Here is a 72089-nt window from a genome sequence, read left to right as displayed (position 1 = left end):
AATGGGCGTGCACTGGCCTCCAGTGAGTTCCCCAATGAGGAACCCTGGGAATCTAAGGCTCAAAATGAGACCATAGAGATTCCATTGGACTTGTAGAGAATGTGTTGGTTAAGGTTGAGGACCATTACATCCCTACTGATTTCATGGTCCTAGAGACTGGGAAGTGCATGGATGAATCCATCATCCTTGGCAGACCCTTCCTAGCCACAGCAAAGGCTGTGATTGATGTTGATAGAGGAGAGTTGATCATTCAAATGAATGAAAAATCCTTGGTGTTTAAGGCTCAAGGATATCCCTCTGTCACCATGGAGAAGAAGCATGAAGAGCTTCTCTCAAATCAGAGACAAACAGAGCCCCCACAGTCAAACTCTAAGTTTGGTGTTGGGAGGCCACAACCAAACTCTAAGTTTGGTGTTGAACCCCCACATTCAAACTCTAAGTTTGGTGTTGGGAGGTTTCAACATTGCTCTGAGTATCTATGAGGCTCCATGAGAGCCATCTGTCAAGCTAATGACATTAAAGAAGCGCTTGTTGGGAGGCAACCCAATGTTATATTTTGACTATTTTCTTTTGTTATTTTATGTTTTTTGTAGGTTGATGATCATAAGAAGTCACAAAATCCATTGAAAAAGCAAAAACAGAATGAAAAACAGGAAGAAAAACAGCACACCCTGGAGGAAGAACCTGCTGGCGTTTAAACGCCAGCCAGGCTAGCAGATGGGCGTTTAACGCCCAGTCTGGTGCCATTCTGGGCGTTTAACGCCAGAAAGGGGCACCAGACTGGCGTTAAACGCCAGTAAAGGGCACCAACCTGGCGTTAAACGCCAGGAATGGGCACCAGCCCGGCGTTTAACGCCAGAAATGGCTCAAAACGTGGATTTTGATGCCATTTGGTGCAGGGATGACTTTTCCTTGACACCTAAGGATCTGTGGACCCCACAGGATCCCCATAAACCCCACCACTCTTTCTCTTCTTCTTCACCCATTCACCAATCACCTCAACATCTCTTTCTCTTCACCACTCACATCCATCCTTCATAAACCACTACTTCTCCCCATACATGGCCGAACACAAAGCCATCTCCCTCTCCTCCATTTCTTCTTCTTCTACTCTCTTCCCTCTTTTTTTTTTTTTTTTTTTGCTCGAGGACGAGCAAACCTTTTAAGTTTGGTGTGGTAAAAGCATTGCTTTTTGCTTTTCCATAACCATTTATGGCATCCAAAGCCGGTTCAACTGAGAAGGCATGACCTCAAGCCCATCACTAAGAAGAAGATGGAGCAAACAAGAGACCCCTCTCATCAAGAAATCCCTGAGATACCTCAAGGGATGCACTTTCCTCCACAAGACTATTGGGAGCAACTGAACACCTCCCTAGGAGAATTAAGTTCCAACATAGGACAACTAAGGGTGAAGCACATGCCATCCTCCTCTCTTTCCTTAAGAGAAGATCAAAGAATCATGAGAGAGGAGCAACAAAGGCAAGGAAAAGACATTGAGGAGCTCAAGCACTCCATAGGATCTTCAAGAAGAAGAAAGAGCCGTCATTACTAAGGTGGACCCGTTCTTTAATCTCCTTGTTCTTTGCTTTTCTGTTTTTCGAAAATTATGCTTTATGTTTATCTATGTTTGTGTCTTATGATCATTAGTGTCTTAGTGTCTATGCCTTAAAGCTATCAATATGAATCCATCACCTTTCTTAAATGAAAACTGTTTTTATCACAAAAGAACAAGAAGTACAGGATTTCAAATTCATCTTTAAAACTAGCTTAATTAGTTTGATGTGGTGACAATACTTGTTGTTTTCCGAATGTATGCTTAAACAGTGCATATGTCTTTTGAATTTGTGGTTCATGAATGTTAAAATTGTTGGCTCTTGAAAGAATGATGAAAAAGGAGACATGTTACTGAGGATCTGAAAAATCATAAAAATGATTCTTGAAGCAAGAAAAAGCAGTGAATACAAAAAAAAAAAAAAAAAAGAGAAGCAGAAAAACGAAAAAAAAAAAAAAAAAGAAGAAAAAAAAAGAAATAAAGTTGTGATCCAAGGCAATAAGAGTGTGCTTAAGAACCTTGGACACCTCTAATTGGGGACTTTAGCAAAGCTGAGTCACAATCTGAAAAGGTTCACCCAATTATGTGTCTGTGGCATGTATGTATCCGGTGGTAATACTGGAAGACAGAGTGCTTTGGGCCACAGCCAAGACTCAATAAGTAGCTGTGTTCAAGAATCATCATACTTAACTAGGAGAATCAATAACACTATCTGGATTCTAAGTTCCTAAAGAAGCCAATCATTCTGAACCTCAAAGGATAAAGTGAGATGCCAAAACTATTCGGAGGCAAAAAGCTACTAGTCCCGCTCATCTAATTTGGAGCTTAGTTTCATTGATAATTTGGAGTTTATAGTATATTCTCTTCTTTTTATCTTATTTGATTTTCAGTTGCTTGGGGACAAGCAACAATTTAAGTTTGGTGTTGTGATGAGCGGATAATTTGTATGCTTTTTGGCATTGTTTTTAGTATGTTTTTGGTAGTTTTAGTTTAGTTTTTATTATATTTTTATTAGTTTTTAATTAAAATTCACTTTTCTGGACTTTACTATGAGTTTGTGTGTTTTTCTGTGATTTCAGGTATTTTCTGGCTGAAATTGAGGGACCTGAGCAAAAATCTGATTCAGAGACTCAAAAGGACTGCAGATGCTGTTGGATTCTGACCTCCCTGCACTCGAAGTGGATTTTCTGGAGCTACAGAAGCCCAATTGGCGCGCTCTCAACGGCGTTGGAAAGTAGACATCCAGGGCTTTCCAGCAATATATAATAGTCCATACTTTGTCCAAGATTTGATGGCCCAAACCCGCGAAGCAATCCGGCCTCAGGAATTCCAGCGTTAAACGCCGGAACAGGAATAAAAGTTGGAGTTAAACGCCCAAACTGGCATAAAAGCTGGAGTTAAACGCCAGGAAGAGTCTCTACACGAAAATTACTTCATTGCTCAGCCCAAGCACACACCAAGTGGGCCCAGAAGTGGATTTTTATGTCATTTACTCATCTTTGTACACCCTAGGCTACTAGTTTTCTATAAGTAGGACCTTTTACTATTGTATTTTCATCTTGGTATCCATCTTTTGATCTTTGGAACCTTTTTCTTTAGATCTTTTGATCACTTTGGGAGGCTGGCCATTCGGCCATGCCTAGACCTTGTTCTTATGTATTTTCAACGGTGGAGTTTCTACACACCATAGATTAAGGTGTGGAGCTCTGCTGTACCTCGAGTATTAATGCAATTACTATTGTTCTTCTATTCAATTCCGCTTGTTCTTTTACCAAGATATCACTTGTTCTTCAACATGATGAAGGTGATGATTGACGCCCATCACCATTCTCACTCATGAACAAGGTGACTGACAACCATTCTTGTTCTACAAGCATCTGAGGCTTAGTGAATATCTCTTGGATTCTTAGGAATCTTTGTGGTATAGGCAGGACCTGATGGCGGCATTCAAGAGAATCCGGAAGGTCTAAACCTTGTCTGTGGTATTCTGAGTAGGATTTAATGATTGAATGACTGTGACGTGCTTCAAACCTGTAATCTACTGGGCGTTAGTGACAGACGCAAAAGAGTGATTCTATTCCGGTAGAGGAGGGAACCAAACCGGTGATTGGCGGCACTGTGACAGAGTGCTCTGCATTAGCTTTCACTGCGCGGATGGGAGGTAGCTGCTGACAACAGTGAGACCCTACACGAGCTTGCCATGGAAAGGAGTAAGAAGGATTGGATGAGGACTGTAGGAAAGCAGAGAGACGGAAGGGAAGGCATCTTCATACGCTTGTCTGAAGCTCTTACACCAATGATATACATAAGTATCTCTATCTTTATCTTTATGTTATTTTCGTTCATCACCATTATGCATTTGAGTCTGCCTGACTAAGATTTACAAGATGACCATAGCTTGCTTCATACCACCAATCTCCGTGGGATCGACCCTTACTCGCGTAAGGTATTACTTGGACGACCCAGTGCACTTGCTGGTTAGTTGTGCGAAGTTGTAGTGATCACAATTTCGTGCACCAGTACACAAACAAGCTAATTATGAAGTGAAAAACTATCTACAATGGTAACTCAAATCACTTATTAAACCAAATTAAAAGAGTGTGGAAAGAGTTTACCATGGTGGGGTGTCTCCCACCTAGCACTTTTTGTTAAAGTCCTTAAGTTGGACATTTTGATGGAGTCCTTGCTATGGTGGCTTATGCTTGAACTCTTCTTCGAATCCCCACCAATGTTTGCTCTTCCAATAGCCTCCGGGATCCCAATTTAAACGTACAAGGCCTTCAAGGGGGCCTAAGCAAGTAACGAGGCCCTTAAGTTGATAGTGATCTATGTATGTTCCGGGGTCCCATACTTTGTTTGTCAACTCCTTTTCTTCTTGATCTTCATGCTTCCAATAGGGTGGCAAATTTATTGAATTCTCTTTGTAACTCGTACTCATCATCTTAAACCCATTGAATTTGGCTTCACTCAACCTTTGAAACTCAAAGTTTGATCTCCTATCCTTTATGCACCTTGATTCACATTGTCCACCAACATCTAATCCGTTCTTACTCTCTAGCCCACAAAGAGCTCTAAGTTGACCGTCCGTTTCTAACAACGCATATTGATATGGGCCAAGAAAATTAAAGGATGAGATGATTACCCACTCAATTTGTGATTGGGACGGCGACTTAGCAAGGAAGATATTCAATGATCTTGACATTGTGGATTCCACTTCCTTTGGCTCCTCCACGATGATTTCCATCTTTTGATAACTCTTTTTAAATTCTTCTTGTTTGCTAACTTCCTTCAAACCTTTATTATTGATCAAGTCATGTGTTGGAGGTTGCGCACCCTCCTCAACATTGGTTTCACATTCGAAGGGGGAAGCTTCAACAAGATCAGCATTGTCACTTGATGTAGAGTTATTTTCGTTGATGGAACTTCCTTCTTGTTTAACCTCCTCTAGGTCTTCTTCCACTTCTTTATTTTCAACAATCTTCACTTCCTCCGCTTGTTGCAACATACATTCCATTTCCTTGTGCCCAACTTGAGACTCTAAAGTCTCCCTCATGCCTCCTTCTTTGGTTGCTTTCTCACAATCATCCGTGAACTCATTTGGCTTGTGATATGAATCCCAAGAATCTATCTTTTGACGGATGGTTGCTTGAAGTTGATCCATTTCTTCCTTGAAATGATCCCTTAGTTCTTGTTCCGCTTTACTAACATAAGTAGGATCATATTGCTCTTGGATTAATGGACATTGATATGCTTCCATGGAGGTTTGTGGCGGAGAGGAGAAGTCATAATATGGTTGGAAAGAAGATTCATCGAAGCTTTGAGGTGGGAAATTATTTTGGTTATTGGTAGAAGGTGAAACTATACGGGACGTAAATTCTTGGAGGGTAGAGGTGAAACTAGTGAAGGCGGTTTGGAGCTCTTCTTGCTCTTGAAGAATGATGCCAAGTGTATCATCCATGGGGACTTGGGTTGGAGGATAAAAATGTTGGAGTGGTGGTGATTCAAGGGTTGCTTGTTCATAATCGTCACAAGGGTATGCATAGGGGGAATATAGATTTGGATCATATATGGGCAATTGGTGGAAATAAGATGTGGGTTGAGAGTATGGTGCATAGAATGGTGGTGGTTGAGAGGTATAACCATGATAAGAATCATCATATCCGTAGGAATGATATGCATTATAGGGAGGATTACCATCATAGTAGCTTGAAGGGAAAGGTTGCCATGATGATTGCTCATATGGATATGGCTCCCCTCCTAAGAATTCATCTCTCCCATAGTGTGAGCCATCATTCAAGTTTTCATTGCCTACAAAATAGTCATAGTCATATCCAAAACCACAAGGACGAGAATTCATAGTGGCAAATAAGAACAAAACTAATAGGGATCTAAAGCTAACAAAAACTAACAAACAAACAAAAGACAAACATATTCACAATATTCACATATTTACATTAACCAAAAACATGGCACTCATGCGCATTCCCCGGCAACGGCGCCATTTTGACAAATGGATTTTTGCCGGTATAGAAATTATCAAGTAATCAGTCGTAGTATAGTCTAAACCGACGCAAAATCCATCATCAAACAAATCTACAATCTATAATCGAGAGTATTAGTCCCGAGTCGTTCTTCCCTAGGAATGCTACAAGGATGCATGTATTGGTTAAGTGGTCTTTTTGTGGCTTGAAGAGTGTGGCATAAAAGTGTGAATAAAAGAAAACAACAATCAATCAATATTAAAAGCCTTGGCCAAGGTTGAACATTGGAAGTCCCATCACTATAACTTCCTTCAATTGTGATAACAAAGGGGTTTTGCTTTACTTAGTTAACCCCTAATTAGAGAGGAAAGTCAAGTGAAAGTAATTAACTCAAGTCACAAGTCCTAGTCTTACCCTAGGGAAGTCTAGCTTTAGTGCACTCTAAGTCAATTAGCAATCCTCAATTCTTAATCAACAATTGACATCCATTATTCAAGTGTCTCCAATGACTCAACCACTAGGCCAAGTGAGGGAATGCTACTCCATATCTAAAGTTGGCATTTTCTCAAACATTTGGAGGGCAAGAATGAAAGACATAGTAAAATTGAGAAGAGACTTAGAATCAAAGCAATTCAACACAAGAGAAAACAACAATCAACAATGAACAACAATGAAAATGAGATCTTTATTGAATCAATAGAATCCAAAACAACAAAGCTAATTCTAAGATTTACAAGAATTGAACAATTACAACACTAATTGAGATTAGAGAAGATGATCTACAATATGAACAAAGTAAATTGAAAGTGGCAATAGATCTCACCAAGGAATGGTTGAGAATTGAGAAACATGAAGATGAATCTTAGAGAGAAGTTGGAGTTTCTCTCTCTACAAATATAACTAACTAAAAATATCTACCTAATGATCTAGAATTAGTCTATGGCTATGAATGGGTTGAATGTGTATGAATGTGTGTATGTTATGTCAATCCCCTTCAATCCTTGGCTCTTATATGCATTTTGGCGCCAAAGTTGGTTGCTGAAACCTCTCAAAATCGCCAGGCACGTGTTGTAATAAAAGAATCACGTGCGGGCTACGACGCGCGCGCGCACGGTACGCGTGCGCGTCCCTGGCTAATTCTGCGATGTGCGCGCGAGCGCCTTGTGCGCGTACGCGTGCTTGGCCGAAATCAATTCTTTGGCTTTTTGTGCTTCTCTCCACTTGCATGCTTCCTTCCTTGCCTTCTTTGATCCATGCCTAGCCTATTTCAATCCTGGAATTACTAGCAAACACATCAAGGCATCTTATGGAATCAAAGAGGAAATAGAATTCATCAAAATAAGGCTTAAAAAGCATGTTTTTACACTTAGGCACAAATACGGGAGAGATAACAAAACCATGCTAATTTATAGGCTAAATGTGACAAAAGGTTATCAAAATACTCTAAATTCAATACAAGACAAACCCTCAAATTGGGGTTTGTCAAGCATCAATCTCCTTCATGTTTTATAGATTGTAATTTTCTTTTTAATGTTTATCTTTCTGTAATTTCTTGAGTTAAAAGGCTAAATGAGAGAGTCATTGAAAGAGCCTAAGAGTGGAAAGAGGCAGAGAGATACACTTTAGTGAAAAGCCTTTAGTGATTTCAGATTTCTTTAGGTTGATTCTGTGTCTTGTATCTTGTACCAGTGAGGTATCTCTTTCTTAGTTGGGTTAGCACTAAGAGTGAAGAGTTAGGTATTAGCATAACCAAGTCAAGTTATGTTAGACTTAAGAATGAAAGGATTGTGTCAATCCTGTGGAATTGATGTATGTAATACTTCAACTATAGTGGAAATTCTACCACTGTTGTGGTGGAGACTGGATGTAGGTTGCATTGCACAAGGCAACTGAACCAAGATACATGATGGTGTCAGCTTCTCTCATCCCTACTCTGTTCTGTTTTCTGTTATTTATGAGACAAAAATAAATTGTCTAATAAATTTTCCGCTGCTGAGTTTAAACAGATTCAAATTAAAAGTTTGTTTTAAAAGGGTTATTTCATTAAAGTAAAAGAAGGTCATAGATTCAACCCCCTTTCTCTAATCCTTCTACAACCTTCAATTGGTATCTAGAACCAAGGTCTCAAGAATCAAACTTCATTGCTTGGAGCAAAGGTCCAATGACAAACAACTTGGGCATAACCACAGTTGCCTATACTCTAACTGAAGGCCAGTCAAACAATAAGCCTCCCTTCTTCAACAGGAAGAACTATGCATACTGGAAAGAAAGAATGAGGATCTTCGTTCAATCTATTGATTACAACATCTAGAAGTTTGTTGTGAGCAGCCCCAAGATTCAAACAAAAATAAGTGCTGATGGAGTGGTGACTCCAAAAGAAGAAGCTGAATGGAATGATGATGACAAGAAGAAAATGGAGCTGAATGCTAAAGCCATCAATCTTCTTCACTGTGCTATCAGCTTTGAAGAGTACCGAAAGGTGTCTAGATGCAAGACAGCCAAAGAAATCTGGGAGAAACTCCAATTTACACACGAAGGCACTAAACAAGTCAAAGAAACGAGGATTAATATGCTGCGAAAAGAGTACGATATGTTTAATATGAAGGATGGAGAAAGCATTTATGAAGTATTTAAGAGATTCTCAATCATAATTAACAACCTTGATGCTATGGGAACAACCTACTCAGAACAAACCCTATTGAAAAAACTCCTTAGAAGCCTCACAAAGGAATGGAAAACTACTGCCACTGTTCTAACCGAGAGCAATAACCTAAGCCCTATATGATGAGCTGAGAGGAAAACTCCTTGCCTATGAAGCCACACACAAAAATCTGGACCCAAAGAAAAATGGAATAGCCCTCAAGTCAAAAATAGAATCAAAAGAGAGTGAGTCTAGTGATGATATTTCAGATGATGAACTTATGTTTTTTGTTAGGAGACTTAGAAGGATAATGAAGAACAAAGGCAAACACAAGGGTTCAAGCTCAAAGGATTACAAGAAGGACTTGAGCAAGATTACTTGTCATCATTGCAAGGAGGTTGGACATTTTAAGTTCAACTGTCTAAAACTCAAGAAGGAGGACAAAGGGAAGAAAGAAAAGAAGAGAGTGCTCATGGCATCTTGGATGATCTTGAGAATAACTTGAATGAGGAAGAATATTTTGAAGGTGAAGATAAAATCTGCTTCATGGCTGGTAATGATCATTTTGATGAGGTAAATTACTATGACTTGTCCATAGATGATTTACATGCTATAATAGATGATCTTACACTAAATTCCTCAAAACTGTTGAAAAAATACACTAAATGCAAATCTGAAAAAGAAATGTTGAAAGCTAAAAATGATTTTTTGAGAGAAAAGGTGAAGGAAACTGAATGTGCTTTGAAAATTATTGAAGAAAACATATTTCTAAAATCTGAACTTGAAAAAATAAAAGGAAAGCACATTGTGGATCCTTCTCAAGAGCTTATTGCTGCAAATGAAATATTAAATGAAATGGTTAAAAGGCTGAATGGTGATTTAGCAAAATTTACTCAAAGTTCTAGTAACTTGGACAAATTACTTGCAAGTCAAAGACCATTGTTTAAAAAATCTGATTTAGGTTATGTAACCAAAGAGAGTGCAGTTTTTAATGATTTTTCCATGAAATTTGTGGCTTTTTCATAAAAAACTAAATCCACTCCTAACAAATTGGGTCTTGGATATGTTCCAACACATGAGGAGAAATTTGATGAAGTTTACACAAGTGAAACTGAGCCACCATCAAGAACTGGACCTACATCAAATAGGTCAGGTCTGGGATATATTTCGAATAAGGAGGTTGCTTTCAAAAATTCACCATTTTACAACAAAATCTTATATTCAAAAAGTCCAAATGTTTTTAAAAATTCTGGTTGGAACACTTTTGCAAAGAGGAACAATTACAATAAAAATCAGTTTGTCAAAAGAAATGCACTTCTTCCCAAAAACCAGAAAATTTTAGTTCTTTAATCATTTTCAGCACAATAACTCACCTTAGTTTTAGCGATATGCATCAGAAAATCATTGTTTTAACTGCAAGAAATTTGGTCACTCATATTCACAATGTTTCATTGAAAAAAGAATTGTAGGAAACCAAATTTATAATGTTGTTTGTGATTTCAATGCACTTGGGCAACCAAGATGGATTAACTTCAAAGGATACAAATTAATTTGGATACTTAAGGTTACTTGAAGTTTTTAATGCAAATTTGGCTAGCATCCAAGAACAAAAGGGATATGTGGTACTTGGATAGTAGATGCTCAAGGCAAGTGACTGGAAGGTCAACTTTCTTCATCAAACTAAACAAGTATGATGGAGGTTTTGTGACCTTTGGAGATGATAAAAAAGATAAAATAGTTACTGTTGAAAAAGTAGGTAATAATCACTCTACTTTCATTGATGATGCCTTTTTGGTAAATGGCTTGAGACACAATCTTTTGAGTATAAGTCAATTGTGTGATTTGGGTTATTTGGTGGCTTTCAAAAGACTTGAATGCTGTGTTGTAAATGAAAAGACCAATGAAGTATTTTTTATTGCTAAGCGTTGTAATAATGTGTATGGGCTTACCCTTGATGAACTAAAGGATCAAAATGTAGCTTGTTTTCATTCTAAAGAACCTGAAAAGTGGCTATGGCACAAGAGATTGGATCATGCAAGTATGTTTCAAATAAACAAATTTGTCAATAAAGGATTAGTAATAGGTCTTTTTTTGATAAGGTTTGACAAAGACATCACTTGTGATGCTTGCCAAATGGGAAAACAAACAAAGAGTTTATTTAAATCAAAGGAAGATATCTCTACTAAAAGAACACTTGAATTGCTACACATTGATTTATTTGGTCCAACAAGAACTCAAAGCTTAGGTGGTAAACACTATGGTTTAGTAATTGTGGTTGACTACTCTAGGTTTGGTTGGGTTTTATTTCTTGCACACAAAAATGAAGTCTTTTCGGCATTTGAAGTTTTTAGTAAGAAAATTGAAAATGAAAAGGATTTAAAGATCTCTTCTATAAGAAGTGATCATGAAACTGAATTTGAAAACTAATTATTTGAATTTTTTTTGTGAGAAATTTGGAATATCTCACAACTTCTCTTGTCCAAGGACACCACAATAAAATGGTGTTGTGGAAAGAAGAAATAGAAGCATTCAAGAAATGACAAGAGCTATGCTTTGTGAGAGCAATGTTCAAAAATTCCTTTGGGCTTAAGCGATTAATACAACTTGCCACATTTTGAATAGAACCATCATAAGGAAATTTTTGAAGAAAACTCCTTATGAACTTTGGAAAGGTCATCCTCCAAACTTCAACTACTTGCATATTTTTGGATGTAAATGTTTTGTTCTAAATAACAAAGACAATTTGGAAAAATTTGATCCAAAGGCATATGAGTGTTTATTTGTAGGATATTCCACAACTAGTAAAGCATATAGAGTTTATCATCAAGATATTAAAATAATTGAGGAGTCCATACATGTTACATTTTGTGATACTAACTTGGTTCAAAGTATTTTGGAAGAATGTGATGCAGGAAATCACGTTCAAAAGGAAGATGAAACAGCACAAAATCATGAAAATGAAAATTTTGGATAAACTGAACTAGAAACTGCAGCTGCTAAAAATCTAACAAGAGACAATTCCATTTTGTCTCATGAATTTGAAGGAAATCCTGGAACCAACAGTTCTCTGAATTCCTTGGTGACTGAATTTGCCTCCAAGTCCACCAAATCTTGTGAATGGAGATTCTTGAAGAATTATCCTGAGGAATTAGTCATTGGGGACGTCTCTCATGGTGTTAAAACTTGGTCTTCAACTAGAAAGACAAGTGAAGAATCAAACATTGCTCTTCTCTCTCAAATGGAGCCTCAGAACGTCAAGGAAGCCCTTGATGACCCTTCTTGGGTAAAGGCAATAGAGGATGAGCTTCATGAGTTTGAGAAAAACCAAGTTTGAACATTGATTCCATGGCCGAATGAAAAGAAATTGACCGGCACCAAGTGGATATTTTGGAACAAGCTAGGAGAGGATGGTAGCATTGCAAGAAACAAAGCAAGGCTAGTGGCACAAGGATATGACCAAGAAGAAGGAATAGATTTTGATGAATCCTTTGCCCATGTTGCCCGAATGGAAGCCATAAGACTTCTTCTAGCTTATGCTGCCTTTTATGGTTTTAAATTATATCAAATGGATGTGAAATGTGCATTCTTAAATGGTGTGATAGATAAAGAAGTGTATGTGGAACAGCCACCTGGTTTTGAAAATAAAGAATTTTCTAACCATGTTTTCAAATTATCAAAAGCTCTCTATGGTTTAAGACAAGCTCCTAAAGCTTGGTATGAGAGACTTAACTCTTTTCTTTTAAAAAATGATTTTCAAATAGGCACCACAGACACTACTCTATTTATCAAAAATTCTAATAATTATTTCATTCTAGTCCAAATATATGTCGATGACATTATTTTTAGATCATCCAATGAATCCCTTTGTTCTAAATTCGAAAAACTCACGACAAATGAATTTGACATGAGCTTGATGGTGAACTTAATTTTTTCCTTGGGCTTCAAATTAAGCAATCTAAAAATGGTATTTTTTATTCATCAAGAGAAGTATGCCAAGGAACTAGTTAAGAAATTTGGTATGAAAAATGCCAAACACATGGAAACTCTCATGCACCTTAATTCAAAATTAGAAAAGGGAGAAACTGATAAAGATGTAGATGAGACTAGGTATAGAGGAATGATTGGCTCTCTTATGTACTTAATTTTCTCTAGACCTGATATTGTACAAAGTGTTGGAATGTGTTCAATATTCCAATCTAAACCAAAAGAGTCTCATATCTCTACAATTAAGAGGATCATTAGATATGTTTGTGGCACATCCAATTTCGGTCTATAGTATCCTAAGATTGATGATTTTTTTGCAGTTGGTTATAGTGATGCAGATTTTGCCGGTGATAAAGTTGATAGAAGGAACACATTAGGCTTATGTTGTTTTCTTGGAAAGTCCTTGAATGTTTGGTCAAGTAAGAAGCAGCCAACAGTGGCTTTATCCACTACAGAGGCTGAGTATATAGCTGCTTTTTCTTGTTGTTCTCAGCTTATGTGGTTAAAAACACAGCTTGCTGGCTATAAATTAAATGCTGAAAATATTATCTTATTGTGTGATAATATGAGTGCCATTAATATTTCAAAGAATCCAGTTTTGCACTTGGTGCACGAAATTGTGATCGTTACTTTTCACAAATCCAATAATCCCTAGTAATGGCTCCAAAGACTTGGTGCTCAATACCATGGCATAAACACAACTTCGCACAACTAACCAGCAAGTGCACTGGGTCATCCAAGTAATAAACCTTACGCGAGTAAGGGTCGATCCCACGGAGATTGTTGCTATGAAGCAAGCTATGGTCACCTTGTAAATCTCAGTCAGGCAGACTCAAATGGGTATAGTGATAAACGAATAAAGCATAAAGATAAAGATAGAGATACTTATGTATATCATTGGTGAGAGCTTCAGATAAGCATATGAAGATGCCTTCCCTTCCGTCTCTCTGCTTTCCTACTGTCTTCATCCAATCCTTCTTACTCCTTTCCATGGCAAGCTTATGCAAGGGTTTCACCGTTGTCAGTGGCTACCTCCCATCCTCTCAGTGAAAATGTTTCTATGCTCTGTCATAGCATATGGCTAATCAGCTGTCGGTTCTCGGTCAGGCCGGAATAGAATCCAGTGATTCTTTTGCGTCTGTCACTAACGTCCCGCCTGCTAGGAGTTTGAAGCACGTCACAGTCTTTCAATCATTGAATCCTACTCAGAATACCACAGACAAGGTTAGACCTTCCGGATTCTCTTGAATGCCGCCATCAGTTCTCGCCTATACCACGAAGACTCTGATCTCACGGAATGGCTGGCTCGTTTGTCAGGCGAGCACTCGGTTGTCGGGCGATCAACCATGCATCGTGTATCAGGAATCCAAGAGATAAACACTAGAGCCTTGATTGCTTGTAGAACAAAAGTGGTTGTCAGTCACTTTGTTCATAAGTGAGAATGATGATGAGTGTCACGGATCATCACATTCATCAAGTTGAAGAACAAGTGATATCTTGGACAAAGAACAAGCGGAATTGAATAGAAGAACAATAGTAATTGCATTAATACTCGAGGTACAGCAGAGCTCCACACCTTAATCTATGGTGTGTAGAAACTCCACCGTTGAAAATACATAAGAACAAGGTCTAGGCATGGCCGTGAGGCCAGCCTCCCAATGATCAAAAGATTCAAAGATATCAAGATATCAAATACAATAGTAAAAGGTCCTACTTATAGAGAACTAGTAGCCTAAGGTGTACAAAGATGAGTAAATGACATAAAAATCCACTTCCGGGCCCACTTGGTGTGTGCTTGGGCTGAGCAATGAAGCATTTTTCGTGTAGAGACTCTTCTTGGAGTTAAACGCCAGCTTTGGTGCCAGTTTGGGCGTTTAACTCCCATTCTTGTGCCAGTTCCGGCGTTTAACGCTGGAATTTCTGTAGGTGACTTTGAACGCCGGTTTGGGCCATCAAATCTTGGGCAAAGTATGGACTATCATATATTGCTGGAAATCCCAGGATGTGTACTTTCCAACGCCGTTGAGAGCGCGCCAATTGGGCTTCTGTAGCTCCAGAAAATCCACTTTGAGTGCAGGGAGGTCAGAATCCAACAGCATCTGCAGTCCTTTTCAGTCTCTGAATCAGATTTTTGCTCAGATCCCTCAATTTCAGCCAGAAAATACCTGAAATCACAGAAAAATACACAAACTCATAGTAAAGTCCAGAAAAGTGAATTTTAGCTAAAAACTAATAAAAATATACTAAGAACTCAACTAAAACTACTAAAAACATACTAAAAACAATGCCAAAAAGGGTACAAATTATCCGCTCATCACAACACCAAACTTAAATTGTTGCTTGTCCCCAAGCAACTGAAGATCAAATAAGATAAAAAAGAAGAGAATATGCAATGAACTCCAAAAACATCTATGAAGATCAGTATTAATTAGATGAGCGGGGCTTTTAGCTTTTTGCCTCTGAACAGTTTTGGCATCTCACTTTATCCTTTGGAACTCAGAATGATTGGCTTCTTTAGGAACTCAGAATCCAGATAGTGTTATTGATTCTCTTAGTTAAGTATGATGATTCTTGAACACAGCTACTTATTGAGTCTTGGCTGTGGCCCAAAGCACTCTGTCTTCCAGTATTACCACCGGATACATACATGCCACAGACACATAATTGGGTGAACCTTTTCAGATTGTGACTCAGCTTTGCTAAAGTCCCCAATTAGAGGTGTCCAGGGTTCTTAAGCACACTCTTATTGCCTTGGATCACACTTTATTTCTTTCTTTTTCTTTCTTTTTCGTTTTTTTTTTCGCTTGCTTCTCTTTTTTTTTTTTGTATTCACTACTTTTTCTTGCTTCAAGAATCATTTTTATGATTTTTCAGATCCTCAGTAACATGTCTCCTTTTTCATCATTCTTTCAAGAGCCAACATTCATGAACCACAAATTCAAAAGACATATGCACTGTTCAAGCATACATTCAGAGAACAAAAGTATTGCCACCACATCAATATAATTAAACTGTTATAAAATTCAAAATTCATGCAATTCTTTTCTTTTTCAATTAAGAACATTGTTTATTCAAGAAAGGTGATGGATTCATAGGACATTCATAACTTTAAGGCATAGACACTAAGACACTAATGATCATAAGACACAAACATAGATAAACATAAGCACTAAAATTCGAAAAACAGAAAATTAAAGAACAAGGAGATTAAAGAACGGGTCCACCTTAGTGATGGCGGCTTGTTCTTCCTTTTGAAGGTTTTATGGAGTGCTTGAGCTCCTCAATGTCTCTTCCTTGTCTTTGTTGCTCCTCTCTCATGATTCTTTGATCTTCTCTAATTTCATGGAGGGGGATGGAATGCTCTTGGTGCTCTACCCTTAGTTGTCCCATGTTGGAACTCAATTCTCCTAGGGAGGTGTTTAGTTGCTCCCAATAGTCTTGTGGAGGAAAGTGCATCCCTTGAGGTATCTCAGGGATCTCATGATGAGAGGGGTCTCTTGTTTGCTCCATCCTTTTCTTAGTGATGGGCTTGTCCTCATCAATGGGGATGTCTCCCTCTATGTCAACTCCAACTGAATAACAGAGGTGACAAATGAGGTGAGGAAAGGCTAACCTTGCTAAGGTAGAGGACTTGTCCGCCACCTTATAGAGTTCTTGGGCTATAACCTCATGAACTTCCACTTCTTCTCCAATCATGATGCTATGAATCATGATGGCCCGGTCTAGAGTAACTTCGGACCGGTTGCTGGTGGGAATGATTGAGCGTTGGATAAACTCCAACCATCCTCTAGCCACGGGCTTGAGGTCATGCCTTCTTAATTGAACCGGCTTCCCTCTTGAATCTCTCTTCCATTGTGCGCCCTCTTCACATATGACTGTGAGGACTTGGTCCAACCTTTGATCAAAGTTGACCCTTCTAGTGTAAGGATGTTCATCTCCTTGCATCATAGGCAAGTTGAATGCCACCCTTACATTTTCCAGACTAAAATCCAAGTATTTCCCCCGAACCATAGTAAGATAATTCTTTGGATCCGGGTTCACACTTTGATCATGGTTCTTGGTGATCCATGCATTGGCATAGAACTCTTGAACCATCAAGATTCCGACTTGTTGAATGGGGTTGGTAAGCACTTCCCAACCTCTTCTTCGGATCTCATGGCGGATCTCCGGATATTCACCCTTTTTGAGTGAAAAGGGGACCTCGGGGATCACCTTCTTCAAGGCCACAACTTCATAGAAGTGGTCTTGATGCACCCTTGAGATGAATCTATCCATCTCCCATGACTCGGAGGTGGAAGCTTTTGCCTTCCCTTTCCTCTTTCTAGAGGTTTCTCCGGCCTTGGATGCCATAAATGGTTATGGAAAAACGAAAAAGCAATGCTTTTACCACACCAAACTTAAAAGGTTTGCTCGTCCTCGAGCAAAAGAAGAAATAAGAGAGTAGAAGAAGAAGAAATGAGGGAGAAGGGAATGGCTTTTGTGTTCGGCCAAAGAGGGGGAGAAGTGGTGTTTAGGTAGTGTAAAGATGAAGGGGTGAAGAAGGGTATTTATAGGAGAGAGGGGGGGATAGGGTTCGGCCATTATGGGTGGGTTTGGGAGGGAAAGTGGTTTGAATTTGAAGGGTGAGGTAGGTGGGGTTTTATGAAGGATGGATGTGAGTGGTGAAGAGAAAGATGGAAGTTGATAGGTGAAGGGTTTTTGGGGAAGAGGAGTTGAGGTGATTGGTGAATGGGTGAAGAAGAGAGAGAGAGTGGTGGGGTTGGTGGGGATCCTGTGGGGTCCACAGATCCTGTGGTGTCAAGAAAAAGTCATCCCTGCACCAAATGGCATTCAAAATCACATTTTGAGCCATTTCTGGCGTTAAACGCCGGGCTGGTGCCCATTTCTGGCATTTAACGCCAGGTTCTTGCCCTTTTCTGGCGTTTAACGCCAGTCTGGTGCCCCTTTCTGGCGTTAAACGCCCAGAATGGTGCCAGACTGGACGTTAAACGCCCATCTGCTAGCCTTACTGGCGTTTAAACGCCAGTAGGTTCTTCCTCCAGGGTGTGCTGTTTTTCTTCCTGTTTTTCATTCTGTTTTTGCTTTTTCAATTGATTTTGTGACTTCTCATGATCATCAACCTACAAAATAAAATAAAATGACAAAGAGAAATAGATAAAATATAACATTGGGTTGCCTCCCAACAAGTGCTTCTTTAATGTCAGTAGCTTGACAGAGGGCTCTCATGGAGCCTCAAAGATACTCAGAGCAATGTTGGGACCTCCCAACACCAAACTTAGAGTTTGAATGTGGGGGTTCAACACCAAACTTAGAGTTTGGATGTGGCCTCCCAACACCAAACTTAGAGTTTGACTGTGGGGGCTCTGTTTGTCTCTGATTTGAGAGAAGCTCTTCATGCTTCCTCTCCATGATGACAGAGGGATATCCTTGAGCCTTAAACACATAGGATTTTTCATTTACTTGAATGATCAGTTCACCTCCATCAACATCAATCATAGCCTTTGCTGTGGCTAGGAAGGGTCTGCCAAGGATGATAGATTCATCCATGCACTTCCCAGTCTCTAGGACTATGAAATCAGCAGGGATGTAATGGTCTTCAATCTTCACCAGAACATCCTCTACAAGTCCATGAGCTTGTTTTTTTGAATTGTCTGCCATCTCTAGTGAGATTCTTGCAGCTTGTACCTCAAAGATCCCTAGCTTCTCCATTACAGAGAGAGGCATGAGGTTTACACTTGACCCTAAGTCACACAGAGCCTTCTTGAAGGTCATGGTGCCTATGGTACAAGGTATTGAAAACTTCCCAGGATCTTGTCTCTTTTGAGGTAATTTCTGCCTAGACAAGTCATCCAGTTCTTTGGTGAGCAGAGGAGGTTCATTCTCCCAAGTCTCATTTCCAAATAACTTGTCATTTAGCTTCATGATTGCTCCAAGATATTTAGCAACTTGCTCTTCAGTGACATACTCATCCTCTTCAGAGGAAGAATACTCATCAGAGCTCATGAAAGGCAGAAGTAGGTCCAATGGAATCTCTATGGTCTCATTTTGAGCCTCAGATTCCCATGGTTCCTCATTGGGGAACTCATTGGAGGCCAGTGCACGCCCATTGAGGTCTTCCTCAGTGGCGTTCACTGCCTCTCCTTCCTCTCCAAATTCGGCCATGTTGATGACCTTGCACTCTCCTTTTGGATTTTCTTCTGTATTACTTGGAAGAGTACTTGGAGGGAGTTCAGTAATTTTCTTACTCAGCTGCCCCACTTGTGCCTCCAAATTCCTAATGGAGGACCTTGTTTCAGTCATGAAACTTTGAGTGGTTTTGATTAGATCAGAGACCATGGTTGCTAAGTCAGAGGGGTTCTGCTTAGAATTCTCTGTCTGTTGCTGAGAAGATGATGGAAAAGGCTTGCCATTGCTAAACCTATTTCTTCCACCATTATTGTTGTTGAAACCTTGTTGAGGTCTCTCTTGATTCTTCCATGAAAAATTTGGGTGATTTCTCCATGAAGAATTATAGGTGTTTCCATAGGGTTCTCCTAGGTAATTCACCTCTTCCATTGAAGGGTTCTCAGGATCATAAGCTTCTTCTTCAGATGAAGCATCCTTAGTACTGCTTGGTGCATTTTGCATTCCAGACAGACTTTGAGAAATCAAATTGACTTGTTGAGTCAATATCTTATTCTGAGCCAATATGGCATTCAGAGTATCAATCTCAAGAACTCCTTTCTTCTAACTAGTCCCATTGTTCACAGGATTCCTTTCAGAAGTGTACATGAATTGGTTATTTGCAACCATTTCAATTAGCTCTTGAGCTTCTGTAGGCGTCTTCTTCAGATGAAGAGATCCTCCAGCAGAGCTATCCAAAGACATCTTGGATAGTTCAGAGAGACCATCATAGAAAATACCTATGATGCTCCATTCAGAAAGCATGTCAGAAGGACATTTTCTGATTAATTGTTTGTATCTTTCCCAAGCTTCATAGAGGAATTCTCCATCCTTCTGTTTGAAGGTTTGGACTTCCACTCTAAGCTTACTCAATTTTTGAGGTGGAAAGAACTTTGCCAAGAAGGCATTGACTAGCTTTTCCCAAGAGTCCAGGTTTTCTTTAGGTTGAGAGTCCAACCATGTTCTGGCTCTGTCTCTTACAGCAAAAGGGAACAGCATCAGTCTGTAGACCTCAGGGTCAACCCCATTAGTCTTGACTGTGTCACAGATTTGCAAGAATTCAGCTAAAAACTGATGAGGATCTTCCAATGGAAGTCCATGGAACTTGCAATTCTGTTGCATTAGAGAAACTAATTGAGGCTTAAGCTCCAAGTTGTTTGCTCCAATGGCAGGGATAGAGATGCTTCTCCCATAGAAATCGGGAGTAGGTGCAGTAAAGTCACCCAGCACCTTCCTTGCATTGTTGGCATTGTTGTTGTTTTCGGCTGCCATGTTTTCTTCTTCTTTGAAGAATTCGGTTAGGTCCTCTACAGAGAGTTGTGCCTTAGCTTCTCTTAGCTTTCACTTCAAGGTCCTTTCAGGTTCAGGGTCAGCTTCAACAAGAATGCCTTTGTCTTTGTTCCTGCTCATATGAAAGAGAAGAGAACAAGAAAATGTGGAATCCTCTATGTCACAGTATAGAGATTCCTTGGGGTGTCAGAGGAAAAGAAAATAGAAGAAAGAAGAAGGAGAAGAATTCGAACTTTAATTAGATGGAGTTCGAATTGTGCATTAAGAAGGAGTGATACTCCATAAATAGAAGGATGTGAGAAGAAGGGAAGAGAATTTTCGAAAATTAATTAAAAAAAAGATGTCAAAAACAATTTGAAAAATTGATTGATAATTTTCGAAAACTCAAAGTAGAAAAGAAATCAATTGAATTTTGAAAAAGATTTTGCAATTAGAAATTAAAAAGATATGATTGAAAACTATTTTAAAAAAAGATGTGATTAAAAAAATATGATTGAGAAGATATGATTTGAAAACAATTTTAAAAGATATGATTTTAAAAATTAATGACTTGCCTAACAAGAAAAGATATGATTCAAACATTAAACCTTTCTCAACAGAAAAGGCAATAAAATTGAAATGTTCAATCAAATCATTACTTGTTAGTAAGTATCTTTGAAAAAGGAAAGAAATTGATTTTGAAAACATTTGATTGAAAAGATATGATTTGAAAAAGATTTGATTTTGAAAACTTGAAAAAAAATTGATTTGAAAACAAAATCCTCCCCCTTGTGCCATCCTGGCGTTAAACGCCCAGAATGGTATCCATTCTGGCGTTTAACGCCCAAAATGGTACCTCTTTGGGCGTTAAACGCCCAACCAGGTACCCTGGCTGGCGTTTAAACGCCAGTCTGTCCTTCTTCACTGGGCGTTTTGAACGCCCAGCTTTTTCTGTGTAATTCCTCTGCTGCATGTTCTGAATCTTCAGTCCCCTGTACTATTGACTTGAAAATAGAACCAAGATCAAATAAACAAGGCATGCAAGACACCAAACTTAAGATTAGACACTAGACTCAAACAAGAACATAAAATATTTTTGGTTTTTATGATTTTGAAAATTTTTTTGTGCTTTTTCGAAAATTATATGAAAATAGAAAATAAAGGTTTCAGAATTCTCAATTTGAATTTCCAGGAATCATTGCAATGCTAGTCTAAGACTCCGGTCCAGGAATTAGACATGGCTTCACAGCCAGCCAAGCTTTCAAAGAAAGCTTCGGTCCAAAACACTAGACATGGCCAATGGCTAGCCAAGCCTTAGCAGATCATTGCTCCAATAGCAAGATTGATAGAGATCAACAAGCTATTGTGATGATCAGTTGAAACCTCGGTCCAATAAGATTAGACATGGCTTCTCAGCCAGCCAGATTTCAACAGATCATCATGAAACTCTAGAATTCATTTTTAAGAACTCTAAAAAAAAATACCTAATCTAAGCAACAAGATGAACCGTCAGTTGTCCATACACAAACAATCCCCGGCAACGGCGCCAAAAACTTGGTGCACGAAATTGTGATCGTTACTTTTCACAAATCCAATAATCCCTAGTAATGGCTCCAAAGACTTGGTGCTCAATACCATGGCATAAACACAACTTCGCACAACTAACCAGCAAGTGCACTGGGTCGTCCAAGTAATAAACCTTACGCGAGTAAGGGTCGATCCCACGGAGATTGTTGCTATGAAGCAAGCTATGGTCACCTTGTAAATCTCAGTCAGGCAGACTCAAATGGGTATAGTGATAAACGAATAAAGCATAAAGATAAAGATAGAGATACTTATGTATATCATTGGTGAGAGCTTCAGATAAGCGTATGAAGATGCCTTCCCTTCCGTCTCTCTGCTTTCCTACTGTCTTCATCCAATCCTTCTTACTCCTTTCCATGGCAAGCTTATGCAAGGGTTTCACCGTTGTCAGTGGCTACCTCCCATCCTCTCAGTGAAAATGTTCCTATGCTCTGTCACAGCATATGGCTAATTAGCTGTCGGTTCTCGGTCAGGCCGGAATAGAATCCAGTGATTCTTTTGCGTCTGTCACTAACGCCCCGCCTGCTAGGAGTTTGAAGCACGTCACAGTCGTTCAATCATTGAATCCTACTTAGAATACCACAGACAAGGTTAGACCTTCCGGATTCTCTTGAATGCCGCCATCAGTTCTCGCCTATACCACGAAGACTCTGATCTCACGGAATGGCTGGCTCGTTTGTCAGGCGAGCACTCGGTTGTCGGGCGATCAACCATGCATCGTGTATCAGGAATCCAAGAGATAAACACTAGAGCCTTGATTGCTTGTAGAACAAAAGTGGTTGTCAGTCACTTTGTTCATAAGTGAGAATGATGATGAGTGTCACGGATCATCACATTCATCAAGTTGAAGAACAAGTGATATCTTGGACAAAGAACAAGCGGAATTGAATAGAAGAACAATAGTAATTGCATTAATACTCGAGGTACAGCAGAGCTCCACACCTTAATCTATGGTGTGTAGAAACTCCACCGTTGAAAATACATAAGAACAAGGTCTAGGCATGGCCGTGAGGCCAGCCTCCCAATGATCAAAAGATTCAAAGATCTCAAGATATCAAATACAATAGTAAAAGGTCCTACTTATAGAGAACTAGTAGCCTAAGGTGTACAAAGATGAGTAAATGACATAAAAATCCACTTCCGGGCCACTTGGTGTGCTTGGGCTGAGCAATGAAGCATTTTTCGTGTAGAGACTCTTCTTGGAGTTAAACGCCAGCTTTGGTGCCAGTTTGGGCGTTTAACTCCCATTCTTGTGCCAGTTCCGGCGTTTAACGCTGGAATTTCTGTAGGTGACTTTGAACGCCGGTTTGGGCCATCAAATCTTGGGTAAAGTATGGACTATCATATATTGCTGGAAATCCCAGGATGTGTACTTTCCAACGCCGTTGAGAGCGCGCCAATTGGGCTTCTGTAGCTCCAGAAAATCCACTTCGAGTGCAGGGAGGTCAGAATCCAACAGCATCTGCAGTCCTTTTCAGTCTCTGAATCAGATTTTTGCTCAGATCCCTCAATTTCAGCCAGAAAATACCTGAAATCACAGAAAAACACACAAACTCATAGTAAAATCCAGAAAAGTGAATTTTAGCTAAAAACTAATAAAAATATACTAAGAACTCAACTAAAACTACTAAAAACATACTAAAAACAATGCCAAAAAGGGTACAAATTATCCGCTCATCAGCACTCTAGAACAAAACATATTGAAGTGAGGTTTTACTCAATAAGAGAACATGTTCAAAAAGGGGATATTAGCATTCAATTTGTTAAATCAGAGGAGCAATTAGCTAATATTTTTACTAAGCCACTCGCTGAAGACAAATTCTGTATGCTTAGGACTAGTTTGGGGATTTTAAGTTATGATTCATTATTTGAAAATTGCTGATGAGTTTGTTGGAGTTTTTGTCTCATAAACAGGTATGAGACAATTCTGGGCATATGAAGAACCTTCTATGATCAGTGTTCTCTGGGCTTTGTTGCACGTGCTGAATTATCTGGGCCAGCCTTATAATTCAGAATCTGGGTGGTCCAATATGTTTCCTTAAACCAAACCACCTCTGGGCCCAATATGAGTGTTACATGATCTATTTATTTATTGTATCTTGGTTTACTTTATTTATTTTATTTTATTCATTTTGTCTTTCAGTTAAAAGCTTTCAAAATTTAAAATTACTTTTCATTTTATTTTTAATAAAATCAAATCTTTCTTTTGGTGATGTCAAGTCCTTTCAAAGTCAAATCAGAGGTGATGCAATTGCATGTTTTAAGAAAAAAAATTTTTGGTGCGGTTACTAACACTTCTTCTTCTTCCTTCATAACTCCTCCTCTAACCCTTCAGTTTCCCCCACTACCTTTGTTGCCTCTTTTTGTTCAAAATAAAAAACCAACTAAATGAGGAAGAAAACTGTTTCACAAAAGCCTCTTCGTGAAAAGATCTTCAAGCTTCCTACAAACCAAAAACCTTTCATTCGCTCTCAAGACAGGACCTTCACTCCCTCTCCTTCTCCTCCTACCTCACCTCCTCGCTCTGATCCCATGGCTCGCACTAAGAACCTCTCAAGGTTTCCACCCTCAGCCAAGTAGATGCCACCACCAAAGGAACCTTCTTCTAAACCTGGTTCTTCGAAGCCAAGCTCTTCGAAAGGAAAACACCTAGCTGCTGCAGAACCTACCTCTGAGCCCACTCAACCTAAGATAAGGTCTATTTCCATTCGTTCTCAGAGAGGTAAACCTCGAATCCCTCTTAAATCTATTAGAGAACTAGACATTGATCCATTTGTACACAAATCTCACTTCATGACCTCTCACTCCAACTATAACCCTTACAGATTTAAATCTTCCATGAATAATGATTTTTATTAAGGAATTATTAAGTATCGTACCCTGTGTCCCTCTTTTCTTGCTAATTTACCAAATCTGAAAAAAAGGCTTTTCTTTTGTTGAAAATTTAGAATTTCTAGATTGGAATCACCTTTTTAACATAAAAAATTAGTGTACCCAATTTTGGTCAAAGAGTTTTATGCTAACATGACATATCATGAGGGTAGTGTTCATTCTTATGTCAAGGGCCGAGACATTGTGCTAAACAATGAAACAATCAGTGATTTATTGAAATACACTGATGTTGGGGCTTGTGCATATACTTCTGTTAAGTGGGATGAAGGAGTTGGTATCTCTTTCAATGATACTCTGGCTCATATTTGTGAACATGTTTCTCTGATTGATGGCATCACCCCTACTCATAAAGCCCTGGGTTATGAACGTGCTCAATTGCACCGTATTTTAAATTACATCATACTTCCTCAGAGTGGTTCATATCAAAGGGTATCTTACACTGACACTCTTGTTTTGTATGCCCTGCTCACTAAAACAGAAATTTCTTTTGCTTATTTGATGGTAAGATACATGTTTGACTCTGTTTGAAGTGAGAAAGACAAAGCCCTTCCTTATAGCATGTTTCTAACTTGTATTTTTGAGCATTTTGGTGTTGACTTGTCCAATGAGTATTATGAAAATAGACATTCATATCTAAAGGGAGGTGGCTTAGTGAAACAGCATAAAGGACATACTCGCTCTAAAAGGGTGGTTCTAGATGATGAAAATGATGAGATCATTCCTGAGCATTCTCCTCCTCCTTCCACCGAGGGCACTTCCATCTCCATTGGACAAAAATCTGCTTTGTTTAATGTTGTTAGAGATGTGGTCCAAGAATTTGTCTCCCAATCCAATCATATGATTGCCATGAGTAAGGAACAAGAGAATCTAGCAAGCAAGCATGAGAATTTCCTCCGAAAATCAAGAGATAGAGTGGCTGTCTTCATGAAGTTCATTGATAATCTTCAACAAGATGAAGATCATGCCACTGATGCTGAAGAGGAAGCTAATTCTGAGAAAAATGGTTCAGATGCCTAGATTTGTCTCATGAAGCTCCTGTTGTCTGCTCACTTTTGTCTCATGAACCTGTTTTTCTTGTTAATTTTGAACTACTTTCTGTTTATTTTGGATGACTGTAATATTTTAACTACTGTTGCATTTACTTTCAATCAATTTGGTGTTTAGACTTTTCATTAACTCTTTCTTGCAGGTTTTAAGGCGCGGTTTTTGTTTGATCTTGACTTTTTTCCACTCTTGATGACAAAAGGGAGAGTAGTAGCATGAATAGCATGAATATTGTGAATTTTTTGCTATGATTTTTTATTACTGCTGCTATAATTTTTTGCATGAGAATTTGATTTGCAAATTTTGCTACTGCTGTGATTTTTTGGCATGAGATTTGCAATTTGCTTTTTATGATATGTTGTTGTTTTGTCCTTGTTAGTCTTAATGCTCTGTCTTGGTTAAAGCATGATCAGTTTTTGAAATGGATATTTGATTAAAAGGTGCTGACATGATATGTTCAGTCTTTAGCTTAATATTGGTTATAATTGCTAATATGTTTTGACTCAGTTTTGGGCTAAACAAATCCACTTAGTCATGTGTCATGAGATGTTACAAATGTTTGAAACTGTCACTGTTTACTGCATCCTTGGCTAGTATATAGCATTTTTTTGGATTCCAAATAAGTATATGCAAACAGAAAATAAAAGAAAATTATAAATCAAGGGGGGACTACTCTTGAAAAGGAAAGGAGAGCAACACAAAAGCAAGTGACATCATTCAAAGAGAAGTTCCTTATCTTTACTCAAAATCAATTCCTTTTGATTAATGTTTTAATTATGTTTGTCATCAATGGGGAGATTGTTGAGTTAAGAAATTAACTAAATTAATTTGATGATGACAAACATTATTTTATTGGGCTAATTAACCAATTAGTTTTTAATTGTGCTTGATAAATTGTTGCAGGCCAAAGAAAGAATATTGCAGCAGCCCAATAGGAAGAAAATCAAACCAGAAATAAAGTGGGCTACAAAGCACTAAAAATCCAAAGTTGTTAAGCAATAGAATCAGTTGGGCTAAATAGAAACATATCTAACCCAAGTCCAAGTTGACTCCATCAAGCTTCTCATCCAAGATTGAAGACTTTCCTCTCTCTACTTACTTCGGTCAGCATCAGAACAAAAGAGAGAGAGCTTTGTTCCTTACTCATTTCATTAAATAAGAAAGAAAGAGAAAGCTTAATCAAAGAAAGCAAAGGTCTAATAACCCAAATCAAACCCATCAAGTTGAATCAAAAGTTAAAGGTGATTTATTTCCATTTGCATGCATGTTAATTTCTTCACTCCTTCTCCAAATTTCTGTGATACCATTTTTGGTTAAATGAAGAAAGAAGTCTTTGATCTTTGTTGCTGTAAATTAATGGTTCACAAAGTTTCTTGGAGGCAAAGCACATTATTAATGGTTCGGATTTGGGTTTACCACTAAACAACTTTCTCTTTGCTACTCAAATGTCTTCGGTCAAGCAAAAAGAAGACAGCTTGAAAATCCCTAATTTGGGGGTTAATTGAAGAAAGTGAAAGGCTAAGATGGGAGCACACAACTCGAAGAGTTGACTTGTTAGAAAGCAACTCAGCAACATGCAAGGAGATACAAAAAGAAAAATTTTGTTTCTGTTGAAGCAATGAGAGATAACCAGTGTTTTGAGGTTAATGTTCTGAGAAGAGTTCTCTGAAGAAGTTCATCAACTTGGACAGTGCTTCCTTGTCAAAGGGGCATTCTGTCAAAATGAAGAACTAAATCAGAGGCAAGCAAATCTGGTTCATCACATAGCAAAGAGGCTGTTGAAGCATCAATCTCCTTCATGTTTTACAGATTGTAATTTTCTTTTCAATGTTTATTTTTCTGTAATTTCTTGAGGTAAAAGGCTGAATGAGAGAGTCATTGAAAAAGCCTAAGAGTGGAAAGAGGCAGAGAGATACACTTTAGTAAAAAGTCTAGAGTGATTTCAGATTTTTTTAGGTTGATTCTGTGTCTTGTATCTTGTACCAGTGATGTATCCCTTTCTTAGTTGGGTTAGCACTAAGAGTGAAGAGTTAAGTATTAGCATAACCAAGTCAAGTTAGATTAGAACTTGAGAGTGAAATGATTGTGTCAATCCTGTGGAATTGGTGTATGTAATACTTCAACTATAGTGGAAATTCCACCACTATTGTGATGGAGACTGGATTTAGGTTGCATTGCACAAGACAACTGAATTAGGATACATGATGGTGTCAGCTTCTCTCTTCCCTGCTCTGTTCTGTTTTCTGATATTCATGAGCTAAAAATAAATTGTCTCATAAATTTTCCGCTGCTGAATTTAAACGGATTCAGATTGAAAGTTTGTTTTAAAAAGATTATTTCATTAAAATAAAAGAAAGCCACAAACTCAACTCTAAGCCTTTTACAACCTTCAAGAACCAAAGGAGTTAGCGTTTCACATAGTCGCCAAGCATGATACCAAAAGAATTGAGACATCTTGCCTGTACACCAATCAATAAGTTATATTACTTCCACAAATTAAAAGAAATGTCCTAATGCAGTGAACTATGACACAGTTTAAATAAACCAATTTTACATTATTAGTTTTCAGTAATATAATGGAGGGAAACTAAATTTATAAAATAAATGGTATTAAATATATAAAGAATTTATTAATTGATAATTATTATGAAAGGTTACTAGTGGCAGATCAAGAAGAATGAATGATCTTTTTCAGCACAAGGTCTCTAGCTCTATTAATGGTCATGAAACATAAATACAAATGCTCCTCCAATTCATCCAATTGATCACTAAAATTACATTGGTTCTGCTTTAGCAGGCGTACCACTTCTCCATCAGCTTGAATTTTATCCTTTTTCCTCTCGAGCCAAAACTTCACTGTTGTCCTCATGTACTCCAGCTCATCATTGAGCCGAGCCACAAGCCGACCCGTGGTCTCCAAGTCCTTGTTCACAATGTAAGTTCCTTTTGCGGCTGCATCGAGTTGAGCCATGACCTTCTTCAGCTTGCTTTCTGAAGCCACTTTTACCAAGTCCATTGTTCCTATCAAACTAGGTGTAGCCACAAGCAAAACAAGTCCATGAGTAATAACAATCACCATGAGTGAAGCCGTTATAGCCACCAGAAGACAAGCAGAGCCGCCTTTTAGCCTAGCCATCATTTGCAGATTGACTCTCACTTTGTCACGGCTCGACTCAAGCCGTTTTGACAATTCGGAGCATTGGCATTGGGCCGCTCGAACCAAACATGAAGATGGGCTTGATTGGGCAAACGGGTTTAGTGAGTTGGAGAATTCTGTTAATTGAGCCATTATTAATGATAAAGTAGTTGTATTATGATCTTGATTATTCGCAACACATTGAAGAATGGTCTTAAGTGATTGATACTTAACCCGCACACGATCAATGTCTTTCAATAAATGGCTGCAAAGTAGAGAGGCGTTGGAAGTATGGGCAAAGTAGTCCGACAAAAAAGCATGGATAGTGGGCCTATTTTGGACTTTGTTTAAGGCCCATGTAACAGTGGGCTGATCAGGATCCAAGAGGTGCTCGGCAAATAGACGGTAAGAGGGGAGACGGGCCGAAGTTGAAGAGGAGTTTTGGGCTTTGGGATATGCAAGGACACGTGTCCAAAATTCTATGTATGATTCCGTACGGAATGCATTAGCATATTCCTCACGCACATCCACAGAAGCTTCATCATTTGGAAAACTTGACTTACACACTGCTACAATCCATTGCCACTAACATATTTAGAATTTGAATACAGAATTATTTGGGTGCATGTTAAAGCAAAATTCTTTAGAACAATGATGTGCTTTAAACACTTGATATAAAATAAGACCAAGGAGAATAAAATGGTATAGAAAAGGATCAGAATTCAGAAATAGTTGTGGTTCATTCCTACTTGTAAATATTAGGCTAATTTTTTTAGTAATAAAAAAAATGATGTATAATCCAGTATCATAATTAATTGATATATTTTTTTATATAAATTTTATTTATTTATTTAAAAATAAATAAATAAGATTCTCATATTTTTCAAAATTAAAGATCAAAATTTCATAGTATACAAATTAAAAGGTTCAATTTATAATGAAATAAAATTTTGCTTGATGTAAAGTAAATTGAAGGGTCTGATTTGCATGTTTTCAAATATTTTCAATGTTAAAGCACAAATCTAACCCTTAAATTTATATATTTAAAAATTTTAAAATAAAAAAATCAAATCTTCTAACTCTCAAATTTGTAAATTAAAAGAAAAAAAATAACTGATATCCAAACAAAAAAACCACCAAATATCCACATTATTAGAAGATATCAGCTGCATTTTAACACACAAAAAATAAAAAGCGTAAATATTATAGTCTTTAATTTCATATGCTTTATCAATTTTTAGGTCACTATATTAAAATTAAGCAGTCCCAAGTTAACTTGCAAGCTAGTTTGAAGAAATTCAAGTTATCATCTAGTATTTATAAAAATGACGTTCTATTAATATATACTGATGAAACAATATACAAGTCTACGAAAAAAGGAGAAACAATGAATAACAAACTGGAATAAGGTATGGAAGCTAGGATGGGAGAACATGATGATTACCAGAACATGAAAACAATTTTTTGATCCGTCGAATCAATTTATTCTTCATTCCTTAGTTGTTGCTAAATAGGTTTTGAAACTTCGAACCCTTGGAAATGCAATTAGATTGCTATGTTAGTGAAGGAAGATTTGATACTGAATTCTTGATATATTATACATATGCAAATGAATTCAAGGATAGTTGTTTTTTATGTGGTGGGAAATTTTAGATGTTGAATTGGTCTTGCTTGCAAGAAAGAACTTTTGCAATGAATTAACATCTTGTAGTGTAAGTGAAGGTGGTAGGGTGTTGATTTGGAAGGAAGTTGTAGAATTATCTTCAAACTAAAGAATAAAGTGATGTGCCTAAAATCAGAATCTAAATGGATAGGTGAAATTGATCTGACGTACAACGCATATCATCATCAATCCAATTCCCTTTGAGTTCTTCTAAGATTTCACGATTTCACAATTTTTTATGTGCTATTAGCAAGATATAATTATCTGTCAAAGCTGTTAATAATATTAGAGACAAATTAAGATAAAATAGATGTAATTGTACATTCTGAAGCACCACTAAACCTTGGATGCATGCATGCAAGGGCAGGGAACCTATTGACATTGGTCAATTTGGATAAATGTTATAAAACTTTATATTGCACTAGTTTGTCCCGCAAGTATATGCAGTTGCTGCTATTTCTCCATTACAAAACTTAAACCCAAAACTTGATGACTTGGTTATCACTAGTTGACAATGGATGCAATTATAGGGTTGTTTATGGAATCACCGTCCAATCTGTGAACAAGGGAGCTCCAAAGGTCCCCAAATTAGCAGGCTAATACAAAAATGAAGCCTGACAACCAAGCATGAAGTAACATGTGTTGAAATTAAGATTGGTTGTCTACTTGTCTCAGTTTGGATCTAATAGGGATTTAGATATCTCATTTAAGAATAATAAGGACCTAGTTGTCCCAACAAACATTGAATCGGACAAAGGGTAATATATCACATTTTGAATGGTTCAGCAACACGTAGAATAGTGTCTCGTTAATAAAACTTGATAGAAGAACATGATTCTTTGGCGGAAATTATAATTAGATTTTTTTTTAATTGTGAGAAACAAGTGATCCTTTCATGAAATGGACAGAAATCATAGTAGAAAATTTTTTTTGGACATTATATTATATATGTATATGTTGAGTTTGCAAAACCAATAATTGATTAAAAGTGATGAAGAAACATTATTATCTAATTATCAATTATTGCTTGTGTAATATATTAGGTTTAGTGTGTAGAAAAATAAATTAAACAACTTGGCCCAAAAAAATAAATCATCAGACCCACACTAACACAAACCGTGGTCCACTACAAGCAAACCAAATATTTGATAGGCCTCTAAACAAAATAAGAGAAAAGAAATAAAAAATGGCCCAAACTCTTTCTAGCCCTATTCGGTCACCAACACCCATATTTTAAGAAATTTTAATTTTCATGTCCAAAAAAAAAAAAGAAATTTTAATTTTAAATTCAATTTATTTTAATCTCACTTAACTTCTACCGAAAGTTAAAACTCTTCTCTCTCTCTTCTCTCTCTTTTGATCACATCACTCAACGAAGAAGAAAGAAGAAAATGGAAATTGCAGAAGCTAGAGTATGAAAAAAGGTAGAAAAAAGTGTTTCCAAATCTAAGCAAAGAAGAAGGGCTACAACCAATAAGCTACTCTCTCTTGATCTGAGAATCTCAAAAGGGTTCTTTCTCCTTTTATGCTTCAGCAAGGTACCGTAAAGAAATCTACCAAGCCTCAAACTCAAATCAAACTACCAAGGAGATAGTGGAGTGAAATATGGTCAAAAGTTCATCAATGCTCAGAAACAAAATTTGGGGCCGAAATCAAGATTAACGGACGAGATCAATGGAGCTTAAAAAAAAGTATGAGAGAGAAGGTAAGTTGCATGTCTCAAATTCAGACTTCTCTCTCTCACCTTTGACCAAGTCGCTTCAAGTTCTGAAGTTTGGAGAAGAAGACAGCATTGGATTGAACTTAATTAAACCTTTGAAACTTCACTCTTCTATGATAAGGGTGAACGGCCAAGGGTTGAAGAAAAGAGAGAAAAACAGAACACTGAGTTCAGTTTTCATAGTTACCTAAATTGTTATGAGTTCTTTTCCTTCATGGTTTATATGTTTGTTGAGTTAAGAAATTAACTAAATTAATTAGTGATGACAAACATTATTTTTGGGCAAAATAAATAATTAGTACTGATTAATTTTAATTGCATATTACTAATTATTTATAAAATGTTGCAGGCCAAAATTTGAATTATAGCCCAAATGGAATGGAAAATAAAACAAGGCTGATGGGCTGGTTAAACAAACAAAGCCCAAAAGAAACAAAGCCAAAATCAAATGGGTTGCTTAATGGATGTTTGATCCAAGCCTGAGTTGATTTCAATTCCCTCCAACTTGATCTCACATCACAAACAACGTTCACCTCTGTGTGTGGGTCAGAAACTCAGAAAAGTAAGAAAGAGAGAAAGAGCTTCTTCCCTAAGCAAATCACCGAAGAAGCAAGAAAGAGAAAGATTATGCTTGAAAGGCAGATGTCAAATCAGTGAGATCAACACCAAATCAAGCTTAAGAAAAGATTAAAGGTAAACTATTTCCTTTTGCATGCATTAGATCTTCTTCTCTTCTTTCCAACTCTCTGAAAGTCTGAAAATGGCATACAAGGAAAAGTTGCTCTCTGCCCTAATTTGCTGTGTATCTACGGTCACAAGTGATTCTTGGGGACCAAGTAGCTTCTCAATGGTTTAGATTCGGTTGACCATTGGAAGACTTTTGTGGTTGCTGTATTATGACTTTCGGTCAAGATAGAGAAGTCAAAAGCAAAGTTTCCACTCTGATGCTTAATGAGAAAAAGTGAACGGCTGGGTTGGTGAAGCTCAGTGCTCAAGAAGTTGACCTAGGGTGAGCTACCAAGGAACATGCAAAGAGATAAAAAGAAGCTTTCTGCTCATTTAGAACCAAGGAGAGAAAATCAGAGTTTGAAAGTTGTATTCTGTAAAGAAGTTCCTCTACTTGGATAATACTTTCTTTCAAAGAAGCATTCGGCCAATACTGAAAAACTGTATATGAGGTTTGCAAATCTGGTTTTGCACATAGCAAAGAGGCTGTTGATGAAGTCAATCTCCTTCATGTTTTACAGATTGTGATATACTTTTCTATATTTATCTTTCTGTAATTTCTTGTGAGAAAAGGTATTGTGAGAAAGCTCAAGTAAAAGCCATGAGTGGAAAAAGGCTGAGTGATACACTTGAGAGAAAAGCCTAGAGTTAATTTCTGATTTCTTTAGGTTGGTTAAGTGTCTTGTATCTTGTAACTGTAAGGTATCCCTTTCTTAGTTGGGTTAGCACTAAGAGTGAATAGTTAGGTATTAGCATAGCCAATGTCAAGTTAGGTTAGAACTTGAGTGTAAAATTGGTGTATGTAATACTTTTAACTATAGTAAAAATTCCTCCATTGTTGTGGAGGAGACTAGACGTAGGTTGCATAGCACAAGGCAACCGAACCAAGATATATACTGGTGTTAACTTTTCTTCTCTCTGCTGCGTTCTGTTTTCTGATATTCATGAGACAAAAATAAATTATCTCATCAATTTCTGCTGCTGAGTACAAACAGAATCAGAATTGAAAGTTTGTTTTAAAAGGTCATAACAACAACTTAAAAGGTAGGTGATGAGCGGATAATTTATACGCTTTTTGGCATTGTTTTTAGTATGTTTTTAGTATGTTTTAGTTAGTTTTTATTATATTTTTATTAGTTTTAGTTAAAATTCACTTTTCTGGACTTTACTATGAGTTTGTGTGTTTTTCTATGATTTCAAGTTTTTTCTGGCTGAAATTGAGGGACCTGAGCAAAAATCTGATTCAGAGGCTGAAAAGGACTGCAGATGTTGTTGGATTCTGACCTCTCTGCACTCGAAGCAGATTTTCTGGAGCTACAGAATCCCAATTGGCGTGCTCTTAATTGCGTTGGAAAGTAAACATCCTGGGCTTTCCAGCAATGTATAATAGTCCATACTTTACCCGAGATTTGATGGCCCAAACAGGAGTTCCAAGTCAGCTCAAGAATTCTGGCGTTTAACGCCGGAATTAGCACAAGAATGGGAGTTAAACGCCCAAACTGGCACAAAAGCTGGCGTGTAACTCCAAGAAAAGTCTCTACACATGAAAGCTTCAATGCTCAGCCCAAGCACACACCAAGTGGGCCCGGAAGTGGATTTTTATGTCATTTACTCATCTTTGGAAACCCTAAGCTACTAGTTCTCTACAAATTGGACCTTTTGCTATTGTATTTTCATCTTTTGATCATTTTAGATCTTAGGATCATCTTTGGACGTCTAGTTCTTAGATCATTGGGGGCTGGCCTCACGGCCATGCCTAGACCTTGTTCTTATGTATTTTCAACGGTGGAGTTTTTACACACCATAGATTAAGGTGTGGAGCTCTGCTGTACCTCGAGTATCAATGCAATTACTATTGTTCTTCTATTCAATTCGGCTTATTCTTGTTCTAAGATATCACTTGTTCCTCAACTTGATGAATGTGATGATCCGTGACACTCATCATCATTCTCACCTATGAACGTGTGCCTGACAACCACCTCCGTTCTACCTTAGATTGAGTGGATATCTCTTGGATCCCTTAATCGGAATCTTCGTGGTATAAGCTAGAATTGATGGCGGCATTCAAGAGAATCCGGAAGGTCTAAACCTTGTCTGTGGTATTCTGAGTAGGATTCAAGGATTGAATGACTGTGACGAGCTTCAAACTCCTGAAGGCTGGGCGTTAGTGACAAACGCAAAAGAATCACTGGATTCTATTCCAACCTGATTGAGAACCGACAGATGATTAGCCGTGCTGTGACAGAGCGCGTTGAACATTTTTCACTGAGAGGATGGGACTGTAGCCACTGACAACGGTGATGCCCAACATACAGCTTGCCATGGAAAGGAGTAAGAAGGATTGGATGAAGACAGTAGAAAAGTAGAGAGACGGAAGGGACAAAGCATCTCCATACGCTTATCTGAAATTCTCACCAATGAATTACATAAGTATCTCTATCTTTATGTTTTATTTATGCTTTATTCATAAATCATCCATAACCATTTGAATCTGCCTGACTGAGATTTACAAGATGACCATAGCTTGCTTCATACCAACAATCTCCGTGGGATCGACCCTTACTCGCGTAAGGTTTATTACTTGGACGACCCAGTGCACTTGCTGGTTAGTTGTGCGAAGTTGTGATAAGGAGTTGAGATTTCAATTGAGCGTACCATGTTGATGGCGCCATTGATGATCACAATTTCGTGCACCAAATTTTTGGCGCCGTTGCCGGGGATTGTTTGAGTTTGGACAACTGACGGTTCATCTTGTTGCTTAGCTTAGGTATTTTTCTTCAGAGTTCTTAAGAATGAATTCTAGTGTTTCAAGGTGATGTTCTTATCATCACCAAAGCTGATTGATTCTCATCAATTTAGCTCTTGAATGTAATATCCTGCTGAAGCTTGGCTAGCCATGTCTAATTTCTTTAGACTAAAGCTTTAGACTAACATTGCATGATTCCTGGAATTCTCATTAAGAATTTTGATATCCTTATTTTCTTTTTCACTCAATTTTCGAAAAAAACCCAAAAAAATTACAAAATCTTAAAACCAAAAATATTTTTTGTTTCTTATTTGAGTCTAGTGTCTAATCTTGAGTTTGGTGTCCATTGGATGTTTTTAGTCTTCTAATTTTCGAAAATTACATGCATTATGTTCTTCATTGATCTTCAAGTTGTTCTTGATGATTTCCTTGCTCTGATCTTTAATTTCTCTTGTCTTGAGTGTTTTATTGTTTCTCATATGCATTCTCAACTTGTTGGTGTCAGTAGTATACAAACTTCTAAGTTTGGTGTCTTGCATGCATTGTTTATTTGATTTTAGTTACATTTTGATTATTCCTCATCATTAAAAATTCAAAAAATTTTTTTTTGTGTCTTTTCAAGTCAATAATACAGAGAATTGAAGATTCAGAACAGCTAGGCATTCAAAACGCCCAGTGAGGAAGGAAAACTGGCGTTTAAACGCCAGCCAGGGTGCCTGACTGGGCGTTTAATGCCCAAAAGGGTAGCATTTTGGGCGTTAAACGCCAGAATGGATACCATTCTGGGCGTTTAACGCCAGGATGGCACAAGAGGGAAGATTTTGTTTTTAATTCAAATTTTTTTCAAGTTTTCAAAAATTTTCAAAATCAAATCTTTTTCAAATCATATCTTTTCAATCATATATTTTCAAAATCAATTTCTTTCCATTTTCAAAAATACTTGCTAACAATTAATGATTTGATTCAACATTGCAAGTATGTTGCCTTTTCTGTTGAAAAAGGTTTAATGTCTGAATCATATCTTTTAAATTTCTTGTTAATCAAGTCATTAATTTTCAAAATCAAATCTTTTTAAATTGTTTTTCAAATCATATCTTCTCAATCACATCTTTTTCAAAATAGTTTTCAATCATATCTTTTTTATTTTCACTTTCAAAAATCTTTTTCAAAAATCACTTTATTTCTTTCCCAATCTTAGTTTTCGAAAATCAATTACTTTTTTTCAAAATTTCTTTTAATTAATTCACTTTAATTTTTGAAAATTTCTTCCCCTCTTCTCACATCCTTCTATTTATGGACTAACACTCCTCCTCAATGCACAATTCGAATCCTATTTCTCTTGATAAGTTCGAATTCTTCTACCTCTTCCTTCTATTCTTCTTTTCCTCTGACACCTCAAGGAATCTCTATACTGTGACATAGAGGATTCCATATTTTCTTGTTCTCTTCTCTTTCATATGAGCAGGAACAAAGACAAAAGCATTCTTGTTGAGGCTGACCCTGAACCTGAAAGGACCTTGAAGCGAAAGCTAAGAGAAGCTAAAGCACAACTCTCTGTAGAGGACCTAACAGAAATCTTCAAACAAGAAGAAGACATGGCAGCCGAAAACAACAACAATGCCAACAATGCAAGGAAGGTGCTAGGTGACTTTACTGCACCTACTCCTGACTTCTATGGGAGAAGCATCTCTATCCCTACCATTGGAGCAAACAACTTTGAGCTTAAGCCTCAATTAGTTTCTCTAATGCAACAGAATTGCACGTTCCATGGACTTCCATTGGAAGATCCTCATCAGTTTTTAGATGAGTTCTTGCAAATCTGTGACACTGTCAAGACTAATGGGGTTGACCCTGAGGTCTACAGACTTATGCTATTCCCTTTTACTGTAAGAGACAGAGCTAGGATATGGTTAGACTCACAACCTAAAGAAAGCCTGAACTCTTGGGAAAAGCTAGTCAATGCCTTCTTGGCAAAGTTCTTTCCACCTCAAAAATTGAGTAAGCTTAGAGTGGAAGTCCAAACCTTCAGACAGAAGGAAGGTGAATCCCTCTATGAAGCTTGGGAAAGATACAAATAATTGATCAGAAAGTGTCCCTCTGACATGCTTTCTGAATGGAGCATCATAGGTATCTTCTATGATGATCTGTCTGAACTGTCCAAGATGTCATTGGACAGCTCTGCTGGAGGATCTCTTCATCTGAAGAAGACGCCTGCAGAAGCTCAAGAGCTCATTGAAATGGTTGCAAATAACAAATTCATGTACACTTTTGAAAGGAATCCTGTGAAAAATGGGACGAATCAGAAGAAAGGAGTTCTTGAGATTGATACTCTGAATGCCATATTGGCTCAGAACAAAATATTGACTCAGCAAGTGATGAGCGGATAATTTGTACCCTTTTTGGCATTGTTTTTAGTATGTTTTTAGTAGTTTTAGTTGAGTTCTTAGTATATTTTTATTAGTTTTTAGCTAAAATTCACTTTTCTGGACTTTACTATGAGTTTGTGTGTTTTTCTGCGATTTCAGGTATTTTCTGGCTGAAATTGAGGGATCTGAGCAAAAATCTGATTCAGAGATTGAAAAGGACTGCAGATGCTGTTGGATTCTGACCTCCCTGCACTCGAAGTGGATTTTCTGGAGCTACAGAAGCCCAATTGGCGCGCTCTCAACGGCGTTGGAAAGTAGACATCCTGGGCTTTCCAGCAATATATGATAGTCCATACTTTTCCTAAGATTTGATGGCCCAAACCGGCGTTCAAAGTAACCCTCAGGAATTCCAGCGTTAAACGCCGGAACTGGCACAAGAATGGGAGTTAAACGCCCAAACTGGCACCAAAGCTGGCGTTTAACTCCAAGAAGAGTCTCTACACGAAAAATGCTTCATTGCTCAGCCCAAGCACACACCAAGTGGGCCCGGAAGTGGATTTTTATGTCATTTACTCATCTTTGTACACCTTAGGCTACTAGTTCTCTATAAGTAGGACCTTTTACTATTGTATTTGATATCTTGAGATCTTTGAATCTTTTGATCATTGGGAGGCTGGCCTCACGGCCATGCCTAGACCTTGTTCTTATGTATTTTCAACGGTGGAGTTTCTACACACCATAGATTAAGGTGTGGAGCTCTGCTGTACCTCGAGTATTAATGCAATTACTATTGTTCTTCTATTCAATTCCGCTTGTTCTTTGTCCAAGATATCACTTGTTCTTCAACTTGATGAATGTGATGATCCGTGACACTCATCATCATTCTCACTTATGAACAAAGTGACTGACAACCACTTTTGTTCTACAAGCAATCAAGGCTCTAGTGTTTATCTCTTGGATTCCTGATACACGATGCATGGTTGATCGCCCGACAACCGAGTGCTCGCCTGACAAACGAGCCAGCCATTCCGTGAGATCAGAGTCTTCGTGGTATAGGCGAGAACTGATGGCGGCATTCAAGAGAATCCGGAAGGTCTAACCTTGTCTGTGGTATTCTGAGTAGGATTCAATGATTGAACGACTGTGACGTGCTTCAAACTCCTAGCAGGCGGGGCGTTCGTGACAGACGCAAAAGAATCACTGGATTCTATTCCGGCCTGACCGAGAACCGACAGCTGATTAGCCATATGCTGTGACAGAGCATAGGAACATTTTCACTGAGAGGATGGGAGGTAGCCACTGACAACGGTGAAACCCTTGCATAAGCTTGCCATGGAAAGGAGTAAGAAGGATTGGATGAAGACAGTAGGAAAGCAGAGAGACGGAAGGGAAGGCATCTTCATACGCTTATCTGAAGCTCTCACCAATGATATACATAAGTATCTCTATCTTTATCTTTATGCTTTATTCGTTTATCACTATACCCATTTGAGTCTGCCTGACTGAGATTTACAAGGTGACCATAGCTTGCTTCATAGCAACAATCTCCGTGGGATTGACCCTTACTCGCGTAAGGTTTATTACTTGGACGACCCAGTGCACTTGCTGGTTAGTTGTGCGAAGTTGTGTTTATGCCATGGTATTGAGCACCAAGTCTTTGGAGCCATTACTAGGGATTATTGGATTTGTGAAAAGTAACGATCATAATTTCGTGCACCAGCAAGTCAATATGATTTCTCAAAGTCTGTCTGGAATGCAAGCTACACCAGGCAGTACTAAGGATGCTTCATCTGAAGAAGAAGCTTATGATCCTGAGAACCCTTCAATGGAAGAGGTGAATTACATAGGAGAACCCTATGGAAACACCTATAATCCTTCATGGAGAAATCATCCAAATCTCTCATGAAAGGATCAACAGAGACCTCAACAAGGTTTCAACAATAATAATGGTGGAAGAAATAGGTTTAGCAATGGCAAGCCTTTTCCATCATCTTCTCAGCAACAGACAAAGAATTCTAAGTAGAGCCACTCTGACTTAGCAACCATGGTCTCTGATCTAATCAAAACCACTCAAAGTTTCATGACTAAAACAAGGTCCTCCATTAGAAATTTAGAGGCACAAGTGGGATAGCTGAGCAAGAAAATTACTGAACTCCCTCCTAGTACTCTTCCAAGCAATACAGAAGAGAATCCAAAAGGAGAGTGCAAGGCCATCAACATGGCCGAATTTGGAGAGGAGAAAGAGGCATTGAGCGCCACTGAGGAAGACCTCAATGGATGTCCACTGGCCTCCAATGAGTTCCCTAATGAGGAACCATGGGAATCTGAGGCTCATAATGAGACCATAGAGATTCCATTGGATTTACTTCTGCCATTCATGAGCTCTAATGAGTGTTCTTCCTCTGAAGAGGATGAAGATGTCACTGAAGAGCAAGTTGCTAAATACCTTGGAGCAATCATGAAGCTAAATGACAAGTTATTTGGTAATGAGACTTGGGAGGATGAACCTCCTTTGCTCACCAAAGAACTGGATGACTTGACTAAGCAGAGATTACCTCAAAAGAGACAGAACCCTGGGAAGTTCTCAATACCTTGTACCATAGGCACCATGACCTTTGGGAAGGCTCTGTGTGACCTAGGGTCAAGCATAAACCTCATGCCTCTCTCTGTAATGGAGAAGCTAGGGATCTTTGAGGTGCAAGCTGCAAGAATCTCACTGGAGATGGTGACGAATGGATTTTTGACGGTATAGAATTTCACAAATGAAATCTCGTTGCAAGTATAGTTTCTAAACCAATCAAAAATCCTTTCATACAAAAATTTGTTTGTCACAAGTACAAACCCCTAAAATCTATAAACCGAAGTATTTAAACCTCGGGTCGTTCTTCCTAGGATTTACAATAAAGTGTCTTGTTATTGGTTGTGAGTTATTTTGGGGTTTTAGATGAGAAACATGAATAGTAAATGGTAAGAAAACTTTATTAACAAAATGGTCTTGGCAAGATTTGGTTGTCAAGGGTCTTCATCATTATCACTAGCCACAAGTATGGTAGTTGCAAGGATTAATCCCACTTAGTCATCCTTAAATCAATTAACAAAGGAAAGTCAAGTGAGTTATATCAATCCTAGTCCATAAGTCCTAGCTTTCCACTAATTGGATTAATGAAGGCTAGAGTTAATGGCTATCAACTAGCAATCAATTGGACACTAGTGACTCAAGAAATCCTAAGTTACCTTCTCAAGCCAAGAACATAAAATCCTACTCTAACATCCTCTCAAGCATTTCATCAAACACTTGGAGGGTAATGAAAGAAAGCATTTTTATTTGTAAGGAAAAAAAGGAATCAACAACTAACAATTACAAAGAATTAACAAAACAACAATCAACAACATCACAATCACATGAATGATCTCAAATTGCATTATTAAAAGAAAACAAAAGAACAAGAATATCTCAATTACAAAACCTAGAAACAAAATAAGAGAAATTACAATAAGAGGATAGGGATAGAAAGAAGAACCAAAGTGTAGCAATCATCAATTGAAGGTAGAAGTAGAAGGAGACTTGAATTAAACCTAGAACTATGAGATCCTAATCTAACCCTAATTCCTAATCCTAGAGAGAAGTGAGAGCTTCTCTCTCTAAAACTAACTCTAACTCCTAAAACTAAGCTAATTATCAAAAGTATCTAAAGTATTTAAAGTATCTAAAGTATATTGATTCCCCTTCAATACTTGACTTAAATAGCATCAGAAATGAGTTGGATTGGGCCTACAAGGCTCCTAAAACCGCTGGGGACGATTTCATTAAAGTGGGCCACGGACAGAATCGGTGCGTGCGCGCAAAGTGCGCGTGCGCGCCCCTGAACGGAAAGCAACATATGGCAAAATTTATATCATTTCGAAGCCCCGGATGTTAGCTTTCCAACCCAACTGGAACCGCATCATTTGGACCTCTGTAGCTCAAGTTATGGTCAATTAAGTGCGAAGAGGTCGGCTTGACAGCTTTCCGGTTCTTTCATTTCTTCATGAGTTCTCCAACTTTACATGCTTTTTCTTCATTCCCTTGATTCAATCTTTGCCTCCTAAATCTGAAATCACTTAACAAACATATCAAGGCATCTAATAGAATCAAGGTGAATTAAATTTAGCTATTTTGAGTCCTAAAAAGCATGTTTTCACTCTTAAGCACAATTAAAGGAGAATATACAAAACCATGCTATTTCGTTGAATAAATGTGGGTAAAAGGTGATAAAATCCCCTAAATTCAATACAAGATAAACTGTCAAATTGGGGTTTGTCAACCTCCCCACACTTAAACCAAGCATGTCCTCATGCTTAAGCCAAGAGAAAGCAAAGGGCATCAACATTTATTCTATGTAAATGAGCTATATGCAACCTAAACTATATGCAACTAAATGCAAAATGGTTTTACCTACTTGGTTAAAAATAAATCAATCCTCCAAGTGCATGTATAAACGGGTAGGGCTAAGGTCATATGACGATTCATGAATCCTACCAATTCAAGTGTGGAAATGAAGTTCAAATAGACTTGCGAGAAGAACGCTCATGAAAGCCGGGAATCAAGGAATTGAGCATCGAACCCTCACCGGGAGTGTTTGCACTCTAGTCACTCGGTGTTTGGGGTTGATTCTCTCAATTCTCCCCTAATCATGCTTTCCAAGATTTGTTTTTCATCTAACAATCAACAATTATTCAATGCACGCATACAATTATCATGAGGTCTTTTCCTTAGGTTGTAATGGGGCTAGGGTCAAGGTAGGATCATATATGGCTAGTGGACAAGCTTGTGAGACTTGAGCCTATTGATGTGGTTACATTTTACAACCACTTATTTTCCATTCTTGTGTGAAATTGTTCTCTTTCTATGAATATGATCCTTGATTTGCTTGATTCTATATATCCATTTATTTCTTGTATTTATGCATTTACATGATTGAGGCCATTACTTCATTAGCCACTTACCCAAATAGCCAACCTTTTACTCTCCATTGTTAGCCAATTTTGAGCCTATGCTTAACCAACTTATTCTCAATTTAGCACATTACAAGCCCAAGGCGGAAAACCAATAAATGTCCTTATTTGGATCTTTGATTAGCTTAGGCTAGAGTGTGTGAGTATCATTCAAGTGTGGAAACCTTGGGACATTGGGTGAATAAAAGGGTAATTTTGTATTGTTATTGAAAATATTGGGAATTGGGTACATACTCACGTATTGATCAAATGTAAAACCTTATGCATTGAGATTCTTGTATATAGAAAAAAAAATGAGAAAAATAAAAGAAAAAGAAAAGAAAAAAAAAAGAGAAGTATAGAAAAAGAAAGAAAAAGAAGAAAAAGAAAAAATAAAAAGGGGACAAAATGCCCCAAAGCAAAGTCCAATAAAGATCAATGCATAAGTGTTGTGAAATGAAGAGAAAATACATGAGTATGTGAAAAAGTGAAAAATGGGTAGTTAGGTTAGAACTTAATTGTATAGGTCATTATATAGGTTAGGTGAGGAGACAATTCAAGAAAACAAGCTTATGGACTTGTAGAGGATGTTTTGGTAAAAGTTGAAGACCATTACATCCTTGCTGATTTCATAGTCCTAGAGACTGGGAAATGCATGGATGAATCCATCATCCTTGGCAGACCCTTCCTAGCCTCAGCAAAGGCTGTGATTGATGTGGACAGAGAAGAATTGATCATTCAAGTGAATGAAGAATCCTTTGTGTTTAAGGCTCAAGGATATCCCTCTGTTACCATGGAGAGGAAGCATGAAGAGCTTCTCTCAAAACAGAGTCAAACAGAGCCCCCACAGTCAAACTCTAAGTTTGGTGTTGGGAGGCCACAACCAACTTCTAAGTTTGGTGTTGAACCCCCACATTCAAACTCTAAGTTTGGTGTTGAGAGGTTCCAATATTGCTCTGAGTATCTGTGAGGCTCCATGAGAGCCCACTGTCAAGCTACTGACATTAAAGAAGCGCTTGTTGGGAGGCAACCCAATGTTATATTTATCTATTTACCTTTATTATTTTATGTTTTCTATAGGTTGATGATCATGTGAAGTCACAAAATCAATTGAAAAAGCAAAAACAGAATGAAAAATAGAAAAAAAATAGCACACCCTGGAGAAAAATCTGCTGGCATTTAAACGCCAGTGAAGACAGCAGAATGGGCGTTTAACGCCCAGTCTGGCACCATTCTGGGCGTTTAACACCAGAAAGGGGCACCAGACTGGCATTTAACGCCAGGAATGGGCAAAAAGCTGGCGTTAAACGCCAGAAATGGGCACCAGCCCGGCGTTTAACGCCAGGATTGGCAGAAAGAGCAATTTTGCTCGCCACTTGGTGCAGGGATGAATTATCCTTGACACCTCAGGATCTGTGGATCCCACAGGATCCCCACCTACCCCACCACTCTCTCTCTTCTTCTTCTCCATTCACCAATCACCTCAACACCTCTTCTCCAAAAATCCCTCACCTATCAAATCCCACCATTCCCTTCACCACTCACATCCATCCTTCATAAAACCCCACCTACCTCACCATTCAAATTCAAACCACTTTCCCTCCCAAACCCACCCATACATGGCCGAACTATACACCCCCTCTCCACTCCTATATAAACCCTTCTTCACTCCTTCATTTTCACACAACCTACACACTACTTTTCCCCCTTGGCCGAAAACTAAAGCCACCTCCATCTCCTCTATTTCTTCTTCTTCTACTCTTTTCTTTTCTCTTTTGCTCGAGGACGAGCAACCCTTCTAAGTTTGGTGTGGTAAAAGCATTACTTTTTATTTTTCCATAACCATTTATGGCATCTAAGGCCGGAGAAACCTCTAGAAAGAGGAAAGAGAAGGCAAAAGCTTCTACCTCCGAGTCATGGGAGATGGAGAGATTCATCTCAAGGGTGCATCAAGACCATTTCTATGAAGTTTTGGCCAAGAAGAAGGTGATCCCCGAGGTCCCTTTCAACTTCAAAAAGGGTCAACTTTGATCAAAGGTTGGACCAAGTCCTCATGGATACCACTAAGAAAAGGATGGAGCAAACAAGAGATCCCACTCATGGACATGAGCATGGGGAGATTCCTCATCATGAAATCCTTGAGATGCCTCAAGGGATGCACTTTCCTCCACAAAACTATTGGGAGCAAATCAACATCTCCCTAGGAGAATTGAGTTCCAACATGGGATAACTAAGGGTGGAGCACCAAGAACATTCCATCCTCCTCCATGAAATTAGAGAAGACCAAAGAGTCATGAGAGAGGAGCAACAAAGGCAAGGAAGAGACATTGAGGAGCTCAAGCACTCCATAAGATCTTCAAGAGGAAGAACAAGCCGCCATCACTAAGGTGGACCCGTTCTTTAATCTCCTTGTTCTTTATCTTTCTATTTTTCGAAAATTATGCTTTATGTTTTATTTATGTTTGTGTCTTATGATCATTAGTGTCTTAGTGTCTATGCCTTAAAGTTATGAATGTCCTATGAATCCATCACCTTTCTTAAATGAAAAATGTTCTTAATTGAAAAAGAGAGAAATTGCATGAATTTTAAATTTTATAACAGATTAATTATTTTGATGTGGTGGCAATACTTTTGTTTTCTGAATGTATGCTTAAACAGTGCATATGTCTTTTGAATTTGTTGTTCATGAATGGTTGGCTCTTGAAAGAATGATGAAAAAGGAGACATGTTACTGAGGATCTGAAAAATCATAAAAATGATTCTTGAAGCAAGAAAAAGCAGTGAATACAAAAAAAAATGAAAAAAAGGGGAAAAAGAAAAAGAAAAAGAAAAAAATAAAACTAAAAATAATGAAGTTGTGATCCAAGGCAAAAAGAGTGTGCTTAAGAACCATGGACACCTCTAATTGGGGACTCTAGCAAAGCTGAGTCACAATCTGAAAAGGTTCACCCAATTATGTGTCTGTGGCATGTATGTATCCGGTGGTAATACTGGAAGACAGAATGCTTTGGGCCACGACCAAGACTCATAAAGTAGCTGTGTTCAAGAATCATCACACTTAACTAGGAGAATCAATAACACTATCTGGATTCTGAGTTCCTATAGAAGCCAATCATTCTGAATTTCAAAGGATAGAGTGAGATGTCAAAACTGTTCAGAGGCAAAAAGCTAAAAGCCCCGCTCATCTAATTAATACTGATCTTCATAGATGTTTTTGGAATTCATTACACATTCTCTTCTTTTTATCTTATTTGATTTTCAGTTGCTTGGGGACAAGCAACAATTTAAGTTTGGTGTTGTGATGAGCGGATAATTTATACGCTTTTTGGCATTATTTTCAGTATGTTTTTAGTATATTTTAGTTAGTTTTTATTATATTTTTATTAGTTTTTAGTTAAAATTCACTTTTCTGGACTTTACTATGAGTTTGTGTGTTTTTCTGTGATTTCAGGTATTTTCTGGCTGAAATTGAGGGACCTGAGCAAAAATCTGATTCAGAGGCTGAAAAGGACTGCAGATGCTGTTGGATTCTGACCTTCCTGCACTCGAAGCAGATTTTCTGGAGCTACAGAAGCCCAATTGGCGCGCTCTCAATTGCGTTGGAAAGTAGACATCCTGGGCTTTCCAGCAATGTATAATAGTCCATACTTTACCCGAGATTTGATGGCCCAAACAGGCGTTCCAAGTCAGCTCAAGAATTCTGGCGTTTAACGCCGGAACTGGCACAAGAATGGGAGTTAAACGCCCAAACTGGCACAAAAGCTGGTGTTTAACTCCAAGAAAAGTCTCTACATATGAAAGCTTCAATGCTCAGCCCAAGCACACACCAAGTGGGCCCAAAAGTGGATTTTTATGTCATTTACTCATCTTTGTAAACCCTAAGCTACTAGTTCTCTACAAATAGGACCTTTTGCTATTGTATTTTCATCTTTTGATCATTTTAGATCTTAGGATCATCTTTGGACGTCTAGTTCTTAGATCATTGGGGGCTGGCCTCACGGCTATGCCTAGACCTTGTTCTTATGTATTTTCAACGGTGGAGTTTCTACACACCATAGATTAAGGTGTGGAGCTCTGCTGTACCTCGAGTATCAATGCAATTACTATTGTTCTTCTATTCAATTCGGCTTATTCTTGTTCTAAGATATCACTTGTTCCTCAACTTGATGAATGTGATGATCCGTGACACTCATCATCATTCTCACCTATGAACCTGTGCCTGACAACCACCTCCGTTCTACCTTAGATTGAGTGGATATCTCTTGAATCCCTTAATCGGAATCTTCGTGGTATAAGCTAGAATTGATGGCGGCATTCAAGAGAATTCGGAAGGTCTAAACCTTGTCTGTGGTATTCTGAGTAGGATTCAAGGATTGAATGACTGTGACAAGCTTCAAACTCCTGAAGGCTGGGCGTTAGTGACAGACGCAAAAGAATCACTGGATTCTATTCCAACCTGATTGAGAACCGACAGATGATTAGCCGTGCTGTGACAGAGCGCGTTGAACATTTTTCACTGAGAGGACGGGACTGTAGCCACTGACAACGGTGATGCCCAACATACAGCTTGCTATGGAAAGGAGTAAGAAGGATTGGATGAAGACAGTAGGAAAGTAGAGAGACGGAAGGGACAAAGCATCTCCATACGCTTATCTGAAATTCTCACCAATGAATTACATAAGTATCTCTATCTTTATGTTTTATTTATGCTTTATTCATAAATCATCCATAACCATTTGAATCTGCCTAACTGAGATTTACAAGATGACCATAGCTTGCTTCATACCAACAATCTCCGTGGGATCGACCCTTACTCGCGTAAGATTTATTACTTGGACGACCCAGTGCACTTGCTGGTTAGTTGTGCGAAGTTGTGATAAGGAGTTGAGATTTCAATTGAGCGTACTATGTTGATGGCACCATTGATGATCACAATTTCGTGCACCAGTAGGCATAGATTCAACCCCCCTTCTCTAAGCCTACTACAACCTTCAATTGGTATCAGGAGGTAAGGTCTCAAGAATCAAGCTTAACCGCTTGGAGTAAAGATCCAATGGCGAACAACTTGGGCACAACCATAGTTGCCTACACCCTCACTGAAGACCAGTCAAACAACCGGCCACCTTTCTTCAACGGGAAGAACTATGCCTACTGGAAAGAAAGGATAAGGATCTTCATCCAATCCATTGACTACAACATATGGAAGATAGTTGTGAGCGGTCCCAAGATCCCAACAAAAACAAGTGCTGATGGAGTAGTGACTCCTAAAGAAGAAGCTGAATAGAATGAAGATGATAAGAAGAAGATAGAGCTAAATGCTAAAGTAATCAACCTTCTTCACTGTGCTATCATCTTTGAAGAGTACCGGAAGGTGTTTAGATGCAAGACAGCCAAAGAAATATGGGAAAAACTCCAGGTTACACACGAAGACACTAAACAAGTCAAAGAAACGAGGATTGATATGCTGCGAAAAAAGTACGAGATGTTCAACATGAAGGATGGAGAAAGCATTGATGAAGCATTTGAGAGATTCTCAATCATAATGAACAACCTTGATGCTATGGGTACAAACTATGCAGAACAAACCTTGGTGAGAAAACTCCTTAGAAGCCTCACAAAAGAATGGGAAACCACTGCCACTGTCCTAACCGAGAGTAACAACCTAAGCCCCATAACTTATGATGAGCTGAGAGGAAAACTCCTTGCCTATGAAACCACACACACAAACACCGACTCAAAGAAAAAGGGCTACCCTCAAGTCAAAAGTAGAACCAAAAGAAAGTGAGTCTAGTGATGGTATTTCAGATGATGAACTCTTATTTTTTGCTAGGAGATTTAGAAGGATGATGAAGAACAAGGGCAAGTACAAAGGTTCAAGCTCAAAGGAACACAAGATGGACTTAAGCAATGTGACATGTCATCATTGCAAGGAGGATGGACACTTCAAGCTAAACTGTCCAAAGCTCAAGAAGGAGGACAAAGGCAAGAAAGAAAGGAAAAGAGTGCTCATGGCAGCTTTGGAGGATATTGAGAACGACTCAAATAAAGAAGAAGAATCTGAAGGTGAAGATAAAGACTGCTTCATGGCTGGAAACAACAATCTTGATGAGGTAAATTATTATGATTTGACCATTAATGATTTACATGCTATTATTGATGATCTCACTTTAAATACCTTAAAATTGCTTGACAAGTACAATGAATGCAGATCTGAAAGAGATGTGTTGAGAGCTAAAAATAATTTTTTAAAAGAAAAAGTGAAGGAAACTGAATGTGCTTTGGACATTATTGAAAAAAACAGATTTTTAAAATCTGAACTTAAAAAATTGAAAGGAAAGCACATTGTGGATCCTTTTCATGAGTTAATTTCTGAAAATGAAAGATTAAATGATATGATTAAAAGGCTGAATGGTTACTTAGCAAAATTTGCTTAAAGTTCTAGTAACTTGGAAAAATTACTTGCAAGTCAAAGACCATTATTTGAAAAATTTAGTTTAGGTTATATAGCCAAGGAAGATGCGGTTTGTAATGATTCCTCTATAAAATTTGTAGCTTCTTCATCAAATGTTAAATCCACACCAATCAAATCTGGTATTGAATATGTTCCAACTTTTGAAGAAAAGTTTGATGAAGTATACACAAGTGAAACTGAACCTTCACCAAGAACCAAACCTAGTTCAAATAGGCCAGGTTTGGGGTACATTTCGAAAATGAGGTTGCTTTCAAGAAACCACCCTTTCACAACAAAATCTCATATTCGAAAAGTCTAAAAGTTCAAAAAAATTCTGGTGAAAATGTTTTTGCAAAGAGGAACAATTTTAATAAAAATCAATTTGTCAAAAGAAATGCACCTCTTCTAAAAACCAGAAAATTTCAACCTTTTTATCATTTCCAGCAAAACAACTCATTTCAATTTCAGCGATACACATCAGAAAATCATTGTGTAAATTGCAAGAAATTTGGTCACTCATATGCATAATGTTTCATTGAAAAGAGAGTTGTAGGAAACAAAATTTACAATGTTTTTTGTGATTTCAATGCACTTGGGCAACCAAGATGGATTAACTTTAAAGGATCCAAATTAATTTGGATACCTAAGGCTACTTGAAACTCTTCATGTAGATTTGCCTAGTATCCAAGAACAAAAAGGACATATGGTACATAGATAGTGGATGCTCAAGGCACATGACTGGAAGGTCAACTTATTTCATTAAACTAAACAAGTATGATGGAGGTTTTGTGACCTTTGGAGATGATGGTAAAGGTAAAATCATTGCTGTTGGAAAAGTAGGTAATGAACAATCTACTTTCATTGATGATGTATTTTTGGTATGTGGTTTGAAGCACAATCTTTTGAGTATAAGTCAGCTGTGTGATTTGGGATATTTAGTGACTTTCAAAAGACTTGAATACTGTGTTGTTAATGAGAAAACAAATGAAGTGCTTTTTGATGCCAAGCGTTTTAATAATGTATATGGACTTACTCTTGATGAACAAAAGGATCAAAATGTAGCTTGTTTTCATTCCAAAGATTCTAAAAAGTGGTTATGGCACAAGAGATTGGGCCATGCAAGTATGTTTCAAATAAACAAACTTGTAAAGAAAGAATTAGTAAGAGGTCTTCCTTTAATAAAGTTTGACAAAGACATCACTTGTGATGCTTGCCAAATGGGAAAACAAACAAAAAGTTCTTTTAAACCAAATGAAGACATCTCTACTAAAAGATCACTTGAGTTGCTACACATTGATTTATTTGGTCTAACAAGAACTCAAAGCCTAGGTGGTAAACATTATGGTTTAGTGATTGTGGATGACTATACTAGGTTTAGTTGGGTTTTATTTCTTGCACACAAAAATGAAGCCTTTTTGGCCTTTGAACCATTTTACAAGAAAATTCAAAATGAAAAGGATTTAAAAATCTCTTCTATAAGAAGTGATCATGGAACTGAATTTGAAAACAATTTATTTGAATCCTTTTGTGAGGAATTTGGAATATCTCACAACTTCTCTTGCCCAAGGACACCTCAACAAAATGGTGTTGTGGAAAGAAGAAATAGAAGCATACAAGAGATGACAAGGGCTATCCTTTGTGAGAGTAATGTTCCAAAATTCCTTTGGGCTGAAGCGGTTAACACGGCTTGCCACATTTTGAATAGAACAATCATAATAAAATTTTTGAAGAAAACCCCTTATGAGCTTTGGAAAGGTTACCCACCAAACTTAGACTACTTGCACATCTTTGGATGCAAATATTTTGTTTTAAATAACAAGGATAATTTGGGTAAATTTGATCCAAAGGCGTATGAGTGTCTGTTTGTAGGATATTCTACAACTAGTAAAGCATATAGGGTTTATCATCAAGATGCTAGGATTATTGATGAGTCCATACACATTACATTTTGTGATACTAACTTGGTGCAAAGTATTTTGGAAGATTGTGATGCAGGAAATCAAGCTCAAAAGGACGTTGAAACTGTGCAAAATCAAGAAAATGGAAATTCTGTTCAACCTGAACCAGAAACTGCAGTTGTTGAAAATTTGAGAGACAATTCCATTTTGTCTCATGAATTTGAAGAAAATCATGAAGCCAGCAGCATCCAGAATCCATTGGTACCTGAATCTGCATCCAAGTCCACCAGACCTCGTGAATGGAGATTCTTGAAGAACTATCCTGAGAAATTTGCTATTGGGGACGTCTCTCATGGAGTTAGAACTCGGTCCTCAACTAGAAAGGCCAATGAAAAGACAAACATTGTCCTTCTCTCTCAAATGGAGCCTCAAAATGTCAAAGAAGCCCTTGTGACTCCTCTTGGATTAAAGCAATGGAGGATGAGCTTCTTGAGTTTGAGAAGAACCAAGTGTGGACTTTGGTTCCAAGGCCAAGTGAAAAGAAAGTGACCGGCACCAAGTGGATATTTCGGAATAAGTTAGAAGAAGATGGCAGCATTGCAAGAAATAAGGCACGGCTTGTGGCACAAGGATATGACTAAGAAGAAAGAATAGACTTTGATGAATCCTTTGCCCTTATTGCCCGAATGGAAGCCATAAGACTTCTCTTAGCCTATGCTGTATTTTGTGGTTTTAAATTATATCAAATGGATGTGAAATGTGCATTTTTGAATGGTGTGATAGATAGAGAAGTGTATGTGGAGCAGCCACCTGGTTTTGAAAATAAAGAGCATTCTAATCATGTTTTCAAATTATCCAAAGCTCTCTATGGTTTAAGACAAGCTCCTAGAGATTGGTATGAGAGACTTAGCTCTTTTCTTTTGAAAAATGGTTTTCAAAGAGGCACCACAGACACAACTCTATTTATCAAGAATTCTAATGATTCCTTTATTCTAGTCCAAATATATGTTGATGACATTATTTTTAGATCAGCCAATGAATCTCTTTGTTCTGAATTTGGAAAACTCATGACAAGTAAATTTGACATGAGTATGATGGGTGAACTTAATTTTTTCCTTGGGCTGCAAATTAAACAAACTGAAAATGGTATTTTTATTCATCAAGAGAAGTATGCCAAGGAATTAGTTAAGAAATTTGGTATGGAAAATGCCAAACCCATGGGAACTCCTATGCACCCTAATTCTAAATTAGATAAGGGAGAAACTGAAAAAGATGTATATGAGACTAGGTATACTTCAGGCTTATGTTGCTTCCTTGGAAAGTCCTTGAATGTTTGGTCAAGTAAGAAACAGTCAACAGTGGCATTATCCACTGTTGAAGCTGAGTATATAGCTGCTTCTTCATGTTGTTATCAACTTTTATGGTTAAAAACACAGCTTACTGATTACAAGTTAAATGCTGAAAATATTCCCTTATTGTGTGATAATATGAGTGCCATTAATATTTTCAAAAATCCAGTTTTGCACTCTAGGACTAAACATATTGAAGTGAAATTTCATTCAATGAGAGAACATGTTCAAAAGGGGGATATTAACATTCAATTTGTTAAATCAGAAGAGCATTTGGCAGACATTTTCACTAAACCACTGCCTGAGGACAGATTCTGCATGCTTAGGACTAGTCTCGGTATTTTGAGTTATAATTCATTGTTTGAAAATTGCTAATGTATTTGCTGGAGCATTTTGTCTCATAAATAGGTATGAGACAATTCTGGGCAGGTGATGAACGTTCTCATCAAATCACCGTGTTCTGGGCTTGTTTCAAGTGAGAGTTAATCTGGGCCTTCCTCAAAAACCAGATCTAGAGTGGTCCAATATGTTTTCTTAAATCCAACCATCTCTGAGCCCAAATATGAATGTTACATTTTTGTTTGGTTGATTTTTTGTTGGTCTGTGTGTTTAATTTTTTTTGAAAGGGGTCTCATTTAATGCTCTCTGGTCCAAAAGATTTTCAGTTTGATTTTCTTTCAAAAAAGGGGTTTTCAAAATTTAAAATTAATTTCTTATTTTATTTTAAAATCAAATAAAATCTTTCTTTTATGAGGTCATGTCTTTTCAAATCTTTTCAAAAGATGATGTAGTTGTATGATTTGTGAAAAATTTCCTTGGGTACAGTTACTGTTCATACCCTGGATCAAGCTGTCCGACTCGGGATGTTCTACAGTCAATGCAACCGACCTCTTCAGGTCAGGACAACCCGACCTCTTTCTTAAGAGCTCGGCCAAGTCATCAGAAAAGCCCAAAAAAGGGCCCAAATAGAGGAATACGCCCCAAATCCTAAGGCAGCCTAAGTCTACAGAGGGAAGGGCGGTTTCCATGAAAGATAAGCTGACCTCACCTAGAAGGTAAGATAAGATAAGATAACTAACTTATCTTATCTAAAAACGTCATGCCTCATCACTATAAATACACTAGAGCACCCAGGTATAACTCATACTCTGATTCTACTCAATACCTGCTTAATACCCTTACTAACTTAAGCATCAGAGTCCCTTGCAGGTACCCCCCCGGGGACGAAGGATCAGCATCATCTCCAAGTCGGACACAATAGCCCGACCGATACAGAAGATCTCATCCGAGATCGACCTATAGTTTCAGGTAACCCTCGGAACATTGGCGCCGTTGCCGGGGAACCTGGAAGTCATCCCAGCACCATTGCGGACGACCATGACAACAACCACGACTCAGATCTAGAGGATAGAACGCCGCACAAAAATGCGGAAACTACACTAAAAGATACTCCCCAAATCAACAAAAATAACTCCCCAAATGAGGGAGCCCTGGATGCGTTTCAAGATCGGTTAAAACAACTTGAAGAAGAAGCTCTACGTCAACGAGAAGCTGAGAAGGACCTGCAAAGAGAAATAAGACGACGTCAAAAATTAGAGAACAAACTCTTAAAACTTGAAGCCGATGTCAAGACTAAAGCCAGCCAATCCACTCTTGAAGATAGCACCCGCAAGGAGCAAGATCCATTCCCCAAGGAGATCATGAAGACAAAAATCCCAAAAGACTTTAAACTTCCAGACATGACCTTGTACGACGGCACTACGGATCCCAGCCATCATCTCAGCAACTTCAGGAGCAGAATGTATCTCACCGACGCCCCAGATGCAGTTCGTTGCAAAGCCTTTCCAACTACATTAACAAAAACAGCAATTAGATGGTTCGACAACTGATGAGCGGATAATTTATACGCTTTTTGACATTATTTTTAGGTAGTTTTTAGTAGGATCTAGCTACTTTTAGGGATGTTTTAATTAGTTTTTATGTTAAATTCACATTTCTGGACTTTACTATGAGTTTGTGTGTTTTTCTATGATTTCAGGTAATTTCTAGCTGAAATTGAGGAACCTGAGCAAAACTCTGATAAAAGGCTGACAAAGGACTGCTGATGCTGTTGGATTCTGACCTCCCTGCACTCAAAATGGATTTTCTAGAGCTACAGAACTTCAAATTGCGCGCTCTAATCGACGTTGGAAAGTAGACATCTAGAGCTTTTCAGCAATATATAATAGTTCATACTTTATTCGGGATTAGACGACGAAAACTGGCGCTCAACGCCAGTTCTATGCTGCATTCTGGAGTCAAACGCCAGAAACACGTCACGAACCAGAGTTGAACGCCAAAAATACGTTACAACTTGGCATTTAACTCCAATAGAAGTCTCAGCTCGTGTAAAGCTCAAGCTCAGCCCAAACATACACCAAGTGGGCCCCAGAAGTGGATTTATGCATCAATTACTTATTTCTGTAAACCCTAGTAGCTAGTCTAGTATAAATAGAACTTTTTACTACTATATTTACATCTTGGTATCTATCTCTGGACGCCTAGTCCTTAGAACTTGGGGGCTGGCCATTCGGCAATGTCTGGACCTTCATCACTTATGTATTTTTAACGGTGGAGTTTTTACACACCATAGATTAAGGGTGTGGAGCTCTGCTGTACCTCAAGTTTCAATGCAATTACTACTATTTTCTATTCAATTCTGCTTGTTCTTACTCTAAGATATTTGTTGCACTTCAACATGATGAATGTGATGATCTGTGACACTCATCATCATTCTCACCTATGAATGCGTGACTAACAACCACTTCCGTTCTACCTTAGACCGGGCGCATATCTCTTGGATTCCTTAATCAGAATCTTCGTGGTATAAGCTAGATTGATGGCGGCATTCATGAGAATCCGGAAAGTCTAAACCTTGTCTGTGGTATTTCGAGTAGAATTCCGGGATTGAATGACTGTGACGAGCTTCAAAATCGCGATTGTTGGGCGTGATGACAAACGCAAAAGAATCAAGGGATTCTATTCCAACTTGATCGAGAACCGACAGATGATTAGCCGTGCCGTGACAGAGCATTTGGACCTTTTTCACTGAGAGGATGGGATGTAGCCATTGACAACGGTGATGCCCTACATACAGCTTTCCATGGAAAGGAATAAGAAGGATTGAAGGAAGGCAGTAGGAAAGCAGAGATCCAACAGAGACAAGCACCTCCACACAATTATCTGAAATTCCCACCATTGAATTACATGAGTAACTCTATCTTTATTTTCTATTTTATTTATTATTCGAAAACTCCATAACATTTACTATCCGCCTAACTGAGATTTACAAGATGACTATAGCTTGCTTCATACCAACAATCTCCGTGGGATCGACCCTTACTCACGTAAGGTATTACTTGGACGATCCAGTACACTTGCTGGTTAGTTGTGCGGAGTTGTGACCAAGTGTAATTCACGTTTGAGAGCGCTACCAAGTTTTTGGTGCCATTGTTGATGATCACAATTTCGTGCACCAACAACCTCCCTCCTAGATCCATCTCGAGTTTCGACGACATGGCCAAGAAATTCCTGGCCAGATTCTCCATCCAAAAGGACAAAGCTAAACATGCACCGAGCTTATTGGGAATCAGACAAGGAGAAAGGGAAACCCTGCGCAACTACATGGAGAGATTCAACAAGACATGCTTGGATATACAAAACCTGCCAACAAAAGCCGCTATCATGGGCCTCATTAATGGCCTGCGAGAAGGGCTTTTTAGTCAATCTATATCAAAGAAGTACCCAACGTCTCTGAACGAGGTGCAAGAACGAGTGGAAAAGTACATCAACATGGAAGAAAACTCCCGATTAGGAGAGACCTCAAAGGCCGGGTTCACCTCTCGGGATAAAGACAAAAATTCCAGAAAGAAAGAAGATCGCCATGGAGAGAAAATAAAAAATACCACAATTACACCCCTCTTCGGGTGTCTCTTGTGGATGTCTACAGAGAGGTTTGCAACACAGAAAAAATACCACTAGCTCGATCACTCAAAAGCAAAAAAGGGGGAGGAAACCGGACTGAATATTGTGAATACCATCGGATCCGCGGGTACTCCACCAATGAGTGTTTTGACTTAAAAAATGTCATAGAAAAGCTCGTACGAGAAGGAAAGCTAGATCGATACCTGGCCACTCGTGATGATGAACAAAGGAAAAGAAGAAGAGTAGAAGATGTTGGACCAACCGCGCAATCATCCCGGATGCCAGAAAGACATGTCCACATGATACACGGCGGATTCACCGGGGGAGGAATCTCCAAATCATCCCGCAAAAGACATCTCAAAGATGTATACCACGTCGTAGAAAAGAAGGAAGCACCCGACATCCCGGCGATCACTTTTACCAAAGAAGACGCATCCGGCGTCGCGTCAGGGCATGGCGATCCCATGGTCATCACTATTATACTGGCAAACATAAATCTTCACCGCACATTGATAGACCAGGGGAGCTCTGCCAATATCTTATTCAAAACCGCTTTCGACAAACTCGGCTTGGAAGAAAAAGAACTCAGAGCATATCCCGACAGCCTATTCGGGTTAGGAGATACCCCGGTTCAATCAATGGGATACATCCCGCTCCACACAACTTTTGGAAAGAGAAGTGGTCGGCGAAATTGTGAACAATACTTTTTCACAACTCAAATAATCCCCGGTAATGGCTCCAAGAACTTGGTGCGCCTAATACCATGGCATTACACAACTTCGCACAACTAACCAGCAAGTGTACTGGGTCGTCCAAGTAATAAAACCTTACGTGAGTAAGGGTCGATCCCACGGAGATTGTTAGTATTGAAGCAAGCTATGGTCATCTTGTAAATCTTAGTCAGGCAGACTCAAATGTATATGATGATGATGAACGAAAATAACAGAAAAGGTAAAGATAGAGATACTTATGTATATCATTGGTGTATGAGCTTCAGACAAGTGTATGAAGATGCCTTCCCTTCCGTCTCTCTGCTTTCCTACAGTCTTCATCCAATCCTTCTTACTCCTTTCCATGGCAAACTTGTGTAGGGTCTCACTGTTGTCAGCAGCTACCTCCCATCCGCGCAGTGAAAGCTAATGCAGAGCACTCTGTCACAGTGCCGCCAATCACCGGTTTGGTTCCCTCCCCTACCGGAATAGAATCACTCTTTTGCGTCTGTCACTAACGCCCAGTAGGTTACAGGTTTGAAGCACGTCACAGTCATTCAATCATTGAATCCTACTCAGAACACCACAGACAAGGTTAGACCTTCCGGATTCTCTTGAATGCCGCCATCAGTTCTTGCCTATACCACGAAGACTCTGATCTCATGGAATGGCTGGCTCGTTTGTCAGACGAGCACTCGGTTGTCAGGCGATCAACCATGCATCATGCAATCAGAAATCCAAGAGATATTCACTAAAGCCTTGAATGCTTGTAGAACAAGAATGGTTGTCAGTCATCTTGTTCATAGGTTGAAGAACAAGTGATATCTTAGATAAAGAACAAGCGGAGTTGAATGGAAGAACAATAGTAATTGCATTAATACTCGAGGTACAGCAGAGCTCCACACCCTTAATCTATGGTGTGTAGAAACTCCACCGTTGAAAATACATAAGAACATAGGTTAGGCATGGCCGAATGGCCAGCCTCCCAAGGTGAGTTCAATCATAAAAACATGATCAAAAGACTCTCCATCTCTAATACAATAGTAAAAGGTCCTATTTATAGAAAACTAGTAGCCTAAGGTGTACAAGAATGAGTAAATGACATAAAAATCCACTTCCGGGCCCACTTGGTGTGTGCTTGGGCTGAGCAATCAAGGAAATTCGTGTAGAGACGTTTTCTGGAGTTAAACGCCAGCTCCCATGCCAGTTTGGGCGTTTAACTCCAACTTTTAATCCTGTTCCGGCGTTTAACGCTGGAATTTCTGAGGCCGGATTGCTTCGCGGGTTTGGGCCATCAAATCTTGGATAAAGTATGGACTATTATATATTGCTGGAAAGCCCTAGATGTCTACTTTCCAACGCCGTTGAGAGCGCGCCAATTGGGCTTCTGTAGCTCCAGAAAATCCACTTCGAGTGCAGGGAGGTCAGAATCCAACAGCATCTGCAGTCCTTTTTGGTCTCTGAATCAGATTTTTGCTCAAGTCCCTCAATTTCAGCCAGAAAATACCTGAAATCATAGAAAAACACACAAACTCATAGTAAAGTCCAGAAAAGTGAATTTTAAATAAAAACTAATAAAAATATACTAAAATCTAACTAAAAGATATCAAAAACATACTAAAAACAATGCCAAAAAGTATACAAATTATCCGCTCATCACAACACCAAACTTAAATTGTTGCTTGTCCTCAAGCAACTGAAAATCAAATAAGATAAAAAGAAGAGAATATGCAATGAATTCCAAAAACATCTGTGAAGATCAGTATTAATTAGATGAGCGGGGCTTTTAACTTTTTGCCTCTGGACAGTTTTGGCATCTCAATCTATCCTTTGAAATCCAGAATGGTTGGCTTCTTTAGGAACTCAGAGTCCAGATAGTGTTAATGATTCTCCTAGTGAAGTATGATGATTCTTGAACATAGCTATTTATTGAGTCTTGGCTGTGGCCCAAAGCACTCTGTCTTCCAGTATTACCACCGGATACATACATGCCACAGACACATAATTGGGTGAACCTTTTCAGATTGTGACTCAGCTTTGCTAAAGTCCCCAATTAGAGGTGTCCAGGGTTCTTAAGCACACTCTTATTTGCCTTGGATCACAACTCTTATTCTTTCTTTTTCTTTCTTTTCTTTTTTTTTTTTTTTTTTTTCGATTTTTTTTTTTTTTTTCGATTTTTTTTTTTGAATAGCTTTTTCTTGCTTCAAGAATCATTTTATTGATTTTTCAGATCCTCAGTAACATGTCTCCTTTTTCATCATTCTTTCAAGAGCCAACATTCATGAACCACAAATTCAAGATACATATGCACTGTTTAAGCATACATTCAGAGAACAAAAATATTGCCACCACATCATCATAATTAAACTATTATAAAATTCAAAATTCATGCAATTCTTCCTTTTTCAATTAAGCACATTTTTATTCAAGAAAGGTGATGGATTCATAGGACATTCATAACTTTAAGGCATAGACACTAAGACACTAATGATCATAAGACACAAGCATGGATAACATAAAGCATAGAATTCGAAAAACAGAGAGATAAAGAACAAGGAAATCAAGGAATGGGTCCACCTTAGTGATGGCGGCTCTTCCTTGCTTTTGAAGGTCCTATGGAGTGCTTCAGCTCCTCAATGTCTCTTCCTTGTCTTTGTTGCTCCTCCCTCATGATTCTTTGATCTTTCTCTAATCTCATGAAGGATGATGGAGTGTTCTTGGTGCTCCACCCTTAGTTGTCCCATGTTGGAACTCAATTCTCCTAGGGAGGTGTTCAGTTGCTCCCAATAGTTGTATGGAGGAAAATGCATCCCTTGAGGTGTCTCAGGGATCTCATGATGAGAGGGCTCCCTTGTGTACTCCATCCTTTGTTTAGTGATGGGCTTGTCCTCATCAATGGTGATGTCTCCCTCTATGTCAACTCCCACTGAATAACAGAGGTGACAAATGAGGTGAGGGAAGGCTAACCTTGCCAAAGTGGAGGTCTTGTCCGCCACCTTGTAGAGTTCTTGAGCTATAACCTCATGAACTTCTATTTCTTCTCCAATCATGATGCTATGAATCATGATGGCCCGGTCTATGGTAACTTCGGACCGGTTGCTAGTGGGAATGATTGAGCGTTGTATGAACTCTAACCATCCTCTAGCCACGGGTTTGAGGTCATGCCTTCTCAATTGGACCGGCTTGCCTCTTGAGTCTTGCCTCCATTGTGCGCCCTCTTCACATATGACTGTGAGGACTTGGTCCAACCTTTGATCAAAGTTGACCCTTCTAGTGTAAGGATGCTCATCTCCTTGCATCATGGGCAAGTTGAACGCCGTCCTCACACTCTCCGGACTGAAATCCAAGTATTTCCCCCGAACCATAGTAAGATAATTCTTTGGATTCGGGTTCACACTTTGGTCATGGTTCTTGGTGATCCATGCATTGGCATAGAACTCTTGAACCATCAAGATTCCGACTTGTTGAATGGGGTTGGTAAGTACTTCCCAACCTCTTCTTCGGATCTCATGGCGGATCTCCGGATATTCACCCTTTTTGAGTGAAAAAGGGACTTCGGGGATCACCTTCTTCAAGGCCACAACTTCATAGAAGTGGTCTTGATGCACCTTTGAGAGGAATCTATCCATCTCCCATGACTCGGAGGTGGAAGCCTTTGCCTTCCCTTTCCTCTTTTTAGAGGTTTCTCCGGCCTTTGGTGCCATAATGGTTATGGAAAAACGAAAAAGCGACGCTTTTACCACACCAAACTTAAAATGTTTGCTCGTCCTCGAGCAAAAGAAGAAAGAAGGGAGTAGAAGAAGAAGAAATGAGGAAGAGGGAGATGGAGGTGTATTCGGCCAAAGGGGGAGAGAAGTGGTGTTTAGGTTGTGTGGAAATGAAGGGTGTAAAGAGGGGTTTATATAGGAGAGAGGGGGATGAAAGTTCGGTCATTTGAGGGTGGGTTTGGGAGGGAAAGTGGTTTGAATTTGAAGTGTGAGGTTGGTGGGGTTTTATGAAGGATGGATGTGAGTGGTGAAGAGAAAGATGGGATTTGATAGGTGAGGGGTTTTTGGGGAAGAGGTGTTGAGGTGATTGGTGAATGGGGGAAGAAGAGAGAGTGATTGTAGGGTCCTGTGGGGTCCACAGATCCTGTAGTAGGGTCCTGTGGGGTCCACAGATCCTGTAGTGTCAAGGAAAAGGCATCCCTGCACCAATTGGCACCAAAATCCACGTTTTGGGCCAATTCTGGCGTTAAACGCCGGGCTGGTGCCCATTCCTGGCGTTTAACGCCAGGTTTTATACCTTTACTGGCGTTTAACGCCAGTTTGGTGCCCCTTTCTGGCGTTAAACGCCCAGAAAGGTGCCAGACTGGGCGGTAAACGCCCATCTGCTAGGCTGACTGGCGTTTGAACGCCAGCAGCATCTTCCTCCAGGGTGTGCTGTTTTTCTTCCTGTTTTTCATTCTGTTTTTGCTTTTTTCATTATTTTTATGACTTCTTATGATCATCAACCTATAAAAAAGATAAAAAAAAAAAAATAATTAATTATAAATCATTGGGTTGCCTCCCAACAAGCGCTTCTTTACTGTCACTAGCTTGACAGAGGTCTCTCATGGAGCCTCAGAAATGCTCAGAACCGTGTTGGACCTTCCCAACACCAAACTTAGAGTTTGAATGTGGGGGTTCAACACCAAACTTAGAGTTTGGTTGTGGCCTCCCAACACCAAACTTAGAGTTTGACTGTGGGGGCTCTGCTTGGCTCTGTTTTGAGAGAAGCTCTTCATGCTTCTTCTCCATGATGATAGAGGGATATCCTTGGGCCTTAAACACCATGGATTCTTCATTCACTTGAATGATCAACTCTCCTCCATCAACATCAATCACAGCCTTTGCTGTGGCTAGGAATGGTCTGCCAAGGATGATGGATTCATCCATGCACTTCCCAGTCTCTAGGACTATGAAATCAGTAGGGATGTAATGGTCTTCAACCTTAACCAGAACATCCTCTACAAGTCCATAGGCTTGTTTTCTTGAGTTGTCTGCCATCTCTAGTGAGATTTTTGCAGCTTGCACCTCAAAGATCCCTAATTTCTCCATTACAGAGAGGGGCATGAGGTTCACACTTGACCCTAAGTCACACAAGGCCTTCTTGAAGGTCATGGTGCCTATGGTACAAGGTATAGAAAACTTCCCAGGATCCTGCCTCTTTTGAGGCAGTTTCTGCCTAGACAAGTTATCCAGTTCTTTGGTGAGCAAGGGAGGTTCATCTTCCCAAGTCTCATTTCCAAATAACTTGTCATTTAGCTCCATGATTGCTCCAAGGTATTTAGCAACTTGCTCCTCAGTGACATACTCATCCTCTTCAGAGGAAGAATACTCATCAGAGCTCATGAATGGCAGAAGTAAGTCCAAGGGAATCTCTATGGTCTCAGTTTGAGCCTCAGATTCCCAAGGTTCCTTATTGGGGAACTCACTGGAGGCCAGTGCACGCCCATTGAGGTCTTCCTCAGTGGCGTTCACTGCCTCTTCTTCCTCCCAGAATTCGGCCATATTGATGGCTTTGCACTCTCCTTTTGGATTTTCTTCAGTGTTACTTGGGAGAGTGCTTGGAGGAAGTTCAGTAATTTTCTTGCTCAGCTGACCCACTTGTCCTTCCAAGTTTCTAATGGAGGATCTTGTTTCATTCATGAAACTTTGAGTGGTCTTTATTAGATCAGAGACCATGGTTGCTAAGTCAGAATTATTCTGCTTAGAACTCTCTGTCTGTTGCTGAGAAGATGATGGAAAAGGCTTGCTATTGCTAAGCCTGTTTCTTCCACCATTATTATTGAAACCTTGTTGAGGTCTCTCTTGATTCTTCCATGAGAGGTTTGGGTGATTTCTCCATGAAGAATTATAGGTATTACCATAGGGTTCTCCTAGGTAATTCACCTCTTCCATGGAAGGGTTCTCAGGATCATAGGCTTCTTCCTCAGATGAAGCATCCTTAGTACTGTTTGGTGCATTTTGCATTCCAGACAGACTTTGAGAAATCAAATTGACTTGTTGAGTCAATATTTTGTTCTGAGCCAATATGGCATTCAGAGCATCAATCTCAAGAACTCCTTTCTTCTGACCAGTCCCATTGTTCACAGGATTCCTCTCAGAAGTGTACATGAATTGGTTATTTGCAACCATTTCAATCAGTTCTTGAGCTTCTGCAGGCGTCTTCTTCAAATGAAGAGATCCTCCTGCAGAGCTATCCAAAGACATCTTGGATAGTTCAGAGAGACCATCATAGAAAATACCTATGATGCTCCATTCAGAAAGCATGTCAGATGGACATCTTCTGATTAATTGTTTGTATCTTTCCCAAGCTTCATAGAGGGATTCTCCATCCTTCTGTCTGAAGGTTTGGACTTCCACTCTAAGCTTACTCCATCTTTGTGGTGGAAAGAATTTTGCCAAGAAGGCATTGACTAGCTTTTCCCAAGAGTCCAGGCTTTCTTTAGGTTGAGAATCCAACCATATTCTAGCTCTGTCTCTCACAGCAAAAGGGAATAGCATCAGCCTATAGACCTCAGGGTTAACCCCATTAGTCTTGACTGTGTCACAGATTTGCAAGAACTCAGCTAAAAACTGATGAGGATCTTCCATTGGAAGTCCATGAAACTTGCAATTCTGTTGCATTAGAGAAACTAATTGAGGCTTAAGCTCAAAGTTGTTTGCTCCAATGGCAGGGATTGAGATGCTTCTCCCATAGAAATCAGGAGTAGGTGCAGTAAAGTCACCAAGCACCTTCCTTGCATTGTTGGCATTGTTGTTGTTTTCGGCTGCCATGTCTTCTCCCTTGAAGAATTCGGTCAAGCCCTCTAAAGAGAGTTGTGCTTTGGCTTCTCTTAGCTTTCTCTTCAAGGTCCTTTCAGGTTCAGGATCAGCTTCAACAAGAATGCCTTTGTCTCTGCTTCTGCTCATAAGAAATAGAAAAAGAAGAAGAGAATGTGGAATCCTCTATGTCACAGTATAGAGATTCCTTGAAATGTCAGAGGAAAAGAGAAATAGTAAGAAGAAGGAGAAGGAGAATTCGAATTTTAATAGATAAAATTCGAATTGTGCATTTAGAAGGAGTAGTACTCCATAAATAGAAGGATGTGGGAAGGAGGGAAGAGAATTTTCGAAAATTCAATTAAAAAAATTTGAAAACATTTTGAAAAATGTTAATTGATTTTCGAAAATCAAAGTGGAAAAGAAATCAAGTGATTTTTGAAAAAGAGTTTGAAATTAGAAATTAAAAAGATTTGATTGAGAACTATTTTGAAAAAGATGTGGCTAAAAAGATTTAATTAAAAAGTTATGGGTTTAAAAAGATGTGATTGAGAAGATATGATTTGAAAACATTTTTAAAAGATATGATTTGAAAACAATTTGAAAAGATATGATTTTGAAAATTGATGACTTGCCTAACAAGAAAAGATATGATTGAAACATTTAAACCTCTCTCAACAGAAAAGGCAACAATCTTGTGATGTTCAATCAAATCATTAATTGTTGGTAAGTATCTTTTTAAAAGGAAAGAAATTGAATTTGAAAACATTTGATTGAAAAGATTTGATTTGAAAAAGATTTGATTTGAAAAACTAAGAAAAATTGATTTTGAAAACAAAATCTTCCCCCTGGCACCATCCTGGCGTTAAACGCCCAGAATGGTATACATTCTGGCGTTTAACGCCCAAAATGCACCCCTTTTGGGCGTTAAACGCCCAACCAGGTGCCCTGGCTGGCGTTTAAACGCCAGTCTGCCTTCTTCACTGGGCATTTTTGAATGCTCAGCTTTTTCTGTATAATTCCTCTGCAGTTGGTTCTGAATCTTCAATTCCTTGTATCATTGACTTGAAAAGACTCAAATTAAAAATATTTTTGGATTTTTCTATTAATCAAAATGCAATAAGAATCAAATAACAATGCATGCAAGACACCAAACTTAGCAGTTTGTGCACTACTGACACTAACAACATGAGAATGCATATGAGACACACAAAATACTTCAAGTCAATAGAATTCAAAGATCAAAACAAGAAATATATGCATGAATTCGAAAATTATAACAAAAACATGCATTTGACACTAAACTTAAGATGAGACTCTAGACTCAAACAAGAAACATAAAATCTTTTTGGTCTTTTTATGGTTTTATAAATTTTTTTGTGTTTTTCGAAAATTAAGTGGAAAAAGGCATCAAAATTCTTAATGAGAATTCCAGGAATCAGTGCAATGCTAGTCTAAGACTCCGGTCCAGGAATTAGACATGGCTTCACAGCCAGCCAAGCTTCCAAGGAAAGCTTCGGTCCAAAACACTAGACATGACCAAAGGTCAGCCAAATCTTAGCAAATCACTGCTCCAAGAGCAAGATTGATACGAAATCAGCAAGCTCTTGTGGTGATAAGTTGAAACCTCGGTCCAATCAGATTAGACATGGCTTCTCAGCCAGCCAGATTTCAACAAATCATCATGAAACTCTAGAATTCACCTTCAAGAATTTCGAAAAAAAAATACCTAATCTAAGCAACAAGATGAACCGTCAGTTGTCCAGCCTAAACAATCCCGGGCAATAACACCAAGAACTTGATGTTGTTGCCGGATCTTGGCATCTGATGTTACCACAAGCTTGCTCAAAACATGAACAATCCCCGGCAACGGCGCCAAAAACTTGGTCGGCGAAATTGTGAACAATACTTTTTCACAACTCAAATAATCCCCGGTAATGGCTCCAAGAACTTGGTGCGCCTAATACCATGGCATTACACAACTTCGCACAACTAACCAGCAAGTGTACTGGGTCGTCCAAGTAATAAAACCTTACGTGAGTAAGGGTCGATCCCACGGAGATTGTTAGTATTGAAGCAAGCTATGGTCATCTTGTAAATCTTAGTCAGGCAGACTCAAATGTATATGATGATGATGAACGAAAATAACAGAAAAGGTAAAGATAGAGATACTTATGTATATCATTGGTGTATGAGCTTCAGACAAGTGTATGAAGATGCCTTCCCTTCCGTCTCTCTGCTTTCCTACAGTCTTCATCCAATCCTTCTTACTCCTTTCCATGGCAAACTTGTGTAGGGTCTCACTGTTGTCAGCAGCTACCTCCCATCCGCGCAGTGAAAGCTAATGCAGAGCACTCTGTCACAGTGCCGCCAATCACCGGTTTGGTTCCCTCCCCTACCGGAATAGAATCACTCTTTTGCGTCTGTCACTAACGCCCAGTAGGTTACAGGTTTGAAGCACGTCACAGTCATTCAATCATTGAATCCTACTCAGAACACCACAGACAAGGTTAGACCTTCCGGATTCTCTTGAATGCCGCCATCAGTTCTTGCCTATACCACGAAGACTCTGATCTCATGGAATGGCTGGCTCGTTTGTCAGACGAGCACTCGGTTGTCAGGCGATCAACCATGCATCATGCAATCAGAAATCCAAGAGATATTCACTAAAGCCTTGAATGCTTGTAGAACAAGAATGGTTGTCAGTCATCTTGTTCATAGGTTGAAGAACAAGTGATATCTTAGATAAAGAACAAGCGGAGTTGAATGGAAGAACAATAGTAATTGCATTAATACTCGAGGTACAGCAGAGCTCCACACCCTTAATCTATGGTGTGTAGAAACTCCACCGTTGAAAATACATAAGAACATAGGTTAGGCATGGCCGAATGGCCAGCCTCCCAAGGTGAGTTCAATCATAAAAACATGATCAAAAGACTCTCCATCTCTAATACAATAGTAAAAGGTCCTATTTATAGAAAACTAGTAGCCTAAGGTGTACAAGAATGAGTAAATGACATAAAATCCACTTCCGGGCCCACTTGGTGTGTGCTTGGGCTGAGCAATCAAGGAAATTCGTGTAGAGACGTTTTCTGGAGTTAAACGCCAGCTCCCATGCCAGTTTGGGCGTTTAACTCCAACTTTTAATCCTGTTCCGGCGTTTAACGCTGGAATTTCTGAGGCCGGATTGCTTCGCGGGTTTGGGCCATCAAATCTTGGATAAAGTATGGACTATTATATATTGCTGGAAAGCCCTGGATGTCTACTTTCCAACGCCGTTGAGAGCGCGCCAATTGGGCTTCTGTAGCTCCAGAAAATCCACTTCGAGTGCAGGGAGGTCAGAATCCAACAGCATCTGCAGTCCTTTTTGGTCTCTGAATCAGATTTTTGCTCAAGTCCCTCAATTTCAGCCAGAAAATACCTGAAATCACAGAAAAACACACAAACTCATAGTAAAGTCCAGAAAAGTGAATTTTAAATAAAAACTAATAAAAATATACTAAAATCTAACTAAAAGATATCAAAAACATACTAAAAACAATGCCAAAAAGTATACAAATTATCCGCTCATCAAGAAGTCAGTCAAGAACACTCAAAATAGACTACATCGTCGTTGACGTAAGATCAACATACAATGTCCTAATAGGTCGAGCAACGTTAAATCAACTCGGCGCAATAGTCTCGACTCCGCATCTATGCATGAAGTTCCCAACCGCAGAAGGAATAGCCACAGTAAAGGCAGATCAGAAGATGGCGTGCCACTGTTACAACAAAAGTCTAAACCTCAGAGGCAGAGGAGAAGAATTCCACACAATCGAGCTTGGGGGAGTTCGGAGGCAGGAAGAGCTCCGCCCACAACCTGAAGGAGAAATAGAGAAAATACAGATTGGGAACACCCCGGACCAAACAACCAACATCGGCACACTCCTAAAAGGAGACATAAAAGAATCACTCATACAGTTCCTACGCGACAACGCCGACCTCTTTGCGTGGAAGGCCGCAGACATGCCAGGCATAAATCCCAAACTAATGTGCCACAAGCTAGCAGTCTACCCAAGATCTCGGCCGGTACAACAAAGGCGTAGAAAGCTAGGACTAGAACGCTCTCAAGCGGTGGAAGAACAGGTACGAGCTCTACTGGAGGCAAGCTTCATAAGAGAAGTCAAATACCCGCTATGGCTTGCTAATGTCGTTTTGGTAAAAAAGTCAAATGGGAACTGGAGAATGTGCACCGACTATAAAGATCTCAACAAAGCTTGCCCGAAAGATCCTTATCCGCTCCCAAACATCTACGAACTGGTAGATGCCTCCTCCGGATACAAATACCTCTCCTTTATGGACGCATACTCGGGATATAACCAAATCCCAGTGTACTCACCCGACCAAGAAAAAACCTCTTTCTTAACCCCAAAGGCAAATTACAGCTACATCGTTATGTCCTTCGGTCTCAAAAACGCGGGAGCCACTTACCAAAGATTAATGAACAAAGTTTTTTTTGGATCACATCGGAAAGATCATGGAGGTCTACTGGTGCATGAAATTGTGATCATCAATGGCGCCATCAACATGGTACGCTCAATTGCAATCTCAACACTTTATCACAACTTTGCACAACTAACCAGCAAGTGCACTGGGTCGTCCAAGTAATAAACCTTACGCGAGTAAGGGTCGATCCCACGGAGATTGTTGGTATGAAGCAAGCTATGGTCACCTTGTAAATCTCAGTCAGGCAGATTCAAATGGTTATGAATGATATATGAATAAAGCATAAAGTGAAGATAGAGATACTTATGTAATTCATTGGTGAGAACTTCAGATAAGCGAATGGAGATGCTTTGTCCCTTCCGTCTCTCTGCTTTCCTACTGTCTTCATCCAATCCTTCTTACTCCTTTCCATGGCAAGCTGTATGTTGGGCATCACCGTTGTCAGTGGCTACAGTCCCGTCCTCTCAGTAAAAATGTTCAACGCACCTTGTCACGGCACGGCTAATCATTTGTCGGTTCTCAATCAGGTTGGAGTAGAATCCATTGATTCTTTTGCGTCTGTCACTAACACCCAGCCTTCAGGAGTTTGAAGCTCGTCACAGTCATTCAATCATTGAATCCTACTCAGAATACCACAGACAAGGTTTAGACCTTCTGGATTCTCTTGAATGCCGCCATCAATTCTAGCTTATACCACGAAGATTCCGATTAAAGAATCCAAGAGATAAACATTCAAGCCTTATTTGCTTGTAGAACGGGAGTGGTTGTCAGGCACGCGTTCATAAGTGAGAATGATGATGAGCGTCACATAATCATCACATTCATCAAGTTCTTGAGTGTGAATGAATATCTTGGAATAAGAACAAGCTGAATTGAATAGAAGAACAATAGTAATTGCATTAATACTCGAGGTACAGCAGAGCTCCACACCTTAATCTATGGTGTGTAGAAACTCCACCGTTGAAAATACATAAGAACAAGGTCTAGGCATGGCCGAATGGCCAGCCTCCCAATGATCTAAGAACTAGGTGTCCAAAGATGATCCTAAGATCGAAAATGATCCAAAGATGAAAATACAATAGCAAAAGGTCTTATTTATAAAGAACTAGTAGCCTAAGGTTTACAGAAATGAGTAAATGACAGAAAAATCCACTTCCGGGCCCACTTGGTGTGTGCTTGGGCTGAGCATTGAAGCATTTTCGTGTAGAGACTCTTCTTGGAGTTAAACGTCGGCTTTTGTGCCAGTTTGGGCGTTTAACTCCCATTCTTGTGCCAGTTCCGGCGTTTAACGCCGGGCAGTTTTGAGCTGATTTGGAACGCCAGTTTGGACCATCAAATCTTGGACAAAGTATGGATTATTATACATTGCTGGAAAGCCCAGGATGTCTACTTTCCAACGCCGTTGAGAGCGCCTCAATTGGGCTTCTGTAGCTCCAGAAAATCCACTTCGAGTGCAGGAAGGTCAGAATCCAACAGCATCTGCAGTCCATTTCAGTCTCTGAATCAGATTTTTGCTCAGGTCCCTCAATTTCAGCCAGAAAATACCTGAAATCACAGAAAAATACAAAAACTCATAGTAAAGTCCAGAAAATTAAATTTTAACTAAAAACTAATAAAAATATACTAGAAACTAACTAAAACATACTAAAAACAATGCCAAAAAGCGTACAAATTATCCGCTCATCACAACACCAAACTTAAATTGTTGCTTGTCCCCAAGCAACTGAAAATCAAATAAGATGAAAAGAAGAGAATATGCAATGAATTCCAAAAATATCTATGAAGATCAGTATTAATTAGATGAGCGGGGCTTTTAGCTTTTTGCCTCTGAATAGTTTTGGCATCTCACTCTATCCTTTGAAATTCAGAATGATTGGCTTCTATAGGAACTCAGAATCCAGATAGTGTTATTGATTCTCCTAGTTAAGTGTGATGATTCTTGAACACAGCTACTTTATGAGTCTTGGTCGTGGCCCAAAGCATTCTGTCTTCCAGTATTACCACCGGATACATACATGCCACAGACACATAATTGGGTGAACCTTTTCAGATTGTGACTCAGCTTTGCTAGAGACCCCAATTAGAGGTGTCCAGGGTTCTTAAGCACACTCTTTTTGTCTTGGATCACAACTTTATTTCTTTCTTTTTCTTTCTTTTTCTTTTTCTCCCTTTTTTTTTGTTTTTTTTTTCGCTTCTTCTTCTCTCTTTTTTTTGTATTCACTGCTTTTTCTTGCTTCAAGAATCATTTTTATGATTTTTCAGATCCTCAGTAACATGTCTCCTTTTTCATCATTCTTTCAAGAGCCAACCATTCATGAACAACAAATTCAAAAGACATATGCACTGTTTAAGCATACATTCAGAAAACAAAAGTATTGCCACCACATCAAAATAATTAATCTGTTATAAAATACAAAATTCATGCAATTCTTCTCTTTTTCAATTAAGAACATTTTTCATTTAAGAAAGGTGATGGATTCATAGGACATTCATAACTTTAAGGCATAGACACTAAGACACTAATGATCACAAGACACAAACATAGATAAACATTAGCATGATTTTCGAAAAACAGGAAAATAAGGAACAAGGAAATTAAAGAACGGGTCCACCTTAGTGATGGCGGCTTGTTCTTCCTCTTGAAGATCTTATGGAGTGCTTGAGCTCCTCAATGTCTCTTCCTTGCCTTTGTTGCTCCTCTCTCATGATTCTTTGATCTTCTCTAATTTCATGGAGGAGGATGGAATGTTCTTGGTGCTCCACCCTTAGTTGTCCCATGTTGGAACTCAATTCTCCTAGGGAGGTGTTGATTTGCTCCCAATAGTTTGGTGGAGGAAAGTGCATCCCTTGAGGCATCTCAGGGATTTCATAATGAGTGGGATCTCTTGTTTGCTCCATCCTTTTCTTAGTGATGGGCTTGTCCTCATCAATGGGGATGTCTCCCTCTATGTCAACTCCAACTGAATAACAGAGGTGACAAATGAGATGAGGAAAGGCTAACCTTGCCAAGGTAGAGGACTTGTCTGCCACCTTATAAAGTTCTTGGGCTATAACCTCATGAACTTCTACTTCTTCTCCAATCATGATGCTATGAATCATGATGGCCCGGTCTAGAGTAATTTCAGACCGGTTGCTAGTGAGAATGATTGAGCGTTGGATAAACTCCAACCATCCCCTAGCTACGGGCTTGAGGTCATGCCTTCTCAATTGAACCGGCTTCCCTCTTGAATCTCTCTTCCATTGGACGCCCTCTTCACAAATGACTGTGAGGACTTGGTCCAACCTTTGATCAAAGTTGGCCCTTCTAGTGTAAGGGTGTTCATCTCCTTGCATCGTGGGCAAGTTGAATGCCAACCTTACATTTTCCGGACTAAAATCTAAGTATTTCCCCCGAATCATTGTAAGCCAATTCTTTGGGTCCGGGTTCACACTTTGATCATGGTTCTTGGTGATCCATGCATTGGCATAGAACTCTTGAACCATTAAGATTCCGACTTGTTGAATAGGG

The 72089-nt window shown here is 38.8% G+C and overlaps 1 protein-coding gene and 3 non-coding genes across 4 annotated transcripts; 2 read left to right on the top strand and 2 right to left on the bottom strand.

Annotated features, from left to right (window-relative positions):
• Positions 1 to 19579: 19579 nt before the first annotated feature.
• LOC130953379 (small nucleolar RNA R71) lies at positions 19580 to 19687 on the top strand. Its single transcript, XR_009075550.1, has one exon. It is a non-coding gene; the product is annotated as a small nucleolar RNA R71 (small nucleolar RNA).
• An 8590-nt stretch (positions 19688 to 28277) lies between these two features.
• On the bottom strand, positions 28278 to 48613 carry LOC130950122 (UPF0496 protein At3g49070-like). Its single transcript, XM_057878668.1, has 2 exons — positions 48557 to 48613; positions 28278 to 29330 (listed from the first exon to the last, which is right to left on the bottom strand). The coding sequence occupies exons 1-2, from the start codon at positions 48611 to 48613 to the stop codon at positions 28278 to 28280; spliced, it is 1110 nt and encodes a 369-aa protein (XP_057734651.1).
• LOC130953267 (small nucleolar RNA R71) lies at positions 37601 to 37708 on the bottom strand. The gene has a single exon (XR_009075438.1). It is a non-coding gene; the product is annotated as a small nucleolar RNA R71 (small nucleolar RNA).
• A 14989-nt stretch (positions 48614 to 63602) lies between the features above and the next one.
• On the top strand, positions 63603 to 63706 carry LOC130952872 (small nucleolar RNA R71). The gene has a single exon (XR_009075048.1). It is a non-coding gene; the product is annotated as a small nucleolar RNA R71 (small nucleolar RNA).
• The last annotated feature ends 8383 nt before the right edge of the window (positions 63707 to 72089 follow it).

Source organism: Arachis stenosperma, chromosome 9 (assembly GCF_014773155.1).
Source record: "Arachis stenosperma cultivar V10309 chromosome 9, arast.V10309.gnm1.PFL2, whole genome shotgun sequence".
Classification (NCBI taxonomy): domain Eukaryota; kingdom Viridiplantae; phylum Streptophyta; class Magnoliopsida; order Fabales; family Fabaceae; genus Arachis; species Arachis stenosperma.
Note: the sequence above shows the minus strand (reverse complement) of the source record. Positions and strands in the feature narration are given on the sequence as shown.

Coding starts and splice junctions, on each gene's coding strand:
- LOC130950122 (XM_057878668.1), bottom strand. CDS start 48,613: ATGGGGCTTAGGTTGTTACTCTCGGTTAGGACAGTGGCAGTGGTTTCC. Junction 29,331..48,556: donor CAGTGGTTTCCCATTCTTTT/GTGAGGCTTCTA, acceptor TAAATATGTTAG/TGGCAATGGATTGTAGCAGT.